This window comes from Scomber scombrus, chromosome 4 (genome assembly GCF_963691925.1).
Source record: "Scomber scombrus chromosome 4, fScoSco1.1, whole genome shotgun sequence".
NCBI classification, from domain to species: domain Eukaryota; kingdom Metazoa; phylum Chordata; class Actinopteri; order Scombriformes; family Scombridae; genus Scomber; species Scomber scombrus.
Genome location: NC_084973.1, coordinates 13,573,646 through 13,645,734, shown reverse-complemented (window position 1 = coordinate 13,645,734; position 72,089 = coordinate 13,573,646). Strand labels below are relative to the sequence as shown.

The following is a 72,089-nucleotide window of genomic DNA, read 5'->3' as shown; positions in this document are numbered from 1 at the left end:
TAGGATCAATCTTGAGAATTTAGAGGCTCAATGTGTAGAGGAGCTTAGTGGCGGATGGCTCTTCAGAGCTATGGCTGTTATAGCCAAAGGAAAAAGGAGTTGATGTATTCAAGAATTATGCATTTTTTGAGGCAAATATGCAGGCAGAAAGGGGGTGGAGAGGAAATGTATTGGTGTCTACATTCAGTATTCTGTCACAAACTCTTGAAATATAACAAAGCAGAGAAGTGCTTCATTACAAAACCTTGTTAAACATCCTGTCGTACTTTTAATGACCTCTTCCCTTTGCTATACACTATGAGTAGATGATGAATTGTCATTCAAGTGATCAACATTGCTAGGTGACACTCTTGACTGACTTGAAACATTGTGGCAGACAGTAAATCGCTAAAAAATGCATTAGACAGAATCTCAATAGCATTAGTGTCCACCATGTGAAGCTTAAGTGTCACTTCTGCCACTTCTGTACAATTCTTGTCCTTGTGTTTAACTAGTCTCACACATTCTTTGCCGGCATCTGTGCCATCTCAGAAGCAGGCCCTGTCTCTTTTGCCTGCCCACCTCCTAATGTTATTTGGCAGAACAAAAGCTTCAGTGCTCATGCCAACAATCCTACCAAAGGAAGTTCTTGGGCATATGAGTTGAGTTGTGGTGGAGGTAATATTACCGCTCTCAACAGTGGCTGCCTTTGTGTCAGGCAATGGATGTAAAGAAGAGGATGTTTGTCATGTTTCCTTTGTTTGCTGTGCATTCCCCTCTCTATATGTTCACTCCTGTCTGGCCTGTCTGTCCTGCTCCTCCTTGGCTTTTTATTTCACTTTCTGTCTATGGATCTTCAGCTCCCCCTCATATTCTCATATTCTTTGTTTGACATCTCGTTTGAGATGGTTTCTCTCTCTCTCTCTCTCTCTATCTCTCTCTCTCTCTCTCTCTCTCTCTCTCTCTCTCTCTCTCTCTCTCTCTCTCTCTCTCTCGCTCTCTCTCTCTCGCTCTCTCTCTCTCTCTCTCTCTCTCTCTCTCTCTCTCTCTCTATCTCTCCCTATCTCTCTACTTGTGTCTCTTTGATGCCCTCATGGTTGGTTGAATGACTGAAGCCATAAGGCTGATCCACCCACACACATACGCTGAGCTGTCCTGTACTGCGCTGTTGATTCTCCTGCTCAGCCCATCTGAAAGAGAAGGCAGAGTGTGACTCAGATGCTAAGGTGGGTGGTACAGGCCCAGGTGGGTGGTTAAATAGGCTAACTGTAGCTTCTCCAATGCACTCACTTTCACATGGGAGATATTCTGATAAGTAGCTAAAACACGGCAAATTGGAGACATGAACAGCTTTCAAATGTGATTTACAGTTCAAAGATCGTCACTGTTATATCTCTAGGTTGTTTTGGAGACAAACCAAAGCTCTTGATTTGATTTGCTGGGATGACTGTTACTTACTATGATAGCTCCCTCAGCCTCAGAGTCAAAATGACATTAGCAGATCAGCATTATCATAATCATCCAAACCATGCAGCTCTCTGAGTTATTTTCATATTTGCCGCATCACAAGAAAGTGTTTTGGAATGGATCTGTATAAATTGAATATTTGATTTTATTAGATGTTTTGAATCAGTGTGGAGGCTGTAAAGCTACTTTAAAATATACTGGGATTATTATAAATTAAATCATACAAATATAACTAAAAAGCACAGACACACCATCAAGAGGCACCTAGACTCTTTTTTTTTTTTTTAAAGATAAAAGTAAATAGGATCTATGGTCTGGGAGTATATCCAATTTAAATCAAGGCATCATACTGTAGATATGATAACCTTTTGCTGTAGGCCCACAAGTCAAATGCTGATAGACAACAAGGCTCTTTCTTCTCAGTGGAGAGGTTTTAAATTTTGCCCTAAGTTATAGATTTAGATTTTCACTTCTACCGTGGGTAATTCTCCCTGACAGGCTAAAGTGACTAAGTAACATTGCGTGCACTGAGGGAAACTGCAACTGGCCTATCTTTGAACGTGATTATCTTTATATAATTTGGCTGTCTGTAAAGCAGAGCATGAGTCACTATCTGAGGGCTATGTAACATCTCTTTTCTGAGCCACACAACACACAAAGCCTTGGCTGGGCACTTTTACCTTGGACTGACAGTGTTCTCTTAAGTGAAGCTCCAGCACAGAGATAATGCGTTGTGGCTTTAAAATTAATTTAAAATAAATAAAAAGCATTCGATGCACTGTGCATGTTCATCACTTAGTATTTTGGCAAATGGCAAGGAATGTTCAACATGTACGCACAGGACATTTCTTGTTATGTTCCCATGGAACTAACAAAGTACTAACCTTTCACTAGACCTTTCTTTTGACTCCCTGTATGTCTTGATTTCAAAACATGACTTGTGTCATTATCAGGGCACCGTAAACTGTAAGAATGTTTCAGTCTTGTTGCAATTTTAGTTGCCAGTAAAGCTTGGTAGACATCATACTATTTATGACTTAATGTTTTAAATGTGTTATTGTTGTCATTCTTTGCCCTTCTCCAATAGAAAACTGTCACATAACATAAAAACATAAAAAAGGATGCCATGAACTTAATACATCTTCATTAGTTTGGTACATATAAAGGTAGGCTAACAGCCAGTATGGTCATATTTAATTTAAAAAGAACAAATGCTGACTTGCACTAAAATCTTTTTTGTTTTAGTTGGAGATCAAATATCAAATATCTAATATCTAAATATCTAAAGCAAAGAAAAAGCCTTCATCATTATTTCAATGACAGCACATTTTACAATACATTTTATCTACATTTTATTGTTTTTCTGTGAAAATACATTTCTATGAGCACCTGCTCTCATATAAAACACAAAAATGGGTAAACTAAACAGTGCAATCATCTAAAGTAAAGGAGAGAAAGACCACTGCCTTATAAACTGTTATTGTGATGAATGATGAATACAATAATAAAAAGGTGTTTAAACCCTGAAGTTCAAATCACTCACAGCATCCTATCAGCTTGTTTTGGTGCCAATATGGTCCTCTTTTTAAACTATAGCACCTAGTCTGACGAAGACATCACCAGTCCTGTCTATCTGACACCCGCAACCATCTGTTGGGAGCCCGTGGTGGAGCCTTGATGGCTGTGCATTTGAGTGGTAATTGAGCCTGAAATGTGCTTAATAACGATTGTCCTGGCTAATACGCCACATCAGGAGCTCAGAGCACCGTGACAACCTCAAGCAGCCCAGACAGGCAGGCCTGCAGGCAGATAGGAAAGATGGGCAGAAACCACATTTCTCCTCCTCATTAGCCTCCAATAACTGGGAACAGCCCACATAAATGCATCACTGGGAATCAGCTAAGAGAAAGACGCAAGAGTAATTGTTCCTCCGTAAAGGCTGCGATGTGTATCAGTCCTGCTATGTTCTGGGAATTGTGTACAGTATTCTATTCAGAAATTAAAAACAGGTCTGTGTTTCACAGAGTGTCTGTACATGCACATATTGGTTTCATTTCTCAGTTCTGGTATTCGCCTTGGCAAATAATTTAAAATTATAATTAGAAACAAAAGGCCAATTCCTTTTTTTCACATCTGCAGTACAAATAAGTGACCAAGCTTATGATACAACGAAGACAAATGAGATGAGCCCCACTTCTCTAATTGGTATGGTCACATAATGAACATCCTTTTGAATGTATTTGTCATGTTCAAATTGATTTAGGCTGCTATTGTTATGAACACATCCTCTGGGAACACATTTCTGGTGTTATTAATGAGTGTAAAATAAGTTGTAGGTATTAGTGTGTGATGGGGGGCTCTGTTCACCATGACAGCTGCCCCAGGAGGCCACATGGCAGTAAGAGGTACTTGTCAACAGTGGGTTAAAGACAAAAGGCAGGCGTCTTCCTGGTCGGCAGGGGACAGTGTGTGGGATCAGAGGGCGTGATATCCTGTTCAATGCCCCCGCTGAGGATCCAGCAAACCCCAACCCTGCACCTGTCAGGCACTGCAGGGAGGTGGTTTGACGGTGTCACACTCATAACATGAGACCGCCCCACTCCTGAGGTGTACGTGTACAGTAGTCATCATGGCTTCCGTTTCAGATCTATAATCAGTCGTTCAACCTGACAGAAGCACTGTGTTTTTGCCTGTATGTTGTGTTGTGTTGTGTTGTGTTGTGTTGTGTTGTGTTGTGTTGTGTTGTGTTGTGTTGTGTTGTGTTGTTTTGTGTTGTGTTGTGTTGTGTTGTGTTGTGTTGTGTTGTGTTGTGTTGTGTTGTGTTGTGTTGTGTTGTGTTGTGTTGTGTTGTGTTGTGTTGTGTTGTGTTGTGTTGTGTTGTGTTGTGTTGTGTTGAAGCTGAAGAGATTGGGTGCTTTGGGTTTTGGAAGGGTAATTGCTTCACAAAGTGAACTGAGTCATGAGGAAATGAGCATCCTCAGAGAAAAATCTGTCTTACAAAGTAACTCATATACACAACAACTAGAGCCTGCTGGTGAAGCATTACTTATTCCCTCTCAACTTCCTCTGCTATTCATTTTCCAGACTGTTCAACTTACAGTGTGTGGGTGCCGCTAACCCACCCAACCGCATGTGTAACCTGCTCAGCAGCAGCTAAATGTTACTCTGGGGATATAGCTTCATAAGAGCAATACCATGCATCACAGAGACCACATTTAAATACCAAATATTGCCCATTTGTTTCTCTCTCTCAAATCATGGAGGAGTGCACAGCACTGTGTTTAGCGCAGGCCAGGGGGATTTGAGCAGGCAAACAGATGGGACCTGAGAAAAGGTATGGATAAGGTACAAATGAGAACGGGAATCCCCATGGGAGCACCCTCCTCATTCTGGCACCCACTTTCATGGTGTGTTTAGTGCCCTACTCTGTATGAATTATGAACAGACTCAGAGACTGATTGTGTAAAGCTCTGAATACAAAGTGTGTTATGTTCTATGTGGTAATATTGAGATGGAGTGGTTAGCATTTCTCTGTGCATCAACTTATTTTAGTATGTTTTACAAATAAAGTTTGCCTGTAATGCTGTTCTTTTAAATTGAATAAAAGTCAAACTGTATAAGTCATTGTTGCATGATATCATACATATCTCCTGTATTCAAATACACCTTAATACGAAAACATTAGTAAGATAATCTTCCTCTACATCTCTTGAGAAATACTACTCTAGGTGTATGGCAGCGCAATAATCACAGCAATCAGCACTCTTATTTCAGGATTTCTCTGGACCGCACAACACTGACAAAACACATGTAGGAGCAGAGCTGACAAATCTGGATACAAGATGGGCACTCTGACCTTCCCCTGGCACGCCGCCCACAGCCTGCAAACCCACTCAACATGACGGGTATCTATGCGTCTCTGCTGAAATCGTGGCAGGCATAATTGCGCCTCCTGTCCAAGTATGAGAAAGATATTCTTAAGGACCTTTTCTCTGTGCATCTCTGTGAGACACGACTGAACAAGAGTACTCATCCTCATCTATGGATCAGACCCCAAAGGTCCCTTGCTTTAGTAGGAAATGTAATGAGACATTGTTAACTCAATTTTCACAGTTTTCAGAGGAAATTAAGAAGGCTTTTCTGTGGTATGCAGAATACCACTATCCTTTAATTCTCCTGTCTGGAGTCTGATGTAAGTGAACAAATGTGGCTTTAACATTTAAAATGTCAAATTTATGACAAGATGTGGTGTTGTCCTCGTAACATTGTTGCATTGTTTTAATAAAAATGCAATATACATATGCAACCCATACAACCCATATATACATATATAGGGTTAGGTCATATATAAAAAGGTGGTGGCAAGACAAATAGTCCTGCTCCTTTGTTATCTCTTCCTCTCTAGATGTTAAAGGGTTGCTTACCAGAATCATGGGTCACTCTTCAGATGCCCTGACATTTACACAGCCATCTCTGCATGCACACAAATTAACACACATACAAAGAATCACAATGTTAATTTGTGTCACTATGCCCTCTGAAAGGACTGGGCACATTTCAAAAACACCCCTTCAACAAAGGACAGTCCATGGAACCAGCACATGTTGTCAAGGCTGAGGTCATGGTGAACCGTGTCACTGTAAGCCCAGGAACAAATGAAGTGGGTCTATTATGCCAACTCCTGGTTACATGGACACATTTAGAGACACAGTGGATGTCTACTTGGAATGAATCAACTCACCCTGGATGGCTGGCAGAGAGTGTGAGAGAGAAAAGGTCTTAGTTTTGTCCCTGTGTCCTCCTTTTTTGCCACCTCTAACTGAACACACGTCCATCAACTACCACAACATCTACATTTAGCACTAATGAGAGTCTCACTCGCAAGTACACACAAGGGGTATGAGTGACCCTTTGCACTGGACATCAACACCCACTAGCTATAATGTTTGGCCTCTCATTTACTATAGCCTGGGTCTTGTAACATTTCCGATTTTTTGTTGAAGAATGTGAACACGGAGAAATGGTGTACAGTCACAGGCACACAACATAGGGCTTTGTTTTTCTACATGAATATTTTTTTTACATACTGGTGTATGTAAAAGATTAGAGAAACAAATCGGGCTGTGTTTTTTGGGTACATCATGTGATGTATGCATGTAAATTGCTTGAGGAGGCAGCTGCTGGATTGAAGCTGCTTGTCTGTCAATCTCTTTCACACATGATGCCTTGACTGCGATGTTAAGCTGCAGGCCTGTAGGCCACAAGAAAAACACATAATTGTTGTTCTGTTACTACTTCCACTGTTGCTTCTGTGTTTAAAATCTGAAGACTTTTACATCTGTATGTTGCTTCTTTATTTACAGAGTGCATCTGCCCACGCAGACCAAGTGTGTATGCCCAATGGGACAGCTATAAGGGGAGGCATGGGTGCAGCGGAATGTTGTTTTCCTGCTCAGAGACAGACTCACTACCACTGACGAGGGGAGGGATTTAAAAGTCACAGTCTCCTTGGTAACGACATGCTTTCTCCAAAGCCAAATCTCAACTATTTAATCACTTTAATCAGTGAAGTTATCAACACAATTACATCAACAATGCAAACATGTGAATAATTCATGCCGAAATGGGGGACTGTGTTTTGGTGAATAACTGGCATTGATGAACAGCACAAAGCCAAATGTGGTTATGGCACATTAACCAAGTATTTGGAAGTATTAAGTTATTAGCAGGTTTCACTTTTTAACAATAGCATGCGTTTTCACTTTTACCTTTTTGGAAATCAGAGTAGAACCATACAAAAAAAGACAGTCTTTTTTTAGCTTTTCATTGTACGGTAATCACGACATCTTATTTTTCACTCCAACTATCCTCATGTGCCAAGAAATGCCATGGTAAATCTTTTTAAAACGTGTATCATACCATTCAATCAGTTGTATATTAAAACATTATGTAATTATACTTATTTGTATATTTAGAATGTAACCACCAAGATGAATAACTTGGCAGTCACACAGACAACCCAACCTGCAAAGTGTATTATTTCCAAGCTGACTATAACACATCATTACAATCATCTACCCACCCCTGTCCTTCCTCAGGACTAAATAACTAAATTGATACCACCAGAAAGCATGCACTTCACCACTGACACTTTGAGGGGGATTTGGTCCTGTGGGGATATAAATACCTGCCAAATCATGAAATGCATACCACTGAGAGATGTAGGAGAGGCCAATCAGGTGAATAATGGCCATAGTTTTTACACCATAGCTGGCAGTACTGGTTGCCATCAGTAGTAATGTCCACCTTGAAAAACTCTAAGTGTGCTGTTTGATCAATGCTGCCTGATGGGAAGGGAAAATCAAGCCCATAAACGGGCCCTTGGATGCTAAAAGGGGAGTGAGACCTGAGGGACCGAGCATTGAAATGTATGGTGAGAGGTATATTGATGGCTGAGTTCCGAGAAGTAGAGGTGTTTGACCCTATACACTCTCCCTTTTGTAATATGCATCTGCTGTGTACCTGTGTATGTATGGTTTTGTGCTGTAAAAGGTCTACAAATGATTTGCTTTATACATGTAAATGAGATAAAGAATCGTCCAGTGGTAATGCTGCACTGAGAGACAGTTATGACCTACCTTTATGTCTCTTAGATCATGCTTCTATGGCTGAAAAGTTCATCTCCTCAAATGGAGAAAAGATAAGTCTCTTGCAGCAGAGAACAACAGTGGAAGAAAGGCATCAAAGTTTCTCTTCTCAGCATAGAAGAAGGCATGTTTCTGTGTCACTGTTTTCCCTTTTCATGGTAAAGGGAGGAGAGCCAAGGTCGAGCGTGTCAGTGTGAGTCAAGCCTGAAAGTGTGAAGACTCCAATTAGACATAGCCTCGGGTCTGACTCCAAAAGACAAGGATAACACACACCCCTCCGTGAACATGTGCCAAACAACGCACAGTGCAAACACACACACAAACACACACATACATACACACACACCACATGTCTTCATGTCCCTGTTTTACATGAAATGCATGTTGATACCACAGCTGTTTGCACCCCATCCATCATCTCTAGCAGGCAACAGGCAGAATTATTAACAAGCAAAATCTGTCATGCCCTATTAGCGCAATAAGGAACCTGCTAAGCCAAGTAAACAATTTATTAATGTATGGCTGATGTATCTAATTATCGTGTGTTTGAAAAAGACCAAATATTTATGATTTCACAGTCTATTTGCACTTAATCGAACATGCTGCTTGTAAAAATATCACAGGATTGATTATTTAATGAGCACTAGGAAGAAAAGTAAATTTCTATTACTCTGAACTTCTTTGTTGGAACATGACATCATCATTGTTTTTTTTTTTTAAATTTGCTTTAGGTATAGCTGTAAAAGAAGTGAGAAGTGTTGGGGTTTTTTGTTGTTGTTGTTTTGGTTTTTTTTGCAAATTCTTCGCTCTTCACTGACCATTCCACACAAGATAAACCTAGTCAGAGTATCATTCCCAATCACATATGTGTTTGTATAGATTATATTTGTGTAAATATTTTGTGCTGTATTTTTTTTAATGTTTTGAATGCATCATTTAAATCAACCTTAATTGTCTTTGTGTGTGAAATTAAATACAACTGATAAAACAAGCAAGAATCTGTGTTCGAGCGAGTGAGGAAATGCTTGTTATTGATAGAAGTAGCTGTTTTAAGTCCTGTAGGAAGCTTGTCCTCACATTCACATAAATGAAACAATTACCCACACTACAAAAGCTGTACTACATATCCATATTTAGAAAACATTTTTCCATTTTAGATTTTTTTTTCCTTGACACTTTTTAAAACATTTTACCAATGGCATAGGTTAATTTTACATTTACATTTACAAATCCAAAATTTCAGATAATTTCAGACATTTTTTCGTGACAGTATTTTTGAAACAAAGCATCACCAACAGCGGTTGATGCTTTAGTGTATTTGAATTTTTCCTGTGATCACTCAAGGAACATATTACAGCTCTTTGGACTTCTCATGACCCCAACTTGGCACATTATTAGAAGCTAATCGATCTAACTAACAGAGTTTGTCAAGGAGCCACAGTATTGACATGGAGGCAACCATCTCAGAGAGAGAGAAATCTTCAAACCTGGACAAATAAATAAAAAGTGTCTGTATGGACATATACTACTGGAGGAGAGAAAATAAGGATTTTTTAGTCATATAAATAGACCATTAATAGTGAGGCACAGGTTGAATTTGAGAAGCTAAAACATTTCCACAATGTCCATCATCATAAGAGAGTGAGTGAACTGCACCCTGTTGGTTCACCCCAGCAGGTAAACCAACAGGGTACCACTCTCAGGCCGAACCCCTCTTTTGTTCCTAAGAACATAAAGAGTTAATTTAGGCCAACAACTATTCAACTAGATGCATTTTATCCTCCATTTCATGGGGATCATAGGGAGGCAAAACTGCATCTCTTGAGCCCACTGCATGCATTGGCATGTTATGTTAAATGCTCCCTTTTGGCGCACTGAACAGCTGTAAAGCCCTATCCAAGAAGTGCCTATCTAGTTGGCTTTTTCAGTGTATGGCCCAAGCCTACAGGCAGGTGAATAAGGACCCCTAAGGTAGTCCAATCACATTCCACATATGATGTAGCAGAGTCTACAGCCTTGGTCAGTGGGGTGAGTGTCAAAGACATATGCACAGCAGCATCTTGGTCTATGCTTTGTCCATTTATAAGAGGCTATCACTTGGACACCCTGGGCTCCCTCCCAAATTCCCTGCTTGCAGAATAGACTTGGGACTTGCGAAAAACATTGTGTGAGTGTAAGCTGTGGTACACCTGACTCCTCCCTGGGCAATGATATTTAGGCATTTCCCCCCTGATCCAAGATGACTCCGGGAATGATGTGTGCAGGGTGTCTGTTGTATGATCTGTGACCCCTGCGAGGATATGGCCATGTTTTCACCCAGTTCATGCTCAAGTTAACTGGGGTGAGTTGGGTTCCCTACTGCTCCACTAAGAGGCTTGGATTATAAAGTAGTAGATGGACCATGGTGAGTAACTTATAGCTGGTCAGGCTCAGTGAGACAGTCTGATCACATGCCACAGCAGGGTGAATATTTATCAGTTTATGCCTACTGTACCCGCAGAGTACATGAAAAGGGCAGAGGCTGTGTGTGCCCTCTAATATTCTGGTTTGTGAGCAGTGGTGAGATACTGCCTTATATACTGTGTGAGAAACACGTAATCTGAAGGCATGTCCTGATTGGCCAGCAATGTACATGCAAATTTCAGTGGCCGATTGTGTACATGTGATTGGAGGAGAATATTACTCACAGAGTCCAATAGAGGGCTCTACTTATGCTTATAGAACTAGGGTTACAATATTGTAACCTTTGTTTCCTCCTAAACATTATATGGCAAAACAATTTAGTAATGTACTGTATATGTGGTAGTTAAGAATTTAAAAACAATTAGATTTTTCACAAACATAATTTTATTCTTTTATGAGTTATGCATCGTGTTCCACTTTCTTAACACATAATTTCATTGTTATTTCAGCTAAGTTGCTAAGGTTATTACTGTGAAGAATATGCAGCCAGAGTGTAAATAATACAAATAGGTAATGTGTGTTCTCTTTCTGGGTTGATTATGCGTCGATCTATTGGTAATGCCTCAGGGCTCCAGTAGGGGGAATCGCGCTACTCTTCCTCATTCAATACAGACGAGTGAAGGCAAGAGCAGGGTGCGTGTTTCTTCATCCCTCTTCCCTCACTATCTTCCCTGTTTAAGGGCACAACATATACATATAACTTTTAGGAGATATGTTTGCACATTGCCAAAGAGACCCAATCTGGAGGCAAATTTTTTAAGATCACTCTAACTTAAGACATGGATCATTAAAACACATGTATAGGTTTGATTATCCCAACTGCCTACAATACAGGGTCAATCCCTTATCACTCTCATCAATTCTCTTGATGTCTGGTTTCAGCAATGCATGAAATACCTCTATGTGCAGAAAATGCAAAGAAAGAATGTGTGTTTGAGAGCGAGAGCAAAGAGAATATATAATACTGTATATAGTGTGTATAAAAACCGACAGTACAAAGACAAATGCAGAGCAGATGTCCAGTGTACAGTGTGAACTTAATGGGCCATGAATGACATGAGAGGCAAGTGGAGATGCCTGTCCCTTTCTGTGCCGAGATAGGCTGTGGTTGGGGCACATCTGGTACCTGCCCCCCTCTCTACTGCACCTGTGCCTCAGATGCTTAGGGACAGTGGTGAAGCACACCACAATAATAACCTCAACCTCACCATTTGTACTTATCGACCGTCTGTCTATTGCACAATGTAAGATGAGTAGACCAAGACTTAATTTAGTGCACACAAGGTATTAAAATATTGTCTGTCTAATTTTCAGGATTAAGAAAACTCTTTGTTAGCATGTTACTGCCATCAGCTGCTGATCAGCAGGACCACTATTGTGACCACACAGATATGTATGGCTTGAGTTGCAAGAGTGGTATTTTTTTTTATCTATCAAAATGTTAAACAGTTGTTTTAATATAATTTGTAACCAATCTGTAACCAAGTTCATATCATAAAAAATGTTTACATTTTACACTTTGTGAACATGTGAATTATTTCAACAATACCTGTGTAAGGCCCCATTTTCACAATGTACACATAAAGCTTCAGCAAATGAAAAATTAAGTTAATAAATACATTTAAGAAATTTAAGTAAATAGGACACTCCCAGCAGGGTGTGTGGCCATAGGCCTGTCACAATAGTTACGTTATCGACTTATCGCCTCTAATGACATACAGACATGACCATGATAATTTTTGCTGACCTTGATATTGCCCGTTTGTTTAGATGTTACCAACTTTTTAGCCAGTCTAACTGCTTCTTTCTTCTCCCCTGCTCTGTGTCAGAGGTTGTGTTGACTTCACAGAGTCGCACCTGCACATTTGTTGTTGCACCCTGCACTTTCAGGCAGCTTCTTCACACAGAGGGTCCAGCAACAGGTGAAGATAACTTTACTTGAGCCTACAGTGGTTTACATTGCCGGATGTAGATATGGATGACATGGGCAGCAGCCCAGGGTGGCATCCTGCCCTGGGCAGCACGGACACACACACCTAAAAAAGAAAGAAAAAAAAGAAAAAACCTGATCGGTTTTCCATTGCTCATTTGCATGTCATGTCGATGACATAATAGCACCATTTGGGTCAATTCACCTTGTAGGAGTTGGCGCCCTAGTTCTAGTTGGTGAACTAGCAGGCTTCTACTTGCTGAGAAGATTTTACAATCAGAGGTAGGAGATGGGGAGAGGAGCAGGGGTTAGTTGACCTCAGGTCTCTCCACTGAAAGCACCTAATTGTGTATGGTAGCCTAATTGGGCAAACAGTAAAATCAGTCACACCAAATAAACCACAATTCATTCTGTGAATACGTAGTTTCACAGGCACATTGCTGCATTTTTTCTGGGTTGTGTGTGAAATCATTAAGAATTATATAAAACCAGCCTGCATAGGAAGTTGTAATTGTGTGATATAGGATTTACTTTTATTTTATCAGCAATTATTGACCTTCCTCCTGCTCAAACCAGTTTTAGTTTTCAGATTGGAAGTACTGATCCACAAAGTAGTTTTGTGTGGAAGATGGTTGAAAATACAGACCCACAAAGCAGTTTTGTATAGGGGTTGGGCAAACATACTGACCTATGAATCAGATTGACTGAGTGTAACGTTAACTTTGACCTAGGACACATATTTGCATAGGTGTCACGTATTTTTGCCTCAAATTGTGCAGTATTGCAGTACTGAGTCACACTAGGTTGTAAGTCTTTCCTTGATAGCACTTTTAATCATGGTACTATGGCAGTTTTTCTTAATTTGAATAAACATCAGTAAAATTAGATAAATCAGTTTTTCTGAGACCATATCCCACTGAACCCTGTGACACTACACTAGATATTTTCTTGAAAAAGAATTACAACTTCCTATGTATAAATTATCACACATGGTAACCTTATCTCTTTTTCTATGTTCATCTGCAACACAGTAGAATCTAATGTCATCTTTTATTCATAAAGTGTTTATTTCATCCTCATTTTGTGCAGCGTAGCTTATGATTGTGGATATATGCTTGTAGTTATGAATCTCATTTTTGTTTTGATGTACATGGCCTTTTGGATTAAGTAGTGTAGGTGCTTCTGCCCTTTACTATGGTCAGACAGTGTCCCCTGGCCACGCATCACACAGATGTTTACCTCGACTCCTCTGTTTTATTTTTAAATATACTGGAAGGTCCTAGCAGAATTGGAGTGGACAAATTATTAGCCACCTTTGAGCCAGGGATGGCCATTCATTTGATCTAAGTCATTGTATTTATGAAATGTTTTTGTGCGCTGTACCACCTCTTTTTATCCTGTGCTGTTTAGGAAAACCCCAGTATCCCTCAGGATGAACTCAGAGTATGGCTGGGAAAAACCATGACTCAGACCTGGAAATATGTCTAAAAAAGAATAAAATGGACGGATATATTCTTTAATTCACTTAATTTATTGTTCCAACAAAGGACAAAGGAGGTTTAATGGTTTTAGCCGAGAGTGATTAAAATATGGAGGGGGTGATTATAATAGGACAGAAAGGGAAATGAGAAAGGGAAGTGAGAGAAACCAACGATGAATGAAGGATGATGGTGATGCACCAGAGCAAAGCTCTATAAAAGAGAGCAAGAAAGGAAAATCTCAGGAAGGAAGCATGGAAATGGATGGTGGTCAGTTGTTTGCCCACTGGTCTGTAACAGGCTGTGTCAGGGGCACACATGACCCAAAACCAGAAACTCTCCCCGCTGTCGTCCACCCCCTGAGACTTCCATTGCACTGACCTAATTCACACTGATTGATCTTCTTCCAAGCCCTCAAATGTGACCTCTCAGCCACTTTTCTCTACCTCACAACAAAAAATTTGGATTGGAAAATTTCTTTTTGGGGGTATAAAGGATTTTTTAATTGATATATTTCACCTATCTTATATTTGTATCAAGATGCATATTGTACAGATGTAAATGTAGATGTAAAAATATGCATCTACCAACAAGTCTCTCTGACCTCTGTATTATTGCTTTATCGTGGCACTTTTGCTTGACAGTGAAAAAGCAGTTTAATATCAAACAAACGGAGATACAGAAAAAGAGGAGTAATGTTTAGAAAATGCACTGGAAGATCAGACAGTGTTATTGTTTAACAAGGTTAAATGTGCTGAAAAGATTTCCTGCATCTCAGAAAATGCTGCTATTGCCTGTTTTTAAAAGGGAAAATGTTGTGTTTATTTTTCTGAAGAATTTGTGCCATATTATGTATTGAATGTGTGGAATGATACTTTACTGGATTGTTTGATGATACACCTTGAAGTGGTACTGTAAATGTGCAAATTTCTGTTTCCTCTCTCCCTGCACAAATTCTGGCCATAATGACATTCCAGTTCAACATTAAATAACTCCACCAGTCTTTTTTTACTTGCTCTGTGTGATAGATCAAAGTTCACCAACAAAGCTCTTCTATTCTCAAATTATTACCATTGTTGAACCCATCAGAGTGTGACTTTGTAAAAAATTGGAATCAGGCAATCATGAGGGTTTGTGTATGAAAATGTGTCAACATGTTTACAATAGCCAATGTAAAGGAGAACAGAATGTGTGTCCATGGCCTCTTCAGCACTGCTCTCATACAGCCCCTCTAAAAACAAAAAGCAAGTTCACAATTTGCAGTTGCAGGGAAAGTGAAGACATGCTTTGTACCACTGTAGCAGTAACATTGTAATTGATTGTATACATTGATTATAAAGTTTTTCACTGTTTAAAATCACTGTCATTAGTATTATCATCATTGCAGTCATTACTGTCATTTTTAGCAGCAGCAGCCACAGCTGCATCATCATTATCATCAGTTATAAATGGCATCATCGTTTCCATAATCAGGTGAATAAACAAATGTGATTGTTGGGATCTTACACAACATAAATTATGTGACTAGATCTGAAACCTAAATAGAATTCAACTCCATCCTCTCATCTAGCCACCAGTTCGTCCAGCCATCTATCCACCCAGAAAGGAAAAATGCAAAGAAGTGTTTAGAGAGCAGAGGGAAGAAATCACTGGAGGCCTCAGACCAGTCTCTGTAGGCCCACACTATCCTCTCCTGTCCGGGCAGCATCTCAGTGAGTTAGACTGAGTGGCCCTGCTCCAGCATGTTGAATAATGAATTAGAGGCTGATATCCTGTGACGGAGACTGGGAGAGAGCACTTCCTCCCTGGGCCAGAGTGGGGCTTGAATACCCGTGAATAATACATGGCCAAAAGTGGGTCTGTTGAAATGACTCAATACTGGGAGTCAAGTGCGAGATTATCTTTCCACGGTTATGAAAATATTGCAGTCTTTGTAACACAATAGGTGAGGTGAGAAGATGATCGTATGAAGCAGGCTCGCAGTTACTGCTCTGTGTGAATAATTTGTTATGAAATTGTTTGGCCTAAGTTGTTTCTGAAATGCCTGTCCAAATCGTCTCTGCTTAAGGTTTGTTTATTTTTGTGAAGAAATTACAGTTCATCCATCCCAGCAAAAAACTAATTTACAGTATAGTTTTAAATAATGTAAAGTATGTGCCAAAATATTTGAATTGAAAGAGACAGAATGTTGCAAAATCACTTTTCATCAAACGTGGACTAAGAAGTGTGCCTCTGTTCAGCATGGCATGAGTAAAACAGTCTTACCTTATTTCTCAGTTTTTCCCTTTTTCCATGTTTCATCATGGGATTCTGGTTACATGGATGTGGAAAACTAATAATCAGGGCACCTGTCTATTCAAACAAAAATAAATCCTCCCAGACAGAATTATAATATGTTTACTTATCTTTATACAGTTGTCAATTTACACGTTTAGAGATGGATTTTCGGCCTCCCACAAGACTAACCAGGGCCCCCTGTCTCTCACTGGGCCAAGTCAGCCTCCAAGAAAGCTGGAAACCGCAGGCTCTCGCTCAGCCCCAGCTCTCCCAGCTAACCGCTAATCCATGTGTTTGATACATTAGACGCTCTGCTTGGCTTTGTTCTGCTGGGATGTGCTGTTCCTTCTCCTGCCAAGTCTCCCTCTTTCTATCTCTCCTCCTTGTGCTCTCTCTTGCTCCTGCTACAGTCCAGAGGATTATGCTTGAGTCCATGGGATTTATCTAATTGTGTTTAATTAGGGCTGGGTCAGGCCAGAGTCACAAAGCTCATGCTGTTGGATCCAAGGAAGCTGATACTGTTGAGTAACCTCTCCAGATCTCAAGCTTTTAGGTAGGTGTGAGCAAGGTGAGAAAGAGACCGAACAAAAGACGAAAGACAGGATGAATAAATAGATTGAGAGTGAGGAGTAAAGATGGAGACAGAGGACAGAAAGAGAGGTGGAAGAGAGGAATCAGTAACGCGACGACAGTGTCTGTGTTGGATTCCCCCAAGGAGAAATCGATTGCCACGCGCCTCGCAGTTCCCCAGACCTCTGCTTCTCCATGCTTCTCTCTGTGACACCATGCTGTGGAGAGCCGTAACTCACTTTGCCCTTGGTCGGGGCTTAAGCGGATTGTAGGTCAGAAAGTCTTCCCTTTGGCATGATGCACTGTATCCCCACTAAAATAAATTTGCCACTGAAGAGCATTAACAGCAAGTGGCCTCTTGCTCTTGTCTGCTGAGGACTACCCAGGGCTTAGAGGAAGACAAAAGCAGAGAGGGGGCGCAAAAAGAAAGTGCCAGTTTCTTTGATTTTCATCAACCAAAAGTCTACTGAGAGCATTTAACACTCACTACATCTGGGTTACTTAGATTCTGAGATAATCCTAACCCTAACCCATTGTCACATTACAGTCCTATCATAATTCACCCAACAAACAGCTGTACAAAAAGTATATATATATCTATAACAGAAAATACATGTCACAATGTACTTGGTCCACTACATCTCAGTGGAAGACTGATCTAAGTTGTAACCATAGGAACTGAATCATGTACTTAATGACTCTCATCTCTCATCAAAGGAGAAGGATCTACTTTTTTTCTTCATCCAATAATTCAGTGAAATGCTATTGAGAACAGAACATACCACATGTAAAAATTCAACAATGCATCAAAGAAAACTGTATATCCATGGAAAGGAGCTGTCATGTTAAATCTCCCAGGCGTTTTCTCCTGTTACAGACAAAATGAATCTGGTCGCCTCATAATGAGCCCTTATTATGGCATTGTGTTTATGTTGGGCAAAACAAATTGTTATTCCTGTGGGAAGAGCTGAAAAAAATGTGTATGTAATTTGTGTACCAAGGCATTGTCATCAGGAGTTACTGTAAGAGCAGGCGGCCACTGAAATGTGAGCTGCACACACACACACACACACACACACACACACGCACAGACACACACACACACACACACACATACAAACAAAAAATAGTAAAGCCACACAAAAAAGGAGTTCTGGGGCACATAAAGGCATGCTGATGGAGCAGCAGTTTACATGTATAGTAAATGAAGTGTAATGAAATGCTGCTGCTTGCTGTTGTTTTGATTCATTTCATCACATTTCATCACAAGACTTTATGAGACACATAATCCAACTGGCTATGTAGTGTGTTTTCCTCTCTCTGTTTGTGCATGTGACTTGTGTGTAAATGTGTGCACTGCGTGTCCAGGAGAGGGAAAGAGTTGGTGTGTTTATCATGTTCACAATATTAACAGTCATTTCCAAGTTTATGGTTTAGTGGGCGTGCTGGAACATCCTACAAAAGGCCCAAGATAGTTAGTGTCTATATAATAGCACATGTCAGTGCCCCTATTAGATAGTATTTCAGCACACTAAATTGCTCAATCCAAATAACTGCCACAGACTATGTAACCCCACGATTCCCTGATGTCTATCATAACTAATGTGTTGATTCAGTGAGAGAGACAGATGGCCAGTGACAGCCAATGCTATCAACCTCAATTGACTCCAAAAGCTCCCACAATTACTCACTACCTCTTAATCAACATGACCCATAACAATAACCACGGCACTCTATTGGGCTCAGAGATGGTTCACTGTACAATTATTCAAATCATAGTTGAACAAGAGCAATGGATGGAATTGTTGGAATTGAGTAATTATAGGGACAGCCAAAAGTGGCTCCAAATGCCACAAGCTGAGCGATTAAGTAATAGCCTTGTATCCACGGTAACCTTTCTGAAGGAAAGTAATATCTGTATAATATGGCTGCATCTGATCACAGAGAGAGAGAGAGAGAGGGAGAGAGAGAGAGAGAGAGAGAGAGAGAGAGAGAGAGAGAGAGAGAGAGAGAGAGAGAGAGAGAGAGAGAGAGAGAGAGAGAGAGAGACAGAGAGACATCGTTGTGACCAAAAGAACTTTGAACAAACACTGCTGTTATTGGTTTTAACAGACAGGAGTTAATTAGTGAATTATTGTTCAATGTTTTATTATGAAGATAGCTTCTGACAAGTTGAGAGAGCTTCTAAGCTTGCTTTTTGGAAATGCCTCTTACAGGTTCACTACGATTTTTGTGCAACTTGCCTTTACATCATCCAAGAAAGCTTAGAGGTTTCATCACATGGAACCAGAGATAGAGAAAATGAACAAAACTTTATTATTCATCACAAGGTTGGCAGCGCAAACTACTGAACACAATATATCCATTTGCATCACCCTAACAACTCAGTCCTCTGTCATCCCCAGCATTAAAAATTGAGCTCTGCCTGGTCAGCACCTTTCAAATCTCTGCATCCTCAGGACCACGCTTTTCATTTGATTTTAGCTTTTTACGCAATAGAGAGGACTTTTGATGTGTGATGGGGGGATTTACTGGAATGTGTTTGTGGCCTGCTTAATTTCAAAAACATAATTTAAAATTGTGCATTTGTGTTGAACACCACTCGATGGTTCTGCTAATTTTGTTTCCATTTTCGTGTCATACTAAAATGAAAAAGCAGATTAATTTAGAGCTAAAGATAATACTTTGTCACTGGCCTTGAGTGTGCATCTAATACTGTATGTAGTAAATCATGAACTCTGTGTGTTACAATATTAAGGTTAACCGAGGATTAAATTAATGAGGAATGTAGGAATGTGGCTGACTTTTCACTGTCCTTAAGGGAATGTGAACCAGGCAGTCAGTCAAAAGGTGAGAGATGATTTTATTCACCACAGGAATGAATCATACTTTTTTAAATTTAGATCTCCTTCTTCTCAGTTTGATCATTTTGAAAAGCTAAATAATACAGTATGCATTTTACACTGTGTCTACAATCACTGATCAAATAGATAACATTTAATATATAAATGTCACATAACTATAAACATGTTCACTTTAGTCCTAAATAACAGGATGAATAGGATATTCACTACTAAATAGTAAACTAGGGAGTGAAACTGGATTCACTGTTGATTTCTTGCGTAAGTCACCTTTCCAGACGGATACTATGAAGTAAAGCTGTATTGTCCGGTCTGCAGGGGGTAAAAGTGGGACACAGCCCGACTTAAATTAGAGAAAAGCACAGCCGTTGCATGTGTGCACATAACATAAAGGCTGGTTGCCTAGTCACAGCGGAACAAAGTGCTGCATCCTTGTCCCAGAGAGTGGAATAGAAATGCTGATTCAGCCAAATCCCTCAGCTGCAGGCTGGAATTGGCCCCCAGGAGCACAATGTCTGACCCACATACCTCAATGCTAGGTACAGTACAGTAAGAGCATATATTAAGTTTCATAACACTTTACTTGTAGTTAAACTAATGCTTCTTGTGACATTGTGTCCTAACATGAGTGCTTTGATAAACCCTAAACGATGTATCTTCTATTCTAGTTGAATGTTACACAAAAAACAAAAATGATTTTGAACTGCCTAAGCAGGGAGTGACCAAAGTACATGCTCGATTAGGCTGTCCTCACATGACCCATGATGCTTTAGGCAGGAATAATCACCTTGTTTGTGCAGAATCTGTGTAATTTGTGAAGTAGCCCCCAAGCTTAGTTAGTGTTAGTTAAATTCTATTAGTTGAGTAAATGGACTCCTTTGTTTTCTAAATGTAGGTTTAAATCCCATATTGGACATATACTGGTGAATGACACATACCCAGCCACACACACAAAGGGCAATCAGATGTGCGGTGGCCTGAGGCGTTCTCGCCTGTAGCAACAGACCGCATGACCATCGCCTCCCATTAACCTCCTCCAAAGAGAGGGGAGAGAACTGCAAACAGACACGAGCTGAAGATTTTATATTTAGAGGTGTTCTGCTGAGGCTCTTCTAGCTATTTGTTCCGTCTTTGTTCCACCTTAAGAGGCAGTGCTTGCAGGCTAGCTGTAACCTGGCAACAGGTTATGTACTCTTCACTTATTGTGTGCTTTATGAAAATAAAAAAAATGTTTTAAAAAAATGGCCTGTTTAACACAGTAGAGAAAGTCAGGTAAGCTCGCTCCTCTGGCAAAAATACTGTCCTAGCATTTATGGTTAAATTCACTTTGATCAGTACAACACTGGCAGGTGGTAACCAGGAGGTTAAAGCCTCATTAGAAAGTCAGCCCTGAGGACAAGAAGGGAGGAAGGAAAGAGGGAACTACGAAAGTGGTCTGTGATATTGAAGCTGTGGCCTAGATGAGCACTTTTACTATAGTTGGTTTTCAGGTATGTAGTCTGTTGATGCTCCTCTCTTCTGGTGGAAATACTATCCTCAACATTATTCAACATCAACGTTTGTATGAGAGCATGCTTTTGTCTGCGACTGATTGACACAATGGCCATTTATCATACCAAGGTACATGAGCACTCGAGTTTTAGACTGGGAAAAGAAGCTACACTCTTTATAATTGTGGTTACTATACTAGAATACAAGCTATATTGTATATCAAGGAAGTGTCAGGCATATTCAGTCATCCTATATTTAAGTCAATTCATAATAAATGCGTTAGAGGGGACTATTTGTACATGAACCAGTCAAACTGTGTTAATTGGTGGCTCATGCTTAATACACTCCATTCCATAGAAACGCCACTTAATTGATGAGGTTCTTTGTGTGTGTGTGTGTGTGTGTGTGTGTGTGTGTGTGTGTGTGTGTGTGTGTGTGTGTGTGTGTGTGTGTGTGTGTGTTTGTGTGTGTGTGTGTGTGTGTGTGTGTGTGTGTGTGTGTATGTGTAGTTAACATTGTTCCGAAGGACTTTTTCCTTCCTTCCAATCAATAATTCAAGGTGTTGTTTGAGCAGTGACTAAACAGTAAACAGGATCCCGATCTATCCAGATAATATGACCTCCATTATGACATCATGAAGACATGAAGGTCATTGATTGGTGGGGAATCATTAGCAACTGTCAAGCTGTTTCAGCGGACGCTTCTTTTAATAATGTACATGGTTGTGAATGGAGAGGTAAGCAGATCAACTTGCCCTTACAGCTTCTAATTAATGCATGCCACTGTAACCACAGTTTACTAACTAGATAAAAGATTGTCTGAAGCTGAAAATGTTTCTGAAGCTAATGCAACAGATTAAACAGAGATTGAACACACTGAGTGACATCATAGAACACATTCATAGTTATACAACTTTTGAGGTTTCACTTCTAAGTCTGAAGTATAAAAGCTTGTGTGTACTTTCCATGCCAACTTTGATCAGAGTCCTTAAGGAAATGGTCATCTGGAGTCTGTAAAGGAAACTTTGCCTTAATTGTTAAAACTAACACTGTGCAACCTCTGCTGTGTTCTCCCTGGGTTACAGTGGGCACAATGGCAGCTAGCTCTATTTTGTTGTCAAATACAGGAAGGCAGGGAGGAGAAAAATACCATGAACTTGTATCAGTGGAGAGAGAGAGGACACTTGGTATTATTAATAGTAACAGACCCATGACAGTGAACAGAGAGGAGCCTGTGTGAGCTGCCTTTTATTTTAACCACCCTCCCATATACCCCACAACCTCCCACTTCCATCCACCCCAGAATCTTATGAAATATGTACAAGGCAAACAGAGGTGGGGTTGATGCGCAGACCTTCCTCCTCTATGACTAACCGCTACACGTCCAGTACCATTACTTATTTATAAGGCATGCCGTGTAAGTGCCAGAGTGGCCTCGCTCGCTTCCCTCCACGCCATAAGGGCACTTTCATAACACACTGTTTACATTTCAACCACCAAGAGAGGAGTGATAACAAAAAGGATCTCCAATTAGTTACAGTGTCCAGAGCATTGGCGAGACATAGGCCATAGGCTGTGATGCTTCTGATAAATATTTGTAATGTGTTGTAAAGCCTGTTGGTTTGTGCTGGTCATCATCCAAGGTTATTGGAAGAGATGAGTATAACACTTTCCTATAGGGTCTCAAATGGATTTAAAACTACAAAGACGGAAAATAAAAAACAATAAAGGCTTAGTTCTAAAATAGCTGTTAACATAAATGTGCTTTGCAATTACATTCAAGGAACAGTCTCTGTAAGTGCTATTATGTTGCTCCTTTACATTGTCTGCACTTTTGAAATCAATTTTTGGTCTTTCTATTATACTATTCCTGTCTTTAACAATAACACAGAAATAGATCATAGGTGCCAATTTATATTTTTATGTTGCAGGTCCAGAACAATTACCAGGATTCAATATTATAACCACTGTGCATGGTTTTAAATCATTTTGCAACACCATTCATTTCAGTGCATTTAATGATTTCAAACAGATTTATTGCTCATTGAAAGACATGATTGATGTTCAATAGCTGGATTAGATTATCTTGATACACATTGATTGAATAATAATTATAATCAATTCTGACAACATTATTTCAGGAAAATCAATGAATACTGCAAAGCCTCTTCTTAGTGAAAATATTGCAGATTTTCACAAAACCTCTGTAACGGAGCATGGGGGAGCATGAAGGAAAGAAACACTCATTGCCACTTGCATGGAAATAAGTGGGAGGATTCATTGTCAGCAAGTAAACAAAGCACTGTGACAAGTCAATACCCCTCCCCACTGTTTTTGTAACACAATAAAGAACCAGATCAGATGTGGATTAAGAATAAAATGCCTATGGCATTTTACATGCAGCCCCCAACTGTATGGATTGCAAGCTTCACCAGGGTACCTACCAAGGGACATCTGGTATAACTACATTCTGCTAGATACTATGATTTACTTTGTGTAAACCATGTAGTTCAGTGGAACTTCTCTTCCTGTCGCTTATTGAAAATTGAGTTATTCACTATATCTGACCAGTGCTGGTCATTAATACAATATTTTTTTTATGGAAAAGTGTAGGCTGCACAGGAATGTATAAAAAAATGTCTTTGAGATAAAATTGCACATGTATCGTTGTTATTGTACACAACAGTACTTAGATTGCCTCTGTGTAAATTGTGAAAGCTAAGCATCCTCCCTCCCTTATGGCAATGTAGGTCATATTTTCCTCCAACTCTGCCTCTTTGAGTGTTTCAGCATGAAGAGAGGCCTGCCCCATCTCTGGATGCCACCAAACACAGAGCTGGCACTGCCTCCTGGGAGACACACATACACACACACACACACACACACACGTACACACACACACACACACACACACACACACACACACACACGCACACACACACACACACACACACACACACACACACACACACACACACACACACACACACACATACACACACATTCCGACAGAAGCTGTGCCAGTCAGACCTCAGACATGTTACCATACTGCACCACTGTCTGGGACCTCTATGGCCACTGTATCCCCAAACCACTATCCAGTGCCACGCCTCATAGATCCAGCCTCAGGCGAGGCCAACCCTGCCCAGCTGTGTGTGATTCAGCCCAAACCTGGCTGACACAAGTCCACCCTCCATCCACACCATCTACTCCATCCTGCTCCTCATCTCCCACAACATAATCTCTCTCATCACTTGTCTCTGGATGGATGGAAGCTTGGGATTGCCGCCTCCGTCCTTGCCATCGCCATCTGCTTGGTGAGCCGGAGGAAAGTGAGAGGAACGGTTATGTGTGTCTGCCAGCCAGCCAGCTAGCCTTGCAAAGAGCCGTTGTGTCCAAAAACGCTGTGCCGTGCCGCAGAACTTTAACTCACTGTCACAGGGCCGTCCAATGTGATTGATCTGGTCCATTTAGTTGGAGCAGCCAAGTCTGGAGGAGGCCTGGTCCTCCTGTAGCCCCTCCAGTCCCCTTCAGCCCACTCTAGCCCTGACATCCCAACTAGCACAACACAAACACTAGAGCCCTGCCAGCTGGCCCGCAGGCCTGACATGCTCTGCCTGCTTATCAGTTAACACGCCTGAGGCCTTAAACCAGGCTTACGTGGTCATCCACAGCTCAATTATTTTGGCTGTCCTATTGAGGAATAATTGAACTGAATTGAATCATAGTAAATGCATAGTAAATATTGTGTTATGCTTTAAGTACATGATCATGTAATTGTATTGCAAAAGTAGCGTACTTTTTCTTCTGAGGTCTAGAGGGTTGAATGTAGTTGTGTTTAATGCTCAAAGAGAAACAAAAACTTTTGATCTATTAAATTGCACTGATTCACAAAGCAGAGATATACTGTATATTTCAACAAGCATGTCCTCCTCAGTATCCATAATACATATAGTTACAGATGAAATGAAATTCAGAGGAAATTAAAGAGGTCATCAGTACAGGTTTGTGCAGTTTCATTTTACAACCCCAGTATTATTTATATATTTACATATCCCTATCCCTTTTATTGGACGTCCACTGCTCTGGCTTGGCTCATTCCAGAGAAGACATTTCATTGGTGTTTAGTTACTATGAAAATGAGTTCCCTAGACACAGAGGTCATAGCCACAGCCCTTCATCCAGTTGCTATTTGCGCTCTGTGTGTATTACATCACTTTGAAATCAGGCTAGTCCAAAAAAACGACTTCTCAATGCTCCCTTTTAACAAGCCTAGTGTTAGTTTTTGGGATTTACCCATTGCCAGGCTTTACGGTTTTCCTTAAAATTCCAACCACATCACATGGACTTATTTTTCTTTTTAGACGTCTGACTGCTGAGGAGAAATCGATTCTTGAGCTGCTCCATTTCACTATATAAACAGAGAATGATCGTAGATTTAGCGTTAAAAGTCATGTGAGGTTTACTTGATTTGTTGATATAGATGTGACATTTAGCTGAAACAGACATTGCTTTAAAGCTTTAATTGTGAGCACTGAGGCAAGGCAAAGATACAGACCTTTTAGTTTAAGGCCAGCCTCAGAAGAGAAATGGACTGTATGTACTGCATGTACACTGAGTGAGGTTAAAAAACTCAGGGAGGTTGTTAGGAAAGTTGCGTGTCCTCTCACTTTAATATTTAACAAGAGGAGAGCATTTTTTCTGAAACTTTCCAGCAACCTTTTGGTCACCGTATTTTTTTTTCTCATCTTGCCCTCTCTTCCCTCTTTCAATGTCTCTTTCTTTGCCTCTCTCTCACCCTGCTATGTCTGTATTACCTTTACTGCAGTAGAAGTATCAAAGGAGTAAAACATGAATAATAAACACTATTTTAACATACATAATATTTACCTGAACATCAATGCAAATACAATGTATTTTATTTACCCCAAGCCATGCAGATCTAATATTCTTAATGCAAACTTTTATTTTATTTATTGAACTGAGAATTGAACCAAGTCTGGATACTCACTTGTTACTGAAGCCATATTTATAATCTATGCTTAAAAATGCTAAATATGCATTTAAACACAAACAAGAGAAAATGTTTTGCTGCTGTTTGCATACAGTATGTCAATGATTCTAATCTCCACAATCCTCCACCGGAATTTGAATTCACACTGTGGTGTGACAACCTAAGCAAACTCCCTATCTGACTGAGGCAGTTGGAACGCCCGTTTGTGAGCTGTCCAAGGACCACCATGGGAACTTGACTAGAGGGGCTGGCTGGAAAGATTGTGGGAGTGCAGTGACAGTTGGGGGACTTTTCTCATGTGAAAAGGGCCCAGTCGTCCCATAGAAAAACACAGCACTACAAACAAAGAGCATCCGTGACCTGACAATGAGGCACTCTTGAGTTTGATCATTAAAAAAAAAAAAGTAGTGGCAGTCCCTTTTTTTGCCTTCTCCACATTCATATTCGTAGCCAGGTTAATTAAAGAATTCTTTCCTTAATTCCCCAGAATATAATCATGACAGTTTTACAAGCAGCAAGGTAATATGATCTCATATTTTTGTTTCGCGCTGCTAACCGTGTTGCAAAGTAGTTTTAAGCGTGTCTCCAATGGTGACATCTCATCATGGCGCAGTATGAAATGGTTCTGAAGTTGAATGAGACTCAAACAAAAGCGTGAGGGAATTAGTACATGCGAGGCACATTTCCAGAAAGTGTTTATGTTCTTCTTAAAGCCTTTCTCTGGCAGAAGCGATTACATGAACGTCTCCTACTTATTTGTTTTCATCTGAACATTTGGCTGAGGGGTTTATCCATCTTGACAAGCACATAATATGGCTTTTGGTGCTCTGAGGGAGAAAATGAGAGAGATCGGAGGAGAGAGGGAGAAAATGTGAAAGTTAAAACAGAGGCTCTATGGTGGGGTTTTATCACTTTTCTTGCTCTTCCCTTCCTCTCTTTAACAACATGCTTAACTCCCCAAAGATGTGTTGTAAGATCACAATAATCCCCTCAAAATGACATTAGTCCTCACTCTCCTCTTTGAGTAGGTGGAATGTATCTGAGCCAAATTACTGAAGACACTCTAGGGTGTTGGGAACGATGTGATAAACACATAAAGTTCCCAATGTAATTTGATTAAGTTTAAAAAGTATAAATATGCTCTCTGCTCAGCATTCCATGCTAAGCCAATTAGAAGCTCTACAGTAAATGAATTTTGGTCCATATGATAGTTTGACTTTGCTTCCTCAGTCAAAAGGTATGCTTTTAACATTTACTCTTTTAAACTTTTCATCATCCTATGTTGGTCAATCATTCTAAAGAAAATGGCAGACAAAGGACACTACTGAAGTCCCATGTGCATGCTATATTGTAATCTATAACTTACATCTCTTACAAAAACCACTATACCAACAGATCAGGCCAGACAGTGTTTTATTTGCTACATAGAAGTCCAAAAAAAGAAAATGCATAGTACTGCCCAGTTGGACTGTCCTCCAACACACTGTCTCAACCACTTGGCCACTACTTGTAGCAAGCTTCAAAATAGAGCATTACAGAATGTAGACTTCTCCACCAATGGTGCATTTGAACATGGCAGAAAGAGTACCAAAGTGCTTATTTCTACTCCATCAAATGGGGAGCCTTGGAGACTAGATTGAAATGCTCAGCTCCTAAAATTGCTGCCAAGATATGCCACTGACTTTTCAACCAGCTTTCAGTTACAACAATATAAGGGAGGAGTGGAGAGGAAGGGCTTCTCTGGTCTTTCTCTGGCTGTGGGGGTTTTTACAACCAAAATATTTAGTTTTTTGTATTTTTATGTTTTGAAACCATATTTTTTTCCTTTTAGTTTTTTAACACTTTACCAATTGCATGAGTTTTTCTTCACATTTTTGTAGTTATTAATCTGTAAGCCAATATTTTTACTTACTTGTTTTTATCTATCTATGTCTAGTATTACAACGTGTGTTGTACTGTGTCCTTCTGGTGTATGCATACCTCAGACAGTGTTTTTGCAGACCATATACTTTTATATGTGTGTGGCTGTCTGTTTGCCGATCCACTTCCCCTGGTGTGTGAAGTGTTGGATAATTAGCTGCCTTATCAGCCTGGGACACCGGCAGTCTCCTCTATACTGACAGGTCATGGAGCCCAGGACCAGCGGGAGGTTGGAGAAAAGGAGGAGGTTGGATGATAAGGCCACAGGAGGAGAGACAAGGAGGGGAGAGCAAAAGAGAGGGAGAAGGAGCTGAGGGGAAAGAGATCAGGGGAGAGGGGGAGGGGGCAGGGAGGCAGACAAAACCTGAAAGAGAGAAATTGGATGAGGAGCCAGACACAGGAGTAGACAGAGAGATGGAGCAGTTAAAAAGGGGGAGACAGTTAGGCCCCGCAAGGACAGAGCAGCTGCTCCGGCCTATCAGCTCTTCCACGAGATCTCGGCACTCATTAGCATAAATTCGAATGACAAATGTGGCCGCTTTGGCAAAGACTAATTAATTCACGGAGGGGGGAAACTCACCAGAGTAAGAATTCAAATCATTCAATGCCACAGGCCTGAACAAGTGTTAAGAGGGAGCATGTTGAGCTCCATTGTGTTTTGGAATTACTACTGTTCCCTAACATGTCCTGAAAAGGTTACAGCTTTCATTTTAGTATTTGAGTTGTGCTTAATTTTTCATTAGTATTTTCAATTTATGTTTAAATAAATATATAATTCAGCCTTAGTTACCAGTATTTGGTAAAGTTTGTAAAGGTTCAGTGCTACCTTTTTAAAAGTATTTCATATGTATACAGTGTGTGCAGGAGGGTGTGACTTGATTGATTAGCCTGATAGGCTGTGTTCAGTATATTTTCACACACACACACACACACACACACACACACACACACACACACACACTCACACACACACACACACACACACACACAAACACTCACGACTTCATGATTTATAAGAGGGAACAATGGACTGGAAAAGATTGCTTCGCTCTGAAGTGACGGCAGGCCTGGGAAAGACAGGGAAAGAATAAGTGCTCCCCCTTGTGTTCAGCATACACATCTCTGCCTCTAATCATGTCTTTTCTTTCATAAACTATGATCATGCACTGTCGGGCAGTGTAACTCTAGCTCGCATTAAATTGATATTGCACTCTGTCACTATAGATACTTGAACAAAGTTTTGCACATCTCATTCACTCTCTTACTTCCTTCAGAGCACAGCGAGCATTACCTCATTTTGTCCTCCAGTCACTTGTTTGAAAAAGAGGCAAAGTCTGCCAATGAAATGTCTGTCTCCTCAACTTTTTTTAACAGGCTGATCCTTCTCAGGAGATTTGTGTAAATTGAATCAATCCAACATGTTGGCAATTGACACTGAATGGTGTGGGGGGCCTAAATAATTCACTTGAACAAGATTATAGATAAAGTGTCTGAGTCGTGCCCCGGCTTGTGTTAGACCTCTATCCTCTTTGTTTTCCAATTTACAGCAGGCTTAACTGGCCAGAACATCTGGCCCTCATCAAGTCCAGGTGTTCCTGCAACAGTCTGTGTGCATGTGTGTGTATGCTGGAGAGAGTGACTTCTCTGTCTCTCAGCCTCTTTCTCTATGTCTGTCTTACTCCCTCTACCTCTTTATGTATCTGTCATTTCTTTCCTTTTCCTCCCTGGTCCAAAACACACCAAGCTCAGCCAGGTGCAACCGCTTTTCTTACCAAAGCCCTTGTTAAAGACCCCACAACAGTTGCCCAAGAGCCCTCCCTGCTAAACCAGGCTCTTGCTGCACCATAATTACATCAAAACAGAACATGTTGTGCAGTGTGAGGACTATTTATACATCCACGTCGAGAGCCAGTTTGCACTCTTTCTGCTTCCAAGGAACATCCTTCTGTGACTACTGTGTGTGCATGTGTGCGTGATTTGGGGTGGGTGCCGGGGGAGTAAATTGGTGGTGGTTGGCGTGGGTAGTGTGATTCTCCAGGTGGTACGGGGGCCTCTGTTGCTGCTGCCCATTACCAATTACCCCAAGACTCCTACACCTGTGAAACACATTATAGCTTGACCAAAACACAGAAAGTAGGTGGGACTCTCTGTCTGACAGTGGCAGACAGCTAAAGCAATTTAAAGGCAATGCTGTAACCAACTGTTGGTTCAAAAGGGATCATTCAGGAAAAGCCACAACTATTATGGGCCTACTATTCATATCTTTGCATGAGGCCATCACAATTTCCATACTAGTCCTCTATGTAATATGATTGCTCTCTGGTTTAAACTACAGAATGGTCTTTGTTGGACAGATCTCATAATCGTGCAATGTTCCAGACTCTAATGGGCAATTACACTGTAGACCGGCCCAGTCATTTATTTATGTAATACTATCACTACCATGGCAATGCCGTTTGTCACAGTCATGCTAGCATGCTGTCATTTCAACTTCAACATTTGTCACTGGGGCAGTAAAACATCATCATGTCAACAAAGGAAGACTCATTTTTACATACGCTGAGCCATCATTTTGGAAAAAAGACATTCAAAGCTGTATTTTCTTATATTTGTTTGTGTGCATGTAAAAAGGAGACACAATGTTAAGCCAATATATATATATATATATATATATATATATATATATGCAAATGTGTTTTGATAGATGGACATGGTGAAATAACCAATGTGTGCCATGTAAGGAGCTGGTCAGTGAAAGTGATAGTTATGGTCTCATGGGCTGGGAACTGGAATTGAGGTTGAACAACAGCAGCGCAACAAGAACAAGTAAACACTGAGAAGAAAGTAATGCCTGAGTCACTGGTAAAACAACACATATGTGGATTTTGAACAACAGCTGATGCTTAGTTATGACAAAAAAACTTTATTTAAAGTCCTTAATTACTATGTATACATTAAGTATATTTACAGAAGATTCTCTTTGCATATAGCAGACATTCTTTTGATAAATCCATGCATCTATTACAAAAAAATTAACTCATCTCTAGAAAATCCCCTTTAATGTAAGGGTCATCCCCCTGCAGGATACATATACAAAAGCAGCCAAGAGATTCAATGCCAACACACTCATCCTATGAACTTCAGAATGTCATGAACAGTTGGTTTCATAGGTTATCCACTGAGAGGGCTCTCACATCACCGATAAGTCCATGGAGTTTCAGAGAGAGAGATAGCAGGCCGCACCAAAACTCTAAGCAAGTAAAATTAATTCCCATCGAAACTCACACTCACACTCACAAAGTCGTAGTCATAAGGAGATGGTTGGAGTAATTGTAGGCACACAAAGCACAAGTCGTTGTTTTAGCTGCCAAAAACAGATATTGTAGACATATGATAAAATAAAAATATAATCAAGATGATGTACTAGCTGTTGCAAATGAATTGTACATCTAATAAAAACTTGCAAATTACAAGTTTATAAATTCTCCTTGACTCTTTTATTTATTTATTAATTGTTGCTATGTATATATGACCTGTGTGATATTACATATCTGAAACAAAAAATGGTGTGAGCAAAAGCATTTGTTTAGTATTTATAGACTTCCATTCCATGTACTATACTTCAGACTTTTTCAATTTTCAATAGTATCATATAGATATAGATCAAATATAGATGTTGTACTGCCCAATACACATACAGTTGGGCAGCACATCTGCATGTGTGTTTGTGTAAAGCCTTTTTAGGGCTCCACAGGGAGCTGATAAGTCTGATAATCTGCCACAAGTGATAGGGGCTAAAGATACAAGTTTGAAAAAGTAAAAAAAAAAATCTGTTGGTGTGAGTTAGAAAGATGTGAGGTCAAGTTGCATTATGGGTTATGTAGGTGCCAGTTTTTGACAAGGAAGAAAAATGCATGCAATAAAAAAGACAGTATCTCTGGTTCTGCTGCATCTATTTTTATTTTAAACTGTCCACGTTGAGTTTGTTAGTGTTATAGGTGTGCAAAGTTAAAGCAGTGGAGTACTCTTTAAACTTATAATATCTTTTTAAGAACGATTGTGAAAACTTTGAAGCTGATTATCTGCTTTCCTGTGGTCAGCTACAACCTGATGAACTAAGGATAATGAAAGGTAACAAACTCACTCAGACTAAGGTATGACTGTTGCTACACCTTGCAATACCCTTCTGACGCACAAGGAGCAGAGAGGAAGGGGGTGGAGGAATCATGGGAGGAAATGGTTTCATGGCTGAGCTGACTGTTTGAATTAGTGTATCTGAAATGGGCATCGTCTGCTAGCACTCTGACATGGTGCTGCTCTCGCCTTTGGCATGCTTCCATCCCTTCAGACTGACACACATGCACACACATGCAGTCACACATACAGTTACACACAGACACAAACACATGCACTCACACACAGAAACACACATCGTGCATTTAGCTTGCCATCCCCCGACCTCCCTGCTGTGTCTGACACAGCACCCATGATCCTTTGCCTTGCGGGCTGTGAGCTGTCAGAGTGACAGGGCATGAGGAGGCTGACATGTGATGTTGAGAGACAGGATCAAATGTGTCATCATCTTCTCAAACAAAGAAACAAAGGGATGAGAAACTATTTTCTGTACCATAAGCTAATTTCTGTCAGAAATACCTTGTTATTGTTTTTCATTTTGTTAAATTTAGTCAGTCTTTAATTTAGTCAATAATTACTTAGCTCTTTTATAGGTAATTTTCAAGGGTGTACAGTGGGGACTTTGTCTCAAAAAATGTTTTTTCCATCATTTGTATACTGCTATTTGGGTAATAGATATAATTTTGATGAAGAAAACAGCAGAGAACAATGAGCATCCCGAAGTTGAAACATTTACAATCTGTGTTTTCTAAGTCAAAGTCTGTTTATATCGCTGTGAATATTATGTCATTGTTATGCAGCATTATTTATTTCTAAAGAACTGGATATTATTAAAAAACAGTCAAGACACCTATATAAGTAAAATCAACATAAAACTACGCAGTACATTGGTCAACACTCAAAACGTAATATGAGTTATTACCTGATCTGAGCAGGTTGAGGTGTTAAAATTAGATTGGCACAAAAAAACCTTATGATTACTGCAGTAATCCTCTTCTCTACTCTCCTGTGTCTGTCAAGCTGTTGTCAGGTAGAGCGCATACAGTATGCACCCACACACGAGCACGCGCGCACGCACACACACACACACACACACACACACACACACACACACACACACACACACACACACACACACACACGCAGGCACACACACACACACACACACACACACACACACACACACACACACACACATAAAGCTCTCCAGGTCCCACTTGCTTAGTCCAATCTGTCCTGTGCTGTCCAGGCCTGTGCTGTGCTAGTAGACCACACATCCACACATCAGCTCTTTATTGTTCCTTCCACTGTAGTAATGGAAACAGAGTCAATGTGGCACGGAGGGGGAGGAAGTGGTGGCCAAGGGCTGTGAGCCCCAGGCCTTGCATGGCCCCTCCATGGTTGGCATCGCTTTACTCTCTCTCTCTCTCTCTCTCTCTCTCTCTCTCTCTCTCTCTCTCTCTCTCTCTCTCTCTCACGCACACACACACACACACACGCACACACACACACACAACCACTCTCTTTTTCTTCCTCTCTGGAATTGACACACACACACACACACACATACATATACACCATTATGCGAGAGGAAAGCCACACTGTAGTGAAAACACACACCGCCCCTGCAACCCTTCAAATGGTAGGAAATCCTGGACATGTCGAGCACATTTAGAAAAAATACTTGAGGTTTTGGAGAAATTGGGATCACCTCATCTCAGAGTAACATGATGCTGGTTATATTAAAAAATGAAAGGGTGCCCATATGGAAGCCATCGCAGACCCCGTGCATGCACGTACAAATGAAAGCAACTCCAGCGCGGCTGCTAATGAGGGTGACCGTGACGTTTTTATGTTGTTATCCTACTGTGTGGCTTAGGTAATGGCTGTATAGGATGGGAGGTTTCATCCACACACGCACAGGGGGGTCCGGGTGGTATTGTTACAGCCTAAACACTTTTTTATGGTCTTTTTAGCCTTTGAATCATAGTATCAGTTCTACACATGGCAGGTAGGGTTTAGTGGTTGGTTAGCAAGCTGGATTTATTTACTTTAAATGTCTGACAGCAGCCAAACTGACACAAGGGGACTGGCTCTGTTTACAGTTAAACAGCAAACACCAGCAGTTCATCTCAGGAAAGCAAGATAGAATAGAATAAAATAGAATAGAATAGAATAGAATAGAATAGAATAGAATAGAATAGAATAGAATAGAATAATAGACACAGGAGTTTCCATTCACCTGAGGATAGACTTTAATATCCACTCTGCACGGACCATATAAAATCTTGGCAAAGGTATAAAATTATTGTTTTGTACTCCTCTTATAACCCTAACCCTCCAGCATGGCTTTCACATTTTCTAATTGATCTTGGTATTAACAAATAGACGTTAAATGCTGAGGTTTTAATTGTCTGAGTGCTGCCCCTAGTTGCTGTCAGTATGTGTGTGTGACAGTTATAGTGTGTGCATGCATGTGTCTGTATATTTGTGCATCTGTGTGTGTACTTGCATGCTCTTGTGCTATCAGTCTTGGTCAGGTCCCTGCCTGGGTGTGTGTGAAGGTTTGTCTCCCTGTGTTGTTGCAGCCTGTGTAATCATGGTATTAATTATTAGCTGTTTGCTCTCCATCATCCTCCTCCCCTGGGTCGGGCACCGTGCCTGGGCTGCCAAGGGCTGGCTCTGGGTGTCTCATCCACTATAAATCTGCACGGTTAACATCACAATCATTGGAACAGCAGTGTGAAGCACAAAGTTGTTGTGCATGTCTGAATACAGGATGAATAAAATGCAAACTGGCTTTTACATCACATTAATAAAATGAGTATTTTTTTGCCTGTCTGCCCTTGTCATTATTGCTGATGTGGTGGGGGTTTTTTATTCCATTTCTTTGTATTTACGTCTACATAAAACTGTGCCATGCTTTTTTCTGTGTTTCAAAACCATGCATACAGCCTGAAATGATGTAGTTCAACCAAGAAATAAACAATGTTTCCCCATGAGCATAGCCTAAATGGTGTGAGAAAAGATGTCTCACATTATCCTGCTTTGTGTCCTCGGGATAGGCTGTGCATTAGATTCAACTCTATCTGATCTATGTGTCCTTTTCACAAACTGCCACTGGCAAAACCCCATCACTCACAAACACACACATGCTTATGTACATTTGTCTCCTTCAAATGCCACCATCGGCATCGCTCCTTCAGAGGTACTTGTGAAATGAATTGTCTGAGAGAAAGTCACAGCATCTGGCAGTGATTGTGATGCCACAGGCAGTATGTGTGAAACCCAGAGCGGGCTGGTGAGTGATTCACAAGGAGGATGAGGCCTTTTACCCATGCTAGTCTTTAGGATAAGACATGGCTCAGTGACCTCCAGGACCTAAACATGCTCATATTTACTGGTGACTTCCGGATACAATTTAATCCCCAGTTTAAAAGGAAACCTGGATTTTTTTCAACCAGGACCCTATTATTCCATTATTTTATGGTCTAAGTAACTACATCCTCTCTCATAAGATTTCAGAAATAGACTTCTCCTTGATCGAGACTTGGTTAGACACAATAAAAAATAGACAGGATGGTAAACAAATGGTAAAGAAAAAAAGAAAAAAAGTTTCATTTTTCTCTATGGCCCTTTCCATAATGTTGTCAGAAACTTCAACAATCTGAAACAGTCAGAGGCAAAAAAAACAAGCACTTTAAGTTGACATACATTGACGGGGCGCTATTGCTCTAAAGGATTACATTGCAGCCTGTTTTGCGGCTGCCAAATGCAGCGCTCTCGCTGGACGAATTTCAAAAATTGTTGTCCTCATTAATCACTTAGACACAAAATGATGGGAAAATAGGGTCCAGGTTGAAAAATCACAAAGTGTCCCTTTAGGTTCATAATTTATTTTGACAATGTTTTTTCTACTGCTGTTTATTTTCCCAAAAAATATGAAATGTGTACAATCACTAGCTGTCCAAAACCTTTAAAGTCATTCACTGGATTGAAAGCAATTTAGAAAATCTTAAGATTAAACCCTATTATCCGTCAATTATCATATCCAATTTTGCTTTGGTTGCCTTTCAGCGGTTACCACAGCTTCTCTCATGTCTCCCAATTCTTTCAAATTCAATGATAGTCATAAAAACCAGAAAAGATCATTTTAGCAAAACACATTTTACGTCAATTTACTGAATGGAAACATAAATGATCGGTATGGACAAAAATCTAATAAACTTAAACCAGAGAGAGAGAGATTTCTTCTGGAACTGCAGCTGAGTTAATAAAAATCACTTATGGTTTTCAGAGAAACAACAGCATTTCATTGTCCAGGATGATGGTTTGAAGATGAGGTAAGAGATTTGGTATGTGCCTGTTGCTAGATTCAAAGCACAAATTTTTGTTTTCATCTTTAGAGTCAGGAAAATAAAGCATTTGTACGAAGTCTGTTGCATTAATTAACAACTACCAATGTTCCCCTGTGGTTTCCAACCACTTTGAAGATTCCTTCACAATGGACTGAGAGACTTAACCATTTACAAACTGAAGGGGGGAAAAAATCCTCTGATTGGATCACAATGCCACATGTTGGCTGATTGCAAGCACAGGAATTGTATCGTAAAAGCAAAAACCGCCTCTTGGGAATCATGTCAGGAAAAATCCCAAGGAGGAAATGCTGCCAACTAGTCTTCACCAATGACTGGTAAAAAGAGATTTTTTTCTTTGCTTTAAGATAGAGAGATGTTCTAATCCTCTGTTCATTGTTAGGGTTGTGTGAGACTGGCCGAAGGAAATAGCTTTTTGATGGCAGTTGAGGGGAAAGGGAGCTTTGCCAAAGAGGGCTTCAGAAGTTAATGGGCCGGTTTCTATGCTGACAGTAAAATCTTGGCTGGAGCCATCAGGAGCTTCCAAGGCGTTATCTACTTCAGCGGTTTTGAAGATTATCTTTAAAGGGAAAACAGAAAAATTGACAATGTCAAGAACAAGAGAGATGTCTAAAAGCAAAGGTTTAATCAAGACTTATACCAGATGGAATTATCACTGAGCTAAAGCAGATTTATGTTGAGGAAGCATAATAGTTTAGAGAATATTCTTCCCAGATAACTGTTGTATAGCTTTGAGATTGTGTCAAAAGCAAACAGAATCAGTAGTGGATTCACATTTTGATACACCACCAAGGCTTGAAATGGAGTTTCTATTGGGTGGGTAATGTTTGATCCAATGTTGCCTGTGGTAAATGTTGCCCCTGCAGAACAATGAGCCAAAAAGAAAATGAGACCCAATTTCTCAGTGAGTGCTCTTCTGTACTGGTGCTTACAAACACAGATCTTTATTCCAGCAAGGGAAAAGACCTAAACAGGGGCTCCTAAGGTATTTTAAGAATAGCATTGCATACCTGAGCTCTGCCAAACCTTCGAAAACCTATGAAATTTCACAGCACTTTCGAGTGCAGAAGATCCAAATGGGCAGCCCTCTGGCACAAAGACTGGTGAGGAGAGAAGGGGTAACTCAGTTCTTCACATGTTCCCTTGCTTCTACAGAACAACGGGCCAAAAAGAAAACAAGTCCCATTTGCTCTCACTTGCGCACAGGTGCTTGCAGCTAGAGTACAGTAAAGAGGAGAGGATGAAAACAGAGTTATGAGACAGTTTGGTAAGATTTTTTGTCTCCTGTAAACTGACACCTCTCCCAAACGCATAATTAATAACAAAAAGTCGCAGGAAACTATTAGTTAGACGATGACAGGCAGGGGTTGAGGAGTGGCAAGGAGAAGGAGGTTGCATCAGTAACAAGAGCTAAGAATAGCCTGTGGTTGTGTGTACATGTATATGTGTTTCATGTGTGTATCCATGCCCATGTGCATACATGTGCTTATCCTCCTTTCCAAGTATCTCGGGGGCTGCCAGGATCTGTTTCAGAGCAGAAATGTAGCCAGCAAGCCACGAGCCATCAGCAGCCAGGTCAGATTAGGTTTCTGTCGTTGGCTTTTGTGCTGATAACACTACAATGAGTGGCACTTCCCTACCGCCACTTTACCTCTGCCGTCCCACACTTGTCAGTCCTCAACCGGTCAGATATGGTCTGTCAGTTAAGTAAGAGATAAAGAAAAGTCAGGGGGAGGGGGAAGGGCTCTTCTCTGTTAGTTTAGCACCCCAGTTGAAGGGTTTTTGTTACTGATGAGGGTCACGGAATGAAGGAACAGCCTAAAGACAAAGGGGAAGGGAAAGTTGACTGGCACATTAGCCGGTGTCTCCCTATCATTCTGCTTAATCTAAAGAGACAAGGGATCTCTTGAGTTGTGGGGATGACCATGGGAACGGGGATGTGGTGAGGGGAACACAACTGTCGAGATCAATTTGCCTTCACATTCTCTCTCCAGATGTCCTCGCTCTCTGTCTCACTTTATCTCTCACTCTGTGGCTGTTTATCTTTCTCGCACACACTAATGTTATATACATACATATATATAATATAATATTACATACATAAATATATATAAAGTGTAAATAAGTATATTATGTGTGTGCACATATGCTGCTTTTTATCTATCTGTTCAAAACTAAAATTAACTATTTTTTTCTATCTCTCAATCTTGCTCATTTGAGCTTTTCACGGTCTTCTCCTTGCAACCCAATTAGTATTTCATAAGAGGCTCATCACCTTTTCACACATATCACTGATGATTAGCCTTCTGGGATAACCTTGACAGAATAGTCTCCTGGATAGATTTATTCAGTCTGTCAACAGGCATCAGTTCAGGCAGGATGAGACCCATGTCAAACATTACCTCTCTATTTCAGAACAGAGGCACATCTGCCAAACACTGTTATTGAACTGGCACTACAACAGCGTAACCTAGCTCCCCTCTAAGTATTAAAGGTGTATGGTTAAGAAATATTAATGTCATATTCAATCAATCATTATTACCCTAAGGGAAAATCCTGTTTGAGGTGTAGCAGCATTAGCAATTTTTAGCTTTGAAAACGTCTGGATATCCCGCTTCTAAAATGTGTGTAACAATGAACCACCTCTTTGCCTGTCAAAATATTTTGCATTTTGTCCTGAGGAATCTGTTCAAATCAGTGAGCACACTTTCAATAGTGTTACCAGTGACACATTGGAAAAGGCAATGTCTCCACCTATGGGTTCAAGTATAGCACTACAATTCAAAAACTTTTTAAAAATTCTTTACACATTAATTTAAGAATCAGTGCTTAAATTAAATAAATACAACAAGACAAACATTTTTGGGATGAAAAACATCACAATTAAACTAGTGTTGCACAGTCTACCATTAAAGTAAACGAAAGAAAGCCTTGTGATGTCCTGCTTTCATTAAAGCATAAATAAACTATAGAGATGAATCTGTCTGCATACTTGAGAAATTACAAATTATTTCTTTATAATCACTTAATTAACTAAAGCTGGACAGGCCTAAACTCGTCAGCATTTGTGTGTCTTTAATATCTGATGACTAAAAGAACTATGACAATTTCATTTTTCAAGTAGTTACTATGTAATGTATGACATTTATTGTATTTTTGTGTTTTTTTTTAGAAATCCTTCCAAATCTAAAATGCTGGGCTCAGATTAAGATGAAGAAAATGAGACATTTTTCTTCAGGAGGTAGAGGGGTCGTCCTCCAATTGGAAGATTGGCGGTTCGATTCCCGGCTCCTCCAGTCCACATGTCGATGTGTCCTTGGGTAAGACACTTAACCCCAAATTGCTCCCGTTGCTGTGCCAATGGTGTAAATGGTTAGCTTCCCCTGATGTGCAGGTTGGCACCCTGCGTGGTAGCTCCTGCCATCAGTGTATGAATGTGTGTGAATGGGGTGAATGAGATGTAGTGTAAAGCGCTTTGAGTGGTCGTAAAGACTAGAAAGGCGCTATATAAGTACAGTCCATTTACCATTTACATTTTTTGAGATTTAAGATTAACACCCCATGAACACACAGAGAAATTAGAGTTGTTATGGATTCTTCTTAGCAAAAATGTGGACACTCAAAAAATCTCTAAAATGTCTCCATCATTACATTAATAGCACCTAGTATAAATGACAGCATTTGAGGCTGGTTCTGTTTGCCCATTGAAAACAGTAAATGTGAAGAGTAACAGAGAAAATTAAAAACATTTTAATGAAACCTTTTGAGTTTAAAAATGCTATATATTTGTAAGTTTGGAGTAAATACAAAGAACGTACATGAGATCAAACAAGCATACAACATACAAACATACAAGCCAAGTATAGAAAAAGAGAAGATATTTGTTTTTCTATACATTATTATATACAGTGTAATGTATAAAGATATTACATTAGATTAAAGTTGGAGGAAGATTTTGTTTGTATATCATCTGTGTGACAACATATTCTTTTAATTTCTTAAAATCTAGAACAAAAAATAATCACAGACTTACACGCAAAATGTATGGAAGGACATGACCATGTGAACAAAATACAACGTTGTCTCAAAGAGTGATGGAGAAATACAGATGCAGTGCCTTTTTCCTCTGCTTGTTAAAGATATGCTGCTGTCTGTTTTTCAATAGGTAATTAAAATGTGCTGGGAGGCTGTCAGTAACAGATATAGTACTTGAAAATAACTCAACAAAATACAGGAATATGATTATAAGGTGATGTGTGATACATGTATCTTGATTATATATACCAGTCAAGAGCAGTAAATTATTTTTTAGCAATGTAGCACACAAAGCAAACAGTGAGCGGAATTGAAGGCTTGTTATATGTGTGGATCAAAAGGAAGACTATACACTATCAAAATCTGTTTGTGTTTCTTACTAGAAAAGCAAGTTTGTGATCGTTTGTCATCATGATCTGATCCCTCCCACCAACATTCCTACAGTATCTCAAGAGGAAATAAGTTATTTTGGTCCAGGAAAAGGTCTCAGCTATTTCATCCAAGAAAATGAGGCAGGGTAATTTCTGCATACTTGTGAGAATATTTAGTTTTTTTCAAACATCAAAATAGAGTCACATTTTTCTTTATGCTTTCTTCAAAATAGAGAATACAAAGATTCAGTGGGATGATTAAGGTAAAAGCATGCATGAATGTGAGTGGTGAAGGTGTCCCTGAGTGTGTGTGTGTGTGTGTGTGTGTGTGTGTGTGTGTGTGTGTGTGTGTGTGTGTGTGTGTGTGTCTGTGTGTCTGTCTGCCTATATGGTCTCCACATAATTGGCAGGGAACAGGCCTTGTCGACCATCTTTGCTCCACCCCCTCCACCAGGCTTTGTCCACCGTTTCCACATCCCTGATGATGTCACCAGGTTCAAAGGAGATCTCAGATTCATCCTCTGTGGGAACCGCAAGATAACATGGTGAAAACCCGCTAATCACAGTGTAATTACTCTAAGTGGAGGCACTTTATGTGCACATGCGTGGCGATTATCCTCTAAATGGCAGCTTACCTGCTTGGTAGTCATACAGAGCTCGGACGCACATTTGTCGCTCAGCTAAAACCTAAAGCAGAGACGAAAATGGAGTGAAAGAAAGCCTTTAATCATGGAATGCATGCCTTGTTCAAATAAAATCATAAGGCAGAATAGAGGAAAATAAGTATGTAACCACTTTCTTAAGGCTATATATTATTTCTAATTTTCAGTAAATTATTTCCTGCACAACATATTTTTATTATACTTTTAAATGTACATACCCAATCGGCAAATAATAAAAAATTATGTTTTGAATTGCTTGACAATTTTGGGGTACAAATGCAGTTAGGGTTTGTAGATGCTGTACCTCTTGTCCATTTTGTGAGATCTCCTGTTCCTTATCCTCATTGATGTCATCATCCTCTGCTGTGCCATGGAGATCGTAGCACACAGCTAGCTCTGGGGAGCTGAGTTCAGTGTCAGATGGGCTCAAAGATCGCTCTGAGAAAGACCAATGTGGAAGCATTAATCACATTCTAAAACGCATGAGTAATCAATGTATTAACATATAATCCGTGTACAATAATGTTTTGAATACGTTGTATGAACTGATAAATTGTCAAACCTATGCCATTCTGTTCCTGTGTGTCGTCTCCATTTGTGATCCCATTGGTTGATGGGATCACAACCTCATGTTTGATTTCTTGATGAATTGGTTCGACATCTGAAATAGTGATTTGAGTGAAAGCTTTTGTCACTGTGCAACCTCTTTGTAAAATGTATTTTTTTCATTTCTGAGAGACAAAACATTGCTCAAGTTAACATAACTGGATCCAAGACCAAAATAGATACCTTTTATTGCTGGTTCTTTCTCTTTCTCTGTGAGCTCAGCAGGTTCAGCAAGGGCCCGGCTGTCTTCTGATTGGTCATTCAGCTCTCTGTCTTCCTTTGCCTCTTCTTCCTCCTGTTGCACCTCCAAAAGCTCCTTTAGTGATGCAGGTTCAATGTCCTGTTTTGATCCCCCCTCCACCTCTTCCTCCTCCTGCTGCTGCACATCCTTCTCCTCCACCTTCTGCTCATTCTTCTCTTCCTCTACCTGATCGTACTCCTCCTCAATCTGATCGAACTGCTCCTCCACCTGCTCCTGCTCCACTACCTGATTGTACTCCTCCTCCACCTGATCGTATTTCTCCTCCACCTGATCGTACTTCTCCTCCACCTGATCGTACTTCTCCTCCACCTGCTCCTGCTCCTCCACCTCAGTCTGGACTGGTTCTGTAGTGAAGGCACAAGGCTGCGGTTGTGTTCTGAACTTATCTTCCTCGTTCACCTCCACCTCATCTTCCTCCTCCTCCTCCTCCTCCTCTATCAGTACAGCCTGCACTTTGTAGCCAGTGTCTGAGACCAGCTCAGTGTGCACATGTGGGGCTGTATGTAGTTCTGTTGATTGGAAAATTATAATGTTAAAAATAAAAAAACACAGCTGTACATTTTGATAAACTCGCATGTTGTGAATGTGTCCATGATGGCTGTGTATGGGTGTGGCAGTAGGCTACTGTTAAGTTCTCTGGGTGTACATTACATTCAACCTTAGCATGACTAGGAGTTACAGTATATGCAGTTACTTTAGGGCTCAAAAGGAATATTCAATTGTGGCTGACCATTAGAAATATAGTTCTGTACAACAGGCCTATTATTCAAACTCCCTTGGCTGCTTTAAACAGTGAGTAGGCTTTGCCAAAGGCATCTAAGTAACTTCAGCCTTTAATAAAAAAAAAAAAGTAAAACCAATACTTAATGTAAAATGATTAATGTCTTTGGAAAACAAATGAGTAAAAAGGAAAGTAATATGCTCCTCTTCACATTGCATTATCTATCAGATATCGATTTCAATATAATTATTATAAAATAATTATAATTATTAATTATTTATGTTCTGTGCCAACCCACCTGTGTTTGGCTGTGGTCTCTCAGGAAGAGGAGCTGTTGGAGCCTGTGGAGTTAGACCTGGCTCGAAGCAGAAAGTTGAGGGCTCTGGCTCAGTTGGGGTATTTGGGGGTAAAACAGGCAGATCATCCAGATGTGACTGAGAGGGGTTGTTTTTCTCGTAACTGGAGGACAAGGAAGCCAAAAGATTGGGGGAGGCTGGAGGTGCAGAAGGTTCTGTGGGTGATGGAGCTCTGGGCTCATCAGCAGGCTGAACTTGGTGGTTAGGTGGTGGGACAGCAGGCAGGGCTGAAAGTTGAGGGGCAGAACGAAGTGGTGATGTGGGCGGTGACATGGGAGCTCTGGAGCTTTGTGGAGAGGTGACAGGGCGGAAATCAGGGCTTATGGGTGGAGATGTGGAACGGCAAAAGGGGGAGGGTGAGGCCCGGGAGAAGGGGGAGACCAGGGGAGAACTAGGGGAAGATGCCGTACTCTCCTCTGTTTTAGAGAAGATGAAAGCTGTGTCTGTCAGGCTGCGCTGGTATCGTCTGAATGGTTTGCCTGGAGAAGCAAAACAGTGAGCAATTCAAAAACTTGAAAAAATACACATTTTATATCCAAAAACATCAAATTGCTTGGACAGAGCTGATTTCTGTGTTATAATGAGCTCATCCACACTTTCAAGTGAATACATGATAACATTACTTCCTATTCAAGCTCACACAAATATACCAGTGCATACCAGTACGGGAGGATCCAGGGCTGGTTGGACTTTGTGATGATGATGATGACAGCTGCCTGAAGAACTCCCTAGGGTTCATGGAGCGTTGGGACACTAATACTGCTGCCTCCTTAGGTAAATTGACAATAATAAATACTATAAATGAAAGCAAGGAGACTTTGATTTTGGTTGTCAAGCAGGATTTAGCAAAATTCAGCATTCGTTTAGGTTTTTGGTAAAGCACTAGATCAAGGCAACATTTGGTCATTTGATCTGTTGGTGCATAGTGGGACTTACTGCTGCTTTCTCTATGGACTCACTCCGTCTCAGACGAGCCCTCATGTCCTCCTCATGCTCGTTCTGCTGCTGCTTCTGCAGATACACAGCAGCAATCACATATACTACATCTAACTGTAACACACACATTTTAATGCTTTTGTTTATCTTAACATAATACATAATTAATGGGTGACATAACATGATAGCCGCACAAATAGCGTTTTCTACAATGACAACTTCTGGAGTATTTGCTGAGTTACAAGTTAAAATACATCACATTTACTGTTCTACAATTCAACAATATAAGTCAATACACAACTGTTTGTACATTTGGTAAATAATGATAAGTAACAACATCTTCAACTGCCAAGTCTTTCTATATTTAGCCATTTATATGCATAGCAACCATTCAGTGTATGTGACAAGGATGCAGTTACAGGTTAATTTATGGCTCTATGTGTAAAAATGATTCAAAGTCAATACATAATCCCTTTAATCTTGAATCTTATTATAAATGAACAATCAATAGTCACACTGGCCACTTTAACCACCATTGTTGTCCCTTTGATTTGAATATATTAGCATATGTTGCAGCAGACAAGACCGACCCTCACATGGATCAGACCTCACCTAGCCAATGATCAATCCAGGTGCTACACAAGGGCCACTGAGTTCAGGTTAGCCTGACTAAACTGCATATAGAGAAGCCAGCAAAATGTGTCGATTTTGCCACACGGTTAAAATAAAAACCCATGATAACATGGCACTTTGCTTCATTTTATGAGCAAAAACGAAATTTGTTGCAAGATATAGACATCTTTTCACTCACCCATCTTAATTTTTCCTCTCTGCGCAGCGCTTCTTCTTTTTCTGCTTGCTTTCTTCTGAATGACAGAAGAAAAGAAAAGAATGAAAAGACCAAAAATATTGTATTTTGTTTGTCAAAACATCCTAAGGATAGAAGTAGCTGCTCACTGGCTGAGTTACAGGAAAAATTTAGTTTAAGAGAAATTCAGAAAGCATTTTAGGCTTTGTTACTGTAAGTCTGAGAGTAGGTAATGGCAGTCAAGATAACTTCTTACTAAGACACTAAGACCTGCTCACAATCACTCAAAGGTTGCAGGTAATGTGCCTCACTGCACCAGTGCACATGACAACAATTAACATTTAAAACCATATTGGATGGTGGGTGGGTTAAGCATAAAAAAATAAAACAAATTGAAACAATCCAAAATCAAAGGAGATGACTGTTTTTCTCTCCACTATTTAAACACTGGGAAAATGCAGTTCTCAGGTAGGATGAGCTTACTGATTTCAAGGCTATTAATGATTACCTGTAGAATATGCACTAAATGTAGAATCGTATCCATCAAAGACGTTCTTCAGTAAAAACAGTCAAATGTTTTCTTTGTTTCATTTGTGACACAATTTATAAAATACCTAAAAAGTTTAATTTACTTTGGAATTTAATAAGTTAATAATCATTTTCTAATTAATTTAAACTTCAATTTCTTTTGACTTAATATGATTATTATTATGTTGTTGTTGTTTTTTTACTTTAATAGAACTTTTAACTTTAATCTAGTTTAACTTTATTTAAAATACATTTTATTTTTTATAATTGGACCTAATCTAATCCGGTCTAGTTCCTTTTTACACTCTTATCTATGGATAAGTATTTTATTTCACATTTAAAGACACACACCAGTCACCTGTCAACTAATCACTGTAGACATTGATGAATTAATTCAGGCATATGATGTAATCTATGACAACTATATCATCTCCACCTAGGCTCTTAGCTTAGCTTTGTTAATAGCTCTTTCAGTCCCATTTAGGGGGACATCTAAGGTAATATAGTTTGAGTGCGCCCTAAGACACTGTGAATATGGCTCCAAATCAATACAAAATATAGCCACTAGATGGCCCTATTGATAGGAAAGAGGCATTGTTCCAACCTCTGATCCTCAATCATCTGCAGTTTCTCATTCATCTTTCTGTCTCTTTCTTCTGCATCTTTTCGATCCTTTAAAATTCTTTCTCTTTCAAGCCGTCGTCTGTCCTCTGCTGCTCGTCTCCTCTCCTCTTCCTTCCTCTGTTCTTCCTCACGCTGACAAAGAGAAACAATGGGACAAAAATATTATCACTTACATTTCACACAATAACTCTTCTCAGTGGCTCGTCTAAAAGGAAGTAAGCATCCAACAGAACCATGTTTTTGCCACTGACACAGTAGCCGTCTGTAAAAAAAAAATAGAGAAAAGACTACTTTTGCATACCTCTGCACGTGCCCAGAAGGAGTCTCTGTTGATTAGTCTCATCTCCATTGCAGCGTTAGTTTTTCTGTAGTTTGTACCCTAGAAAAATAATACCAAGCAGAGATTTTTAAACCTTGCAATACATACAGGTATATATATTTTTTACCATACACAGTAATTTACCCTATTATTTAGTATATACTTCAACGTTTTAAAACACATTTTGTCTTATTATTTTCATTAAAATAACCAAATGAACATGAAATGAGGGGGGGGGGCACTAGACACTGAAGACTGAACTGAGTCTCTACCTTAACCCTTACATACTGTTCATATTCTGATCTGCCTTCAGTATTCCTTTATAATTAGTGTCTATACCAAATTATGAGTCACAAATATATTTTGTGATCATGTTTTTTTTTTTAGATTTGACACTATTATAGTGAAAATACAATTTAATCTTTAACACCCTCTTTGCAAAAATATGTAATTTTAAAAATATTTAAGTTTTTTGGACATTCTAGGCCACTGTAGGAAAATTAAAATGTCAGGCTTAAAGAAATGAATTTGTGTGTTTTTTAATTGCTTTCATATGTCAAAATGGGCCAAATCTGACCCACACAGTATAAAAAGGTTAAAAACATGTCATAAATGTACATATTATAGTCTTTGCCTCCATCTCATGGGCAGATTAGGTATTGCAGGAGACTCACCACAATGTCCTCCTTTTCCACAGACCTGGAGCTCCTCCTCACCCACTGTGGGGGAGCCTGGGCCTGGGTCTTGCTGAGTTCACCTCTTATATTCTCCTCTGTCACATCCTCCACCTTCTCTGCCTTAATGAAGGCATGTGCTTCCTGAAACATGGAAGGCGAGGAATTAAAATGAAGACATGGCAAAACAGATGTGAGAGTAATCCACCCTTACATATTGTAGCCGCACACACACACACACACACACACACACACACACATACACACACAAGCAAGCCATCTATACACAAGTACACACAGTCCCACTGGTGGTTTTCACTTGGTCTGACTTGGAGTTATGCAAACTTGAAGCCAAACTGTTGTGCAACTGCTTCAGTTGTTAGGATGGTGAGAGAACAAAAATACTCCCTGGCTTCAGCAAGGGGACAGGAATGCATTGGTTTGGATGGTTACTGATAGCAGAGGGGGTGTTGGGGAAAAAAAGAAATATGGTGAAGGGCAACATAGAGAAATTGAGAAAAAATGGCTGTGAAAGCATGAGTGTGTGCAAAGAGAGAGACAAAGAGAGACCCTCACATGACATGGATCAATTGCTTAAGATTTGTTATTGTATTGACCGTATTCAAAAACCACAGACCAGAATATAATAATGCTTTTTCTATGACACACATACAAGGTGTTAAACATGGGCTGAACTGTTCGATGGTACATGTCTGTGTGTGGATGCAGCCATTTATAAACCTCAATAATTTCCATAGAGAGTAAGCCCAGGCTTGTTGATGGTGGGCCAGGTCTGTCAGCCTCCAACGGGAAACCACAGCTTTATCTGAGTGACAACACTGACACTGACACTGAGCAGAGCATTCAATGTGCCCTATAATACATGTCAGTACAGTGTATAATCCATATCACTCTAGCTGTCACTGCCAACTGCACACACACAAACCAGACAGGCGGTCGATAGTGCTACCAGGGACACTGTTAAAATCATAACAGACAGAACCACAATCTACAGCAAAAACTGTGAGTAGCTTCGTGTGGAAAATCACTATGTTTGTCTATTACTGACACCAAAAGCCCAGCATCCTTCATGAAGTATAGGAGGTGTAAAAACTGGGTTAGAAGTGGTGTAAGCGATACTCTGAAGCACACATTTCAGCCAGCTGTATGCTGGATAGCAGACAAACAAACATGTAACAGATAACAGAGCAGATGTCTGTTTTTGGAATTAAAAAGAAAACATTGGTTTATATAATTTTCTACGCACAAATCACACCTAACACCTATTCAAAACTCATTTCAAAACATAACATGACTTGAAGTCATATTGCTGCATGTCCATATATCTCAACACCTTTTTTCCCATCTATCAGACTTAAATCATACATTTTTCAGATGCAATCAGTCCCTACCGTTCTATGTCACTCATCTTACCCTAATTTTTTACTATTTCGCTTCTTTTCACTCTGTATCAACTCCATTACCCAACTTGTGTCTTTACTGTAAATGTAATGCCAATCAGAATTTTACTCAGATTTACTCATAATATATAAATATTCTCATAAAATACAATATAATATATCTGTCTTTTATGGGATTTGCGGGATTGAGGAAACTCGCTCTAAGTACAAAAAAATAACCTCTCTGTGAGGGAAAGTAGCCCAATGTGATGTGACAAGTTGGCAGTTACTGGCTATATATAATTTGGCCCAACTTTGCACAAACTGTCTGGAACTAAACTGCTCCATGCAGTCTCTCTCCACTAAGGAGTTGTTCAGAGTGAGCAGCATTAGGTGAATGTGGGGATATTCAACTGTCCATAATTTAAGTTTGCCCCAGTTGATTGCTGATTTCATGATGCTTTCTTGTGCAATAGTGAATTTAGATTTTCTTTTAGCAAAATATTACTGTTTTGAAAACATTAATTTTCCTTTTAATGAAAAAAAATGTATTCAAATTAGCCATGATGATCAAAATATATAGATCAATTTTGTTCTTGCATATTATGTTATGACATTTACACTTGCAGTGTGAGCAATTAAAGGCGATGGACGAAATGAGACTTAAGCCTCTGTTCTCAAATGTGTGTCAGGGCGAGATGACACATATGATGATATGTATAATCTAAAGTGCTTCAGGGTTTGATGCCTTAACCCAAACATGTTTCTTATTCTTTATTTACAATGGAAATACTGTTCTGTGTTGGAATTCAAATCTTCTGCACCACCTTAAAAGACATTTGGGCATGTGCTAGGCTGTTATGTGGCCAAATAAGGGTATGCTTATAACATTTTGATAAATCAGATGTTTTCAAAGCGGGAGGCGGGCCTCCTCAGGGGGACTCCAAACAGTTTTAGAGAAGGCTCAGTGAATGGAAGTGAAAAATATTACATTAGTTACTACATTACTTATCAAAAGGAGATCAAATAGAATAGCGACAGAGACAGAAACTAATAAATGCCTTCAGATGGATCTTTATATGTATTTGATGTAGTCTGACACTAGTCAGACAGTAATATCAGGCTATCTTGGCTCAATTGTTTAATGTCTATATGAAATCAAATAACATCTAATAATCATGATCCCATGGGCATCAAGGAATTGAGTGAAACTATGCAATAAACTATGGCCGGGGGGAGATGCCGTTTTCCAGGCTTAGACTTTGAAAACCCCTGTGTGTTCAAAGGTTAATTTAACTAAATTAAAAGTTAAAAACTTTCATACAACAGCTACCCTTTCTCATGTTTGCCTACATTAGATACGCTCATGCAGTATCTACCTTTTCATCTCCACCCATGTATCATTCACAGTATCAACATGTAAAGCCACACATATGTGTGCACACACACTCAGCCCTTCTGACCTTCTATTATTTCAGTGGAAATGCAGAACAAAGGAAAATTCTATACCCTATTCATATTTTAGTTTTCATAGCTTAATGCCACACTGGAGTACAGTATGCAACACGCCCAAATCTGCTGCTGACTCGCCTTGACAAAACCCCTTTACTGCTAGCTGGGACATGCAACAGACAGATGAGAAAAAGTTAAGAAAGAAAGAAAAAAAGAAAGAAAGAAAGAAAGAAAGAAAGAAAGAAAGAAAGAAAGAAAGAAAGAAAGAAAGAAAGAAAGAAAGAACGAACCAGGGTGAATTCTGAAATATTGTATCTAAGGTAATGAAGCCAAGATTTTAAGAAAACAAACACATTTAGTCTCTAGCCATGATCATCAGTCATTGTATGTATACAGGTCATCAGAGTAATTTGTTATCCGGTCATGGAAGGTCAAGTGGGAATTTAGATGAGAATTAGGTTTATTTAAGGCTGTAGCATCTTATTTTATCTATGTTAGCTAAATATATAAACACATACAGAATCACACAACTAAAAGTCCCCTGCTTTGCAAGGTGGCTGGTGATATACTGTAGACATATTATAGTTATGTAAAGTCTGGTGCACTGGTGGGAAAAGAATATTTTATTCAATGTAAAAAACTATTAAAAGTACAAGCCTCACATTTACAATCTCACTTCAAGACAAGCATCTGCACAAAAACCTACTTCAAGTGCTTGATCTTACATGGTTTCTCAAAACAGGCTCAAGCTTTTTTTTAGTTAATACTAAAAGTTGAAAACTAACTATTCGTATTTATAAGAACTATTTTCATTACATTTCATTATCTGTTGATGAAGTTCTTACTAACTGAATGATATTTCAGTAATGATGAACAATGTACTAATAATTCAAAATATGAGGGAAATGCGCTATTCACATTTTTCCCAGAGCCCTAGGTAGCATATTCAAATTGCTTTTTTGGTCCACCCATTACACCAAACCTACAAAATATTAGAAATTTCAATTAAATAAAATACAGAAAAGCCAATCCTTTTACAGTCCTCAAGAATAATAGATTGAACCATTAAACAAACAGGTTTTGTGAGAAATGAGAGAACATTTTTCAAGGATTTATCACATATCAACTCCAGATGATTTCCCAGACAGAGGTATGACGCAGACTGTTTACAAGCTTCCCTTGATGTTTCAGTTATTCCTTGTCAGCATATGAAGCATGATTTCAGAGAATTTTATTGTTCATGAACAACGTATTTGATGGGAAAGGTGATTAAAGGTGATCACGTGGCCTTAACAGAGTGTGAAAAACGTCATGTCTGAAGAAGGAATGGCATGGTTATGTGCATGTATCATCACCATAGTCTTAAACTCAAAATATTTCTGCAAATGCAATCCATATGCTTGGCTGTGGTGTGTAAGAGTGTGAACTGCTGAGTAATGGAAAGTTAAACTGAATGCACATTCTTTCCTTTTCTTAAAAACACCAACAGACACAAAACATGGCATTTAAACCAGAAACAGTTTGGTCTTAATTTTAAAATAATTTGTTTCTCTTCCTTCTTTTTAAACTGTACAGGTAGGTGTTATCACTGCTAGGGTGTAGACCTGCCACACCTCCACTGCTGCCTGCTTTGTTAGCTGCAGGGTAATCTGTGGGGACCATCACTCACAGATGTTTCACCCCTTATCCTGGAACATCTCCTGGCAGCTTGGCAGTCAACATGGACGTCTGCCTGACACCCCCTGCAGCCAGCCTTCTTCAGATGTTTGCTCCACATGCCTTGTCCCATCTTCTCAGCCAGAGCCAAAAGCTTGACTTCCTCTGCCTCTTACAGTACCTCCCTGGTTGCCTTGTGCAGTCTGGCTCTCTGTAGCCCCACCCACATCATTGAGTCTCCAACAAAGCCTGTAGCACCCACCTCAATTGTGTAGAGCCTCACACTCCATCCACCTTCCCTGTACTCCACAACCGCATATTTTGCCCTCTTCCTTTTGCTGGCTGCCTCCCACTCCTCCACCCACCCCACATTTTCCGAATGTGGTCCACTGCAGCGTGGTCCATTTCTGGCCGCAGTGTGGTGCTGTAGGTTTCCCCAGGAAAATGTAGCTGCCTGCCCAGGTCCATCTCCATTCTCTACTCCAACCCTGATGTCAGCAGCTGAGGTGACAGTCTTCTGTTGGTGTTAGCTAGAGGCTCCCCCGGTGTGAAAAAGTGGTCTTCTGCCAGCTGACTAAGCACTTGGTCATGTCACCATTTAAACTGATCCTGTGTTATTGCAGGTTTTCAGAATGTACTGGAGGGAGGCATTGATGGTGCTGCAGAGGTAGCAGGTTTGCTCTGTCTGAAACCACTGATGGAGATAGCAAGGGCAGGGTAGAGTACCGTAGGTGGCCCTGATAAGAAAGCTGAGTCAAGCCTGTGGCAGTTTCCAGAAGTCTGCACAACTGATTGCTCAACTCACAACACCCTTCTTCAGTGTCCCTGCTGCTGCTGTGCCACAGCCTTCAGTTTGTCCTCCTTCTGCCCCATCCTGGCAATCTCAAAGACAAAGGTCCTTCTTCTACTTCTTTCTTGATCTGGACCATAGGTTGGGTTAGTTACCCCATGTCAGACCTGCCGTCTGCCTGCCCTGTCTGAACCCTGCCCACCACCTCCTGGTGTTGCTGACTGCCCACTGCCTTCTACAGTTCTTCAGCAACCCTCTATTTTCTCACAGTCACCTCTCAGGCAAGCATAATACAGTAGCTGAACATAGATTATTTGCATTGTAGTGACATACCAAGATCTGTTCTTGAATGTGCATGAGTGTGTGTGTTTGCTGAGGTTAGAGGTTACAATTCTCCCACAATTCACAGAGTGGGAAAAGATTTATTTCACTTCACACCATATTGACCATGTAATCATTTCAACAAAATTTGAAATCCCATATGAAAATGTAGCAGGGCCCGAGGGTCCTCATATACACACACACACACACACACACACACACACACACAATTTCACAAAGGAGTTAGAGGGCTTTCAAACAGTGGCTCACAAAATCCCAGACTCCACATTCACTGTTAAAATAAAGACAAAAAAACAACAAACATTCCACAGATTCCTCTGCAGTTGGCTCGGTGATGCCTTTATATGGAAACCAGTGAACTTAGGGGTCTGCTGAACTTCTTCTAGTCAGACTGAAATGCTAAATAAACACTGTTTGAGGAGCACAGATGGAGAGGCATTGGTGGTTGACAGAGTTTCTCATATCCACAACCATACACCTCCATCATCAAAATATACACACATTTACAGAGCCTTCATCATTCCTTTCTTCACAATAACTCCACTCTTCTTCTTCCTGTCTCTTCTGTCACCACTTGCATGTGTGTGGCACCACAAACAAAGTGGCTTTTAACCCCAAAGTATGCCATCTCCCCCGATATCAACATGGCCACCAGGACCAACACAGCAATAGGACAGGAAGTGGACTGAGGACAGGAAACTCTCAAAACAATACAAAGTAAACTTGAGTGTGTAAATATAGATGTTGAGAGTACAAAGTCTGGGGTCCAGGGATAAAGCAAATAGAACAGGACAGAACTGTTTGTCTGTAAAAGGAATATGGGGAAACATAGACTACTAAGTAGTATATTTAAAATACTTTTATATACTGTCAACGCTAATGGGCAGCTAGGATGATGTCATCATTAATATACAGGTTAGCAGGGAAACCAAACTGCCTCAAGAAGTGCACATTAGCAACTGTCAAATTCAAAGAGTTCTGCTTAGTGGTTAAATCACTTGAACTACTGCACCTTGAAAAAGTTTTTGATGGCTGGAATGTGACTGGCACATTCTGTCCTCCGGTAGTCATCCACATTTTGGCCGACCTGCAAACAAACACAGGATGTAGACACTGACATTCATGTCATACCTCTGTCCTGAGGAGACTAAAAAAAAGAGGAAGGGGAACAATGCTGTAGTAGAGTCTAATCCTTGTTTCATAAAACATGAACATTTGAATGGAGAACAACAAATATTGTAAAAGCTAAAATATTAGTTTTAACAATCCTCTCAGCATTTGTTTCTTGGACTCAGAATGTGTGTACATGTGGTTTTCTATGATTGTATATGTATATGTATATGTATATCTACGGCATGTTGTGGATGTAAACCTTTTTAGTAATTTTAATCCCACACTTACTGTCTGACGTGTATCAAACATCTAGAAATGAGCAAGAGTATTTCAATGTCATTTTGCCAGGTGATTCATTAATGTTTGTACAGCAATGACGTATTGAGACGCTCTCACCACATTTTCCCATGTCAGATGCCAAGTAAGCCTGTCTCAAAGCAAAATCATAGAATGTGAACAGGCTAAGAGGCTGTGACATTTCTCCAAAGAACTCTACAGGTTAATAAGTGCATAGATAATTCCGTACGTGGCCACTTAAGATGTTAAACCAATTATTGCGGAGTTGCTAATGACTGCTGTCTTAAAAAGAGTGCGAGTCTGTGAGTTGCCTGTGTGTGCCTGCTATTTTCCTATGAGAAGTATATGTGTGTGTGTGTGTGTGTGTGTGTGTGTGTGTGTGTGTGTGTGTGTGTGTGTGTGTGTGTGTGTGTGTGTGTGTGTGTGTGTGTGTGTGTGTGTGTGTGTGTGTGTGTGTGTGTTTGTAATTTGTGCTGGAATGTGTGTTTCTTGAACACAATAAAGTCATGCCTACATGAGCTTAACCCCATGAGCTTGTCTGCCTCTTACCCAGAAGATCATAGCAATCCGGTGGCCTCCTGTCTCCGCACTTCCCACTCTGCACAGTCCATACTGGGCCTTGGACACATTAAACTTTTCTACCAACTCTGCCACACCACCCACTGTTAGAAAAGAGACAAAAAGGAGGAGGTGTTGGAGGGAACAATAAAGAGACACTGATGGGTAAAAATGCTACTATTTTTGCAAACTGTGAAAGTATTACATTAATCTCTAAATGCAAGAGGACATATACATTCCTATAAAGAGGACAAAGTTATGAAGCTGACAAATGTCATTCTTTATGGTGCTTAGTAATTCAAAATGTGTATTTCTGACACACACTACATGTTACAGTCACCCTTACCTCCTGAGTCAGCCAGTTTGAGCTTGTTGCTGACTCCAGCATATGCGAATAATGCCCTGTGGACATGCAGAAACACACACAGGTCAGGTACTGAGAAATGTGGGTGACAAAGACCTGGCAGGTACATTAATGTTGAGTGATTGAATAGATAAAAGTTTAACAGCACACAGGTTGAATATTCTGGACTAAACAACTACTTCTTTGATTTCTGTATAACCGTCAAATCCATGCATGAGCATGTGGACAGCTGGGTACGCCATGTGTTCAGACTATCACTGTGCACAGGGGACAAAGACAAGCACACAGACACAGGCACATACACATGCACAGCCCGATGTTTTATTGCACATACTTTGTCTAAACCATAACAAGCTTCCCTGCAGTGCAAACTATCTCTACAATGTACCAACAAAGATGAATTCTCTTCAACTGTGGCACATGTATTTGTTCCCTCTTTTCCCTTCCTGTCCTTGTTACTCAGAGGCCATTAAAGTATATTTGTGTAACAGGAAGGCACGCAGAAGCACAATAACCTTCATTCATAGTGTTTTCTTCAGATGGATGACTCCTGAATGTGAAATAAATTCAGTCAGTGCTGTTCAGAGCTAAGGGGTTTTTGACAATTTACAGGTGAAAACCTGTCCTACCGCACCCTCCAGTCTGTCAAACTGCAGGTCACTGTGGCAACTCAACAACTCATGATGTGTTTCCATGAGACCACTGCAACAATACTCCACTGCTGAACAAGCTAAGTGCAGAATATTTTTTGATTGTTTGGATAAACATAAGTACACATTGATACCCATATGCTATTTGACACATCTAAAATAATCCTGATTTATCTGTGTGTTTGAAGCACAACTGGGGGTAAACATGTTTGTGAGTGAAAGTGATTTTAAGAGGTGGCCTGGAGAGAGATGAATTGTCAGAGCTCTACAGAACTCTGTGTGTGTGTGTGTGTGTGTGTGTGTGTGTGTGTGTGTGTGTGTGTGTGTGTGTGTGTGTGTGTGTGTGTGTGTGTGTGTGTGTGTGTGTGTGAAGGCGTCTGCGTCTGACTGCGTGTCTGTGTAAATTTCTCTCTCTGACTCCTGGGGGTGTGTCAATAACATCTGGAGCTGGGTAGTGGGAGCAAAAGGCATGAGCAGCTATTACAATGGGCCAAAGGTGAATGGTCTGTGTGTGTATGTGTGTGTGTGTGTGTGTGTGTGTGTGTGTGTGTGTGTGTGTGTGTGTGTGTGTGTGTGTGTGTGTGTGTGTGTGTGTGTGTGTGTGTGTGTGTGTGTGTGTGTGTGTGTGTGTGTGTGTGTGTGTGTGTTTGTGTGGTGTGCATGCGTAAGTGTGTGCGTGCATGCGCATGTTTGTGCGTGTGTCTGGAGGAGGGAGTGAAAGACAGTAAGAACTAGGAAGAAACAGAAAAGAGGGATTGTGTTTGTTTAAAAATGTTTTGCAGTACTCTGCGAAATCTACAGTACTATACAAACAAGGCCAGCTAACATAGTTATGAGCCTGATACAACAAGTCTCTGTCTGTCCAAAGAACAAAGAGTGACAAAAGTCAATCAGTATGTGTGTGTCTGCTGAGGACACAATAACCATATTGTTTTCCCTATTGAGAAAGCTGCACACTGCAGCATGTGAGTAGGTAGGCTGACTCTGCACCCTAATTTTTTACTGTGATGGCAATGTTGTGTTTTCTGTGTATCATGTTAATATTGTAAACAAAATACTGTATGCCCTACCCTTTATGATTTCAATATAGAACATAAGATGTTCTCAGAATATAAAGTAATCATTTGAAACATTCTCCAGGGCTCTTGAGCATTACGTGAGCCTTTGTGTCACCCAGATCATTCACATATCATTTCAGGGATTTGTCTAGCCACAGTAAACACAGAAACAACACTCTACTCACTAATTAGTCTTACAAGCATCCAGAGATTAGACGCCAATCCACATTTACTGATCCTTAGTCCTCAAGACATGCCTAAAGGTCACCATTCACAAACAAGTCATGGTCAAAGGTCACTGTGTCTCTGAAGGAGTCATAATTGCATGTGCAAATTCTCCACCCACAGGGAACAGGCTTGCACATGAGGATACACTAGGCTGTGTGAGACTCTTTGTTCTGCCAGAGCTTTTACTGAGATGGAGTTAACAAAGATCCTATTTTCACGCATTTTTCTTCCCAGGACTTTTTTTATCTCTGTAATGGAAACAAGGCTAATGGGTTTACAAATGCAATAATTTTATAAAAGCAACCAAAATCTGTCAAATGAAATCTTGTTTTAGAAAGCAAAAATAGGGCCATACATGATAACCTGATGCACCGGATGGTTTGTTACACGGAACAATCTGAGAAGTCGTCCTTGGAAACTTCCTTCCAAAAACACTTGGCAGCTCGATTGGATTAACCATCTGTCTATCACCTTCTTACGTTGCGAGGCAGCTCGATTTGCGAGATCACGCAAGAATCCTCATTGGCCGCTGATTACGTCCAATGAGGTACGAACTACTGGTTGTCTAGAGTCTGACAAGATTGATTCCTGCATGAGCTTGTGACATCATATGAATCCAGTTACCTCGCAAGTTAAGTGTTTTTGAACCTGTTGAAAACCACTGTGTGATAAATGTGATGCTCATCTCTCTTTTTTTTCTTTGTACCACTTGATTAGCTTTGTTACTATACAACTGTAGTAATGTATTGTATTACCACTTATAAAATCTACTCTAACTAACAGAGCAGATAGACTCATTCCCATTCCTTAACACATTTAGATTTCTTGAGAGACTGACTGGCTGATGAGAAAAACAGACTCATCTCTGTACTCCAGCCCACCTCCATACCCAGCCAGCTATGACTTAAGCTCGAAGAGAGGGAGGGACAGATGGAGAGGAGAAGAGAAGAGAAGAGAAGAGAAGAGAAGAGAAGAGAAGAGAAGAGAAGAGAAGAGAAGAGAAGAGAAGAGAAGAGAAGAGAAGAGAAGAGAAGAGAAGAGAAGAGAAGAGAAGAGAGCTGAAAAGAAGAGGAAAGAAGTTGGGAAAGAGGCCATTATTAAGGGGAGTGAGAGGCATGAAAAGGGAAGGGGGCAAAGCAAAGAGAAGAAAAATACAATGACGTCATGATCTTAACAATGAGAAATTAAATCTGTGCATCATTACTACAAACAGCCACTCAGTTCAGCAACAAACAAATAAGCAAGCATTCATCTTAGAGTATACAAAAAGAACACAGACACATGCACACACACAAAGACACAAGCTTGTGCACACACTGTATAATGTAACCCTGAGCCAGTAACAATAGGGATGGTTTGTTTTGGACTGCCAGAGCCCCTGTAATACCTCCAAACATGCTAGGCTCTACCATTTCAAGATGAACATAACAGAAACAGATGGTGAGCTGTGCTGGAGAAGGCCTCGATTTCACTTATTCAGGCATTCCGCTACACCAGGCTGAACTCTGAGCCTTTTGAATGCGGTAATAAGCAGGAAATACTTTAACACAATGTACACACTTCTTTTTTATTGCTGAACAGACTTTAGCCAATAACGATAACAATAACGATTTCTTATATTCCTCGCACTTCATCATCCCTACTCTGTTCATATATTCTGCTGACATGTCAGCTATATCAGCATATGATTACCACTCTAAATTCATTATTCTGACCCCCATTGCTTAGAGGACATATTTCTTTCCCTCCTACTTTAAATACTGTACAACAACATACCTCTTTCGCAGACTGAAATAATACCTTCTACTCATCTTTCCCCCCTTGACTCCACATTTCTCTACCTTCCCTTTCTCTCTGACAGGAAGATCTCGTAGGCTCATGGGTCATTTATTCATTCCATCTTTGCCAGCGGGGGAGATATGAGAGATTTGTGGTTATGCACGCTGTTGCAATATGATAAAGTGCACATGAGAAAATGGATGAAAGGTTGGGAGCTCTCACCAGGATTCAGTGCAGAGATACAGTAAAACTCTCCATCAGACATGTAACATTGACAGTGCTCTAAGGTTCTCTTTTAACACTTTTTCATGCTCTCAGTTCTTTCACATTTGTATTTTCATTACATCTACCTGCCCACAAGCTTCTTTCTGTTCAGTTCATTTTTCATTATATGCTTTTTCTCCCCTGACTCCCTCAACCCCCATTACTCCTTACTCTTGGCTCAGAGCTGACCTGGGCTCCCAGTGCTATTTTTAGCCCGTCTCTCCGTCTACCTCTCTGTCTGTGCTGGAGAGGGGAGCTCAGAGACGTCCCCACAGCACACAGCGCTCATTTCCTGTCTCCAAACATGGGCAAAAGAAGGCCAGCCAGACTCAACTGCTGAAAAAGTCATTTTTCCCCCCCTGTCCAGCATGTTACTCATACAGTGTCCACGCGGCGACCCCAGTGGTACACGCATTCCTCTGTCCGTCTGGACTGTAGAGACATGTGGAGATATTGAGGTGTTTATGGGTAAAAGTTGAGAAATGTGAGCGAGAGAGAGAGAGAGACAGAGAGAGAGAGAGAGAGAGAGAGAGAGAGAGAGAGAGAGAGAGAGAGAGAGAGAGAGAGAGAGAGAGAGAGAGAGAGAGAGAGAGGGAGGAAGTGACAGGAACTGAGAGACTGATAGAACATTAAATCCAAAAAAGAAGGCAGAAGAATGGAAGAAAGTTTCCTGATTTGTAAAGTCTTACTGAGTGGTACTATTTGTTATAAGGTGATGCATCACTGTAAACATCATGACTGAAATATGTGGCATTGAAAACCACAGACACGTTCCACATGTTGTAATGTGGTAAAAGATGATGCTAAGAAGCACAAACTTATGTCAAAGTTAACTGTTGCGTGAGGTTTCATATTGTCCTGTAAAAAAATAAAAAATAAAAAAAACTACAAAATTTGGCCATAAACATGAAGGCATGAAAGCTGGAATATGTATCTACAATCCCCTAGAGTAAAGATTACAGAACCCAAGCAATGTTGTCCTATTTGGCCTCTCATCAAGTGGTGAAACATGGATGTCAAAAGGATAAAGACTGCTGTTGAGGGAAGGTGTTTATATGAACACCTCTGTGTGCTTATTAAACCAGCCACCATAAAGCCGACCCAAATCCACTGAGAAAAAGAATGGCAGTACAGAACGACAGCAACATGGTTAGAAAGAGAGCATGGCAGACAGAGAAAGTGTCCCAGTGAAAAGTTGCAAAAGAAACAGAGAAGGAAAAAGCACACAAACAATGGAGAGTCTTGGCCCTCAAAAAACATAGTTTGCTGTAAAGCATTCAGTCAGGTGCCCTGCAGAGAGTGGGTTGAAACCACGATAATCCTGACAGGCCAAGCAACAGGGCCCCTTAATATGAGCTGCTGAGAAGGAGGGGATTGAAACACAGCACCAAAGACTCCCGGGGGACAACTTAAACTGTTATTAGTAAAATTATATTGCTCAAGTTGCCACAAATTAAATTGAAGAGAGTGTCTACATTTGAATGTATTGCTCATCAGAAAATGTTGTTGATGGGCTCATGTCTTAAAAAACAAAGACAATAGCCAGATGGATGTTTGTGGATCCCTGCAATGACTTGGGGTGAAATCATATATAAACAAGCCAAGCACCCTCAAGCAATACTGTGGTTTATGAAGTAAGGTCTGATATATTTTTGCTTTCATTTCAACTGAAGACAATACTTAGCATGTCCCTCTCCCACTGAGATAAGTTTCAAGCAAGACCCCATGAGAAGGGAAGTGTATCACCAAGTCATAGTGACTTGGTGATACACCGCAAGAATTTCATAATGAAACTTATTTTCAAACTTATATTCCACAATATAGTTTCTGTTCTATTCCACATGCATGAACATGTCAGAAGTAAAGCTAGCTCAGGAGTCTCTTTGTAAGCCATTGGCAGAAGCTCAACATTTGGATTATGATGTGATGATAAAGCATTGCACAGAAACCTTGATCCAGTAACAGAGCCATTTCAAGTCCCAATCAGCAACATATACAAAGGACAAACAAACTATCAGTTTGATGCACCATCAAAGAATCTGATTCACACAATGCTTCATGTCCAGTAAATTCTAAAATTAGATTCAATATATTATAACAGTATCACTGGAGATGACAGGTTTACCCCTAAATAAACACTCACTGGAATTTTCCACTTAATGATGAAAATGATGAAGCAAGACAAACAATGTGTCTTTAAAGCCCATTATGCTTCAGTGATATTTCAACTCACACTTAATCCAGAAGCCTGCACTAATCTTTCTACCAGTAGCAACAAACTGAAACATTGCTGAAAAGCTTCAACTGATGCTCTGACAAATTCAGTCAACACAAAGCAGTAGGCTACAGGATCAAACATGAGTCAATATTAATTAATTAATTTAACTGATTTGCTAATGGAGTAATGGACAGGCAGTGGTGCCTGATGCTGCATCATAATCATTGTCCACATAGTATTGTGTAGTGTCAATAATGTGCATGAAGACTAAATGAAAAACATGATGATAATCTTGTCTTCTTTGAAAGGTTTACCTAAGGAATATCAATACAATCCTACCAGGAGAATCCTACAGGCTCCAGACAAAGCAAATTAATGCAAAAACCACTGCTTGCTTTGCATGTTTCAAATACCTTTGAAAATAGTCTTACAGGATGTTGAGCCATACTGGGGTCAAAATACGACCTCATGTCAGTTCAGCCTTTTCAAAAACTCCTTCCTTTTTTGTCCCTTCCCAGATTATGACACATCAGTTTCTATTTGCATTATTGAGAAGGACATGTAGAAGTAGCCGTGTACTTTGTTACCATGAAGATATTTATTTGCTCTTGTTATTTGTATTAATACTCATAGTGATGATGAATTGTATTTAACTCCCCTTTTCATGACAGCTGTGCAAGTCGATTTGAAATACATATGACCCATAAGAGTACTGCTCAGATCCACCCACTGAGTAACACTGACTGATCTGTATAATATTTGACCGGGTGGAGGACAAAATAGATTCCCTTGGAGACTATTACAGACCACTGAAGCTATTTAGCCCGAAGAGAATGATAAATAGAGGATGGAAATGACAGAGGTGATATAAAGCAAAATTATAAGAAAGAGCAGAGTGTATACACAATTAAATGACAGCAACAAAACAAAACAACGAAGTGCATAAAATATCAGGCACTGATGAAGTGAGGGGCAGAGGGAGAGAGTGGATGGAATGCTGAAAGGAGGAGGGGAGGGAAGAAAAAAACAGAGAGCCAGAGAAGTTTAGAATATGACAAACTAAACAAATAAGTAATTAAATCACTGCCAAGGACCAGTGAGAGAAAACAGCTCTCTCTGTGCTGAGGCGGATGGAAAAGAGCGGGGGATGGACAAAGAGAGAAAGAGAGACAGAAAGTATGCTTCTGTATGTAAGATGTTCATTCCAAATGTCTTCTAACAACAAACTTGTGACAAACAAAACAGATCATTAACACACAACAGTTGAACTTGTGTTACAGCTGTGAGTTTATCCACAGATAACATTAGCCAGTCAATGTGTAAGCAGAGCCGCACATGTACTAATTACTTGGCCACCACATTTTTTTCTGTGTAATATAATCCTAACACCAAAGAGAGGCAAGTATATGTCCATTTCCAGGTGAGTGTGTCTGTCTCTCTCAGCATATTTTGTCTCAAGACAGAATGTGAGAGCATTATTTATCGCTGTATCATGGCATACATCCTGGACAGACTGAAACTTGGAGCAGCTCAGTCTTATTGGTTTTAAAGAGATTCACAGAAACAGTATCCTGCCTTTCAAAGCTGTATGACATTTTTCAATCCAGCAGGAGGAAGCAGTCTAGACCTCCGCTGTTGTGTGTAACATATGTACAAGCTGATAACAGAGAGAATGCAGGTATGTTTACTCTCAAATATACAAATCAGCTTGCTATGAAACATACATGCTAATATGAATGGACATTACAAACAAATGTTTAATAGTGGTAAGTCATACCCAATTGATTTACTTTTAACATTTTTCATTTTTGTATATTTGCAGTGATAGAGAAAAGAACGATGTGCATTGCTATTCTATTTTAAACATAAATTCATCTTTTTATATTAAACTGCAGATTGGCATTAGATAATGCAGTTATTTATTATTGTATTCACCTATGAATAACAGAGTAGAAAAGGCATTGTCTTGAGTGTGAAGGTGCACATACGTGCAGCTAAGTAGACATATTTTGACATTCAAACATGCAGCTAAAGCAAACAACAGCATTATAAGTTTGCCTTATGTCTCCTGATAGAAAACATAGCAAGACTTTGGGCTTTAACACTGGTTAAATCAGTATTCATGATCTAATAGATGATCAAATCCGTGTCAAAAGGGTTTGTGCTTAAAGAGTGATAAGGTACATGAAAAGAGTACACCACAGAGAGGGATATATTTAGGTTGGAGTTCACACTGGGGGAAACGATGAAAATCACCAGGGGATGCACAGAGGTATAAATGGGAAGGCTAAGAGGAGCACATTTCACACACAATGGGAACCAGCCAGAGTGTATGGGAGGTTTCCAAGGGAGCAGAAGAGAATGTGGTTATTGGGGGCAAGTGCCTTATGGAAGTATTACAGCAGAAATTTTGTGGGTCTCTATGGGGTAAATTGTTCTGACTCCTAAAAGGACCCTTGTGGGGAGGTACATAGATGAGAGGAGAGGAGAGGAGAGGAGAGGAGAGGAGAGGAGAGGAGAGGAGAGGAGAGGAGAGGAGAGGAGAGGAGAGGAGAGGAGAGGGTGATGATAAATGTTGTGAAAAATCGTGGTCTACTGGGGTTCCTCTGCCATTTCCTGTGTGTTGTCCCACACTGCTACAGACACACCAGACATAGTTTCTACAGGGTCATCAACAAGATAGCATCTTATCTCTAACCATTTCCTTCAGTTAAACAAAACTCTCACGAGTATCACATGTCCACTTCTACTTCATTTGGCGTAATTCTTTGATATCCCTCTCATTCTTCGTCACATCTCCACCTGTCCTATCATCTTTTTCTTTTCTGAGCTCTATCACTCCCCCCAAACCAACTTCAATCATTTGATTCAATCACTGATTCTGCCTTTCAACAGTCAAGACCTCCCTGCTGAACACGACTTCAGTATCTGCTGTTATTTCTCATTCCTCTCACAAGTTGTCCTTTTTAATCTCATTATTAGACTATATTTCTTACCAAAAATATCCTTACCCACTGATTCGCAAGCCCTTTCCATCCTCCTCAGTCCCTCCCCACTCATCTCCCCCATTTCATTCACTCATTCTCAACAAACAACCTAGCTTTCCCACCAGGGTCGTCAGGACAACGGAGCCCCCCAACTCTCCTCAACCTCAATCCCACCACCAGCAAGTGAACAAACAAGACAGGAGTTGGAGTTCCCAGACAAGGCCCTGCATCCAGTGTGACTTTACTGCAAGACGCTAACAATTAAACATAAGAGCGTCATGATTACAACCATGGTGCTCCTTTGTAACCATGGTAACTCAGCAAACACAGCAGATGTTACCTCAGTTAGGACAACTATGGCAAAGAGAGCAAAGGAGTCTCTGTCTGATGTTCTCTTAACTGTGTAATTATAAGCAAAACAATAAATATGTTGTCATCCTTGAAAAAAATTGTGGCAGTCATACGCTGCTTGTGTTGTGCTTGGCACATTCACAAAGAGACGAGCTACAGCAACTCAGAACATGACAAGACGTTTCAGCATGCATTTGGTTACTCCTTTTACAATATTCATTCTGGCTCTTTATTTTCAAACCTCTGGCTTATTCAGTAGCCTAGAAACAAAGACGGCGGACCAACATAAATCAGAGTGTATAGGTGGACTTTAAAACACATCTTAACATAATTTCAGAAAGTACAGCATTTTCATGCATCTATGATTCATTTGATGTGCAAAAGTGGCACACCTTGTATTATTGTAACAGGCATCTTCTTCAGCTTGATTCTAAGACCTACTTTCCTATGAAGTAATTCTGTAACAAAAAGGCAGCTGTGTAGAACAGTGTGTCTCTATATCTCCTTCTTAAGCACTTTGTGTTCCAAAAATGAGAACAGAATTAAGATAGGTGGGTCATTCTCATATCTGCAATACTAAAATATGAGTTTCGGTGTATTTAAATGCCAAACACTTGGTTTCATGGGTTATCTCTTTGGAAAATTCTGTAAAGACAAACATAAACACACGCAGAAGAATCTGTGTGATATCATATCATTTGACACACATCCTGTAAAAGTGCCTCATTTGTGCTTAGGACTTCACACGCACACCAAGCACTGTATTCATATCCATGTCAATGTTTGAAGAAACACTAAAATACAGATGTTTTTAGACAGCTATCTGACACACCCTTGGAAACCACTCTGTCTGCTACACTCAAGGCCCATTAGTTAGTTTAAACAAGCAATTCACCTCATCCCAGCTTCTATTTTTCATAGTATTGCGATGACAAATGAATCTGGTTCCACAAAGATTCAGCCAGAACTGTCCAATTTTCCAAGTGCCTGAGCCTTTATGTTGAACTGCAAAGGAAAACAATACAGCATGTGTTGTGTCCACTGCTGTAGAAGGACAGATTTCCAGTGGAAACAATGTTCAGAGGGCATCTGGATTAAGGTCAGCTGCTCTGAGGCACTTGCATGAACAAAAGGAGGACTTGATGAAAAGGTCAGGTGTGAAGACAAGTGACAAAATACTTGGAGAGTTATTGTTGTACAAAGATCTCAATAAACCATTTACTACAATGAAAACACACGTGTTGTATATAATGTCTTTTTAAGGTTAATTTGTGTTGATAATTTTCAAGTTAAACTGCCTGTTTGGAAAACTGACACCAAGAAGAATAACAGCACCGCAGTGCCACAGAGTCATGAAACATTAATAACCATCCTTTTGCATCTTCTATTGAGGCAATTACAACGTACACCTCAACACGGTGTCAATTTGTGGTCTTCTTCTCAACAGTTTGCATGCTAAGGAACCCATACAGAGACAAGCACGCAATATACACACACACATACGGTGTAACTTTATGCAGTCATGTCTCATCATGCCTGAGACCTACTATTACCTTGCAGCTTCATCTTACACCCCAGATGCATCTAAATAATGTTTAAGGCAGTAGTAAGCAGTTGTTTAGTGATTACTGCTCAAATCATTCTCTAAGTTCATCTAAACAGGGATACATATAACAGCTATTATAGCCATCATTGTCATCATCTTCCAAAATGCCACCCACAGACTGGCTCACACAAGCAGCAAAGCAAGCTCAGGGTAGTGTTTTGCAAAAGGCACAACCTAAGACCCACAGTGTGCAAATGTAACAAAAGTAGAGGTGTGACAGTGAGCAAGAAAAGTCCCTACCCTAAAAGGACACATCATTTTACCCTAATGTCACACCCAAGGAACTACAATAGCTCTGGTCAGCCAAAGTGCCCTCTAGTTGCCCCTCTGGTCAGCCCTTAGTAACCCTTAAGTCAGGTTAACTCCTCCTGAGTCCAGTCCAAATGCCTATATCTGCCTATAGGGTTAAGAATGAATACTAACTTTGAAACCAGAGTATGTGCATACCAATCATTTCTGAGATTTAAAAAATGTTCTCCACCAATAAAGGAAGACGTAAACCTTCAAATTCAAAGTTATGTAAACACCTGAAATACACGAAAATTGGTTTTGCAAGACTTTTACAGCAGCAATAGGGAGATCAACACTTAAATTATCTTTTCCTAGAGCAGAATATTTATTTTCCCCTCCTTCACGTCCTGCAAATGCCTGCATGCTTCCTTAGAAATCATTGGAGATCTGTTTCAAAAAGGGAGCTACTGCCAGGTATTGCACAGGAAGCAGAGACAGAGAGAAAAACTGAAAAGAGTGAGAGCAAGAGCAAGAGCAAGAGCAAAAGCGTCGACTGGGCATTGCTCCAGTGTAACTACCCTTTGACTCCCCATTTACAACATACCGCTATTTATATCCGGGATCAATCAAACATGTCCTGTTATCATTCGGTCTGATAACAACACCATGTGAGACCCTTGAAGCCCTTCTGTATCCTGAACAGACAAAGGAAATCAACCAGACTGCTTGTTTTCATTATTTGAGATTCAATAGTCAGATGATCAGAACAATTTGTTTCAATGCAGAAAACTAACGTTACCTAAAGAGATTCAGATTGCACAACAATTCATGTGTCAACAAATACCATGTTGGGTTTCTTTTGACAGGTGGGTGTCTGTGGATAATTAAGGAACTGAACAAAAAGCAGAACCTGTGTGAGGAAGTTCAGGCGCTTAGTAACTGCTTGATAACAGCATGATGATAATAGTTGTTTATCTCTACAAACAAGATAACTGGCTGGCTGCACTTACATATATAATCTCCTTCTGGAGTCAGGAAATACACCATTACACAAACAGAAGCAGCTATGTGCATCCACACACACTGGGCACCATGCATTTTGCCTTCCTCTCTCCCATCTCCTCCCCACACCCACAGGTGTACTCCATCTAGTGTGTAACTTTAGACCCAAGAACTCTGTAGGTCTTGGTTAATCATGCATGAGCCTGCGGAAATTCTGGCAAGTAGCAGCAACACAAACACCCCAGGCCTATGCTGAAATAAAGGCTCCTCCATTCATCATCAACAGGAGAGTCCCTTCGCAAGAGATCAGAGGAAAGTAAAGGATAGTGTATTGCCTCTTAAATGAAAATTGAGTAAGACTGATAACTGTGGTTTCCCACAGACTGTCAAAATCAAAGAAATGATGAATGAAATAAGAAATTAAAGAAGTTATCCAGATAATTAGTAGAGTGAATGACATGCTGTATTACAATTTTGCAGCAGCTGCAAAAGAACAACATCTTGAATACCATAAAGTGGTGCTGCAAAAAGTAAGAAAACTGAAAGTTATAATCTGTATTTCTGTGACCATTACCATTTGGTGAAAGATGTGTATCACCTTGCAGTGTATGTCATGAAAGAAGGCTTAAAATCATACAACAGGAAATTCAACTCAATTTATCAAGAAATTCTTGCACTGTAAAATTAAGAAGAAACTGTCTTTACCTGGAAAATGTCTGGGACAGTAAAAGAAAACACCTTCAAATCAGATGCATGAGTCACTTATGTTACAAGCACAATATCTGTGGAAAAAAAAAATCTGAATTAGATCTAACCTTTTCACTGGAAATTAATGAAGATTGACCAGATCTCCAAAGACGTTATCTCAACTGAATCACTCTGTTGCTACAATGAAATCAAATATTTACTTTATGTGTAACTGCTTGACATGTAAGTCCATGGGGTAGGTGTGTTTAGGCAGTTGCTGAGGTTGCAAGGGCCCACAGATGCCTTGATACAGCCCACACCCACTTCTGATGAATAGAGATCAAACTGCACCATGGTTCTGTAGAAATTCCGATCTGATATGTTTTTCAATACTGAAACAATGCTGCAAACATTTTTCTAAACTTATTTCTCCCCCGGTTTTACATGTTTTGTTAACCTGGTGCAGCAGTATTTTTGGCAGGGAGACACCTCCAGTATTTCTTGCTGCTTTGGAAACTTGCTATTATTTACACTGACTCACTGGCTGGGTTGAAAATGTGTGAATGTGCAGAGCAAACCACTATTTGAGAAATGTTATTGAATAGTAAAAACACAAGAACCATGAATGTTTTGAGTGTGAGCAGATTGAATGTAGTATTGAATCTGTATCAGTCCTTTCAGACAAATGATATTTGTGGGAGTGCCCTTACAAGTACATATTTTGGTATCAATGTACATGAACTATGGAAATAAATCATACTTTCTTCTGCTATTCACACTTGTAAGTGTTTTTCTTTTAACAGGATTGGACAAATCCTTGGGAGTATGTGTCACACAAACACAAAACACATGCAGACAGTGCAGATTTCCAGCCCATGAGTGAGATGTTTTGTTGTCCTCAGTGGTCTGGGAGAAGAGACCTCCAAGGCTGTATGTTGAGCTGAGAGGTCTGAATGGAGGATGCATTGAAATTGCTCGTCTTTTCTCCAGAACCTCACCACAAAGGGTCTGTTTCCCATTCAGGACACAAGGTCATTAGATAATACACACAGAGACCTCAAGGCTACACAGTGGGGGTGGGATCTCTCCACAAAACAAGCCTCTTACCCCTCTCTCCATACAAACTTCTCAATGCCTCCAACTTGCTTTAATAGTCTCTGTATGATGCACAACTAGACACAAATACGTTCACACGCAAGCTCACACGTGGTGGGTGTCTGTCTCAGTGGTTTGACAGTGGGAATCATGACATCACCGTGTCCCGTTATTTAGCCCTCTAAAGCTGGCTCAATGAACGCTAGGGGATTTTGCTCTGCTGCCTTCTTTTTCTCTTTTTGTCTCTTCTAAGCACAAGCATACACGTGTGTGTGGTGGATACTTTGTTTGAATGTTTGACAGGCAGTGGGTTGGCAGAAATACAAACCAGATCTGTTTTTCACTGAGATTTTAGACAAATACTCTCCAGTGCAGAATTGCTGGATCAGGGAAGTTTCAGTGTGGAGGTGTTGGGACAAAATCTCCATAGTGATACTGAACATGGAAACTCTAGAGATTTTCCAAATACAGAAAAGAAAGGAAACTGAGCATGTTCTGCCTGGATGAGGAACTTCTTTCCACCCTATTCATGAATGTCAGATTTCAGCTTGTCAAGGTTAACTCATGGTGCTCTGAAAGCTCATTTCCTAAAGTCTGCATAGTGTCATGGAAAGCCAGGGAAAAAAGGTGGAATGAAAGTGGGCAGAGACACCCAAAGGCAGAGGGAGATGAGAGGCAGAAAAGCATAAAACAGAGATAGACATATTCAGTCCTCTGCTTACACATGAGCACACATGTGTTCTTGGGCCTTGTCCCACTTCTATAGCTATAACTTGTAATTTACAATACCTTTGGTCATTAAAATGAATGGAAAAGTGGAAAGAGAGGGATAGCATGTCTAATTCTCCCCTTGCTAGCTGAAAAAGCCAGTGAAAACACATATATGGCTTGAGTTGAGAATACCACACACACACACACACACACACACACACACACACACACACACAGTAAAAGAAAAGGAAAAAAGAGAGCGAATCAGACATGCAGACAGAGTTGGATATTGGCATGTTAGGAAAAGATCGACAGGTCACCATAGTGACAGACCAGCAAAACCCTGTGACAAAAAGAGAATGAGCAAAGTGTTATGTTAAAGAATTACATGGTCAAACATATGCCAAAGCATAATGTATGAATAATTAAACTAATAAATTAAAATAATAAACTATATAAAATCCTTATTAAATGCACATCTATTGTACACATCTTAGTTGTTACTCACAATTTTACTTCGTACTATTTGATAGTCAAGTGGATGCTACTCATGCATGCGTGCTATCCTGTCTGTCAAATGAAAGACAACCCCTGTCAAAGACCTGCACATCAGCAGAAACCTGATCCTCAAAAAGAAGAATGAAGCCTCAGAGCTCCGGAGGGAGAATAGCAAAGTCATGAACGAAAGGACCGGGTCAGGGTAGCGGGCCGCCAGCCAGGTGCTGCGCTCTGAGCCACACCAACCGTCTGGCGTGCGAAACGGGCGGCCATCCACACCTCACATCAGCTCTCAGGAGAGGGGAGCCAATACATCTTTGTGCCACTTAAAACAGCTTGTATGCGTTTGTCTCTGCTGAACTTTAAACTATAGTCCAGGTTGCGTCCTACCATTGTGCTGGCGCAGCCTTTTACTTATTGGATTAATTGAAATCAAGCTTCTATTACGCAACTGCCACTGTAGTCGTAAGCAAACTGCTACGGCCCATTCAGTAAAAAATGAAACTTTCATGGAAGTTTCTGATTCCACATGTCTTCGTGTTTCTCATTTTAAAAACGCACAACTATAATGACATTAATCTGTTAGGCTATGAAGCAGTCAAATCAGGTTCTGTTATGGCAGGCAGATACAGTTTTGTTCAAGAGCACTGTGTTACCAGTTAGTGGAGGACCGGGTGTTGAGGATGTCCTCTTTGGCCGTGAGCAGCGACAGGCTGTAGGTATCAAGGTTGACTGTTTGCATACTCATGATGGCAAATGTTTCCAGGCCACTCCCGCAGCTTCTCTCTTCTCTGGTCCCCACGGTTTTCGGGGTCGGACTATCTGCTGGAAACAGCCACAGCGGAACTATGAAGGTCGTTCACGGCCGAGAAAACAGCAGTAAAGGTACGCAAGTTCATGCAATGTTGGCTTAAGTTCCAAATGGGACCGATCTATGCAGGCGCTGCGCACTCACAGCGTGGAGGAGACTGCAGCGACTGCACACTGGTCTTTGTGCAGCGGGGTAGAATAAGTTTTCACTAAAAAGCCCCACCTCCCGTTGAGAGAGTGGAAAGCATAATGACTTCACTAGCTGGGTCACTTGGAAGAAAAGTGTTCAGCCTGCTATGCAACCACTCATAAAATGTATATCTCATACGTCCACTTTATCCTGGTTTTCACTTATTAACCTTTGTCTTCGATGGGGCAGCTTCCCTGCTATTCAGTTGTTCAACAATGTGACCAACAGTCACTTTTGTTGTGGT

At 40.2% G+C, this 72,089-nt stretch overlaps 1 protein-coding gene across 3 annotated transcripts; it reads right to left on the bottom strand.

Moving 5' to 3' along the window:
- Positions 1–40,294: 40,294 nt before the first annotated feature.
- On the bottom strand, positions 40,295–71,838 carry si:dkey-40c11.2 (drebrin-like protein A). Of its 3 annotated transcripts, XM_062416949.1 has the most exons (17): positions 71,502–71,838; positions 55,463–55,518; positions 55,108–55,220; positions 54,161–54,235; positions 47,509–47,652; positions 46,817–46,894; positions 46,496–46,647; positions 45,367–45,421; positions 44,556–44,630; positions 44,280–44,388; positions 43,562–44,098; positions 42,768–43,051; positions 42,464–42,707; positions 42,237–42,335; positions 41,979–42,112; positions 41,648–41,699; positions 40,295–41,533 (listed from the first exon to the last, which is right to left on the bottom strand). In XM_062416949.1, exons 1-17 carry the CDS (start codon positions 71,591–71,593, stop codon positions 41,397–41,399), a joined length of 2,436 nt encoding a protein of 811 aa, XP_062272933.1. In that variant the 5' UTR covers positions 71,594–71,838; the 3' UTR covers positions 40,295–41,396. The 3 variants fall into 3 exon arrangements, with proteins under 3 accessions (XP_062272933.1, XP_062272931.1, XP_062272932.1); XM_062416947.1 differs by having other exon boundaries at positions 42,464–43,051; XM_062416948.1 differs by having other exon boundaries at positions 42,464–43,051; positions 45,367–45,418.
- Between the last annotated feature and the right edge of the window lie 251 nt (positions 71,839–72,089).

Coding starts and splice junctions, on each gene's coding strand:
- si:dkey-40c11.2 (XM_062416947.1), bottom strand. CDS start 71,593: ATGAGTATGCAAACAGTCAACCTTGATACCTACAGCCTGTCGCTGCTC. Junction 55,519..71,501: donor ACCCGGTCCTCCACTAACTG/GTAACACAGTGC, acceptor GCATGTCCACAG/GGCATTATTCGCATATGCTG. Junction 44,631..45,366: donor GAGAGGAAAAATTAAGATGG/GTGAGTGAAAAG, acceptor GTGTATCTGCAG/AAGCAGCAGCAGAACGAGCA.